The 71,141-nt window shown below is 45.1% G+C and overlaps 2 protein-coding genes and 1 pseudogene across 3 annotated transcripts in view; 2 read left to right on the top strand and 1 right to left on the bottom strand.

Moving 5' to 3' along the window:
• COIL (coilin) overlaps positions 1–9,527 on the bottom strand; it is an 18,677-nt gene extending 9,150 nt beyond the window's left edge. For both annotated transcript variants that reach the window (XM_040497056.1, XM_040497057.1), the window contains exons 1-2: positions 9,252–9,527; positions 1–513 (exon numbers count right to left, since the gene is read on the bottom strand). The exon at positions 1–513 is cut by the window's left edge and continues 601 nt beyond it. In XM_040497056.1, coding sequence (XP_040352990.1) covers positions 1–513; positions 9,252–9,496 — 758 coding nt within the window. In that variant the 5' untranslated portion in view covers positions 9,497–9,527. The remainder of the gene's footprint in view (positions 514–9,251) is intronic.
• An 8,560-nt stretch (positions 9,528–18,087) lies between these two features.
• SCPEP1 (serine carboxypeptidase 1) lies at positions 18,088–51,625 on the top strand. Its single transcript, XM_040497055.1, has 13 exons — positions 18,088–18,214; positions 22,036–22,184; positions 25,101–25,190; positions 28,990–29,145; positions 29,503–29,577; positions 34,911–34,983; positions 41,046–41,083; positions 42,081–42,209; positions 42,800–42,893; positions 43,605–43,718; positions 45,919–46,056; positions 47,005–47,168; positions 51,043–51,625. The coding sequence occupies exons 1-13, from the start codon at positions 18,148–18,150 to the stop codon at positions 51,103–51,105; spliced, it is 1,350 nt and encodes a 449-aa protein (XP_040352989.1). The 5' UTR covers positions 18,088–18,147; the 3' UTR covers positions 51,106–51,625.
• A 5,469-nt stretch (positions 51,626–57,094) lies between these two features.
• Positions 57,095–57,206, top strand: LOC121045193 (uncharacterized; annotated as a pseudogene).
• The last annotated feature ends 13,935 nt before the right edge of the window (positions 57,207–71,141 follow it).

Below are 71,141 nucleotides of genomic sequence, written 5' to 3'. Positions count from 1 at the left end.
GACTCGGACTCTGAGGAGGAAATGGGGCTGTCTTTTGGACAGACGCCCGCGCCGCCTTTCCTTTTGGCTTTGACAAGGCTGTTCCTAGCAGGTGAGCCTTTCAGAGGACCACAGTTCGAGATGGCCCAGTCCTTCACTGTCTGTGCTTTAGAAGACCTGGAGTTCTTGGTCTGCCTTTTAAGTTCGCATTTCTCCTTCCTCTTTGGTGACTTTCTTTTGGTTTCTTTGTCATCACCATCCACTACACCACACATGGCTTTGTTTTTCCTCTTGCCCTTTTTCCTCATACTCTGATCTGTGGCAGCTTTAGGTTCTAGATCCAAGGTCTTCCCATTGCTACTGTTCTCTTGCCTCTTCCAATGTTTCTTTGAATTTCTGTAATCTAGTTCGGTTTCTTCACCCTCCTCCAACTTAAATGCCCTCTTCTTTGCTTTTCTGGGTAATAAATGACTATCGTCACCATTCTTGACTGTTACAGTATTCTCCGCAGTTTCTCTCTCTTCTAATTTAACTCTAGCAAAACAACAAGAGAGAAAGCTACAGTGAGTCATTCACAGGCATGTCTCTGGGACACGGTTAGATACCAGGATGGCCGCACACTATACCTGTCATCAGTCAATGAAAAAATGTCAAACAACTTCAGGACAAAAGACTCTTTTTGACAAAATGGTCTATATGGCATCCCTTAGAGTCAACTTTGAAGTGACGAGTTTTATTTATTGAATATCTACTGCATCCCAAGCATTTTCTAGACATTTTCTCTAATCAAATGCCACCATGAAGTAGGTATGCTTCATTTTAAGACAGATCACAGAATTACAATTCAGATAAGTAACCCACCCAAAGTCCACAGCTAATAGGCAGCAGAGATGGGATTCAAACCTCAGTCTGTCTAACTTCAAAGTTCACAATCTCTCCGCTCTATTATGCCGCCTACCCCAAATGGTAATACTGCAGACTACCCACTCTTCTTTTTATTTTCTTTTTCTTTTTTTTAACTTTTATTTTTTTAATTTTTTTTTTAACGTTTTATTTTTAAGACAGGGAGAGACAGAGCATGAACAGGGGAGGGTCAGAGAGAGGGAGACACAGAATCCAAAACAGGCTCCAGGTTCTGAGCTGTCAGCACAGAGCCCGACGCGGGGCTCGAACTCACGGACCGCGAGATCATGACCTGAGCCGAAGTCGGCCGCTTAACCAACTGAGCCACCCAGGCGCCCCTTATTTTTTAAATGTTTATTTATTTTGAGAGAGAGAAGCATGCACGTGCGTGGAGTGGGGTAAGGGCACAAACCGTGGGATCATGACCTGAGCCGAAATCAAGAGTCGAACGTTTAACCAACTTAAATTGTATTAAAAATAAAAAATTTTATTTTTAAATGTGGCCTGCTTTTTCTTAAAATCAGACTTCATTTTTATTTTGTTGAAATTTAGGAAAACCTTCTAACAATTTATGTTCTCTGGGACAGTGACAGCCATCGCAAAATTCCATGACATTCTGTGATTATTAATTTTATGTGTCACCTTGACTGGGCCATGACAGCCCAGATATTTGGTTAAACATCATTCTGGGTTTGTCTGTGAGGATATTTCTAGATGAGATTAGTATTTGAATGGGTAGACTAATGCCTTGGTGGCTCAGTCAGTTAAGCACCTGCCTTCCGCTCAGGTCGTGATCTCACGGTTCATGGATTCAATCCCCTCGTTGGGCTCTGTGCTCTGGGCTCAGAGTCTGGAGCCTGCTGTGGATTCTGTGTGTCCCGCCTCTCTGCCCCTCCCCCACTCATGCTCTGTCTCTCTGTCTCAAAAATAAAAAAACATTAAAGAGAAAAATTTTTGAATGGGTACACTAAGTCCAGCAGATGGCCCAGCCCAATGTGAGTGGGTCTGACCCAATCCACTGAAGGTCTGAACAGAATTCCCTCTCTCTGCCCAACTGTCTGAGCTGGGACCTCAGCCTGCTCCCGCCTTCACACTCACACTAGAGCTGGAACTTACACCATCGGCTCCCCTGGATCTCAGGCCTTTGGACTTGGACTGGAACTTTATCATCGGTTCTCTTAGGTCTCTGGCTTGCCAATTGTGAATCTTGGGACCGCTCAGCCTCTCTAATCTCATGAGCCAATTCCTTATAACAGATTCATATCTCTATATATTTATCATTTCCTACTGCTTCCGGTTCTCTGAAGAACCCTAACACACATTTCATCCAAAATGATTACAGTAAAGGAGCTCTGTTGCTCCGTGGCCTGGCAACAGCTACCTCTAATATGTGCAGTCCAATGACAGAGAGCCCAGAGTGTCCCCAGTGTCAAGTTCATAGCGGGTGCTCAAAATCGTCTGCTAAAAACAGGCAATATACTTTTAATATGTTTATATCCAGCTATATATTTCATCAATTTTTTTTAGTAACCAGTGAAAGATGTATAATCATATTTGAAAATAAAGTATAATTGGTGAATAAGAATATATAAGCATTCTTTAAATTCTTTTAAGGGACTGTAATACCGGTGGATTTATCTCAATGTGGCAGGTGAAAAAACCCTCAATTATTCTTCAGAATACACAGATACACAGACACATACAAAGCAAAGTCAAAGCTACTGATATCAGGATAAAGAGAGAAAAAAAAAAAAAGTATGAACGATCAGAGATTTAGATTATAAAAACACATCATCTTCTATTCCCAGGATGGACTTTAGCATCTAGCAGCAAGAAAGTGATTCTTAAATGGGCAAAAACTAGCTGGAAATCCTGTGACTCTAAGAACAACTGGGGAACTTGTAAGAATAATGGATTGTCCCTTGACATTCTTGATTAATTTGTTTTACTATGTAGCAATGCTATGATTCAAGTTTCAATTCTAAGGCAACCAATTAGGACTGAATTTTCCATCAAACTTTGAAAATGGTTGCAAGACTCTGTTCAGTCATTGCAGTTTATTAAATCACTGGAACCCGGCACCTGCTGCCTTTCAGAGGAGCCTGCAAGACCCTCATGCTTACAAAAGCAGCCCTTGGCATCACCTTACCCATTCTGAAGACAGTGAATCTGTGGATTCTGATATGAAGGTATGACCTATGACTGCTGCTGCCTTATTCACTATCTGTGATTCCTGAGGAGAATCATTTCTCTTGGGAACATAATAAGGTTGAGGAACAAAATGCCACCCAGAGAGTAAGAAATGGTTCACCTGGGTCTGCCGAGTTACCAACCAATTCCTTTCAGGGTATGCACTTTCCCTGGCAATGTCCTTCATTTCTTTACTTGGATCACAGACAACAAACATAGCTGTCCTTGTACAAAGAGAAGTGAATTACCTATGTAATTAGCAGTGAAAGAGATTTAATTCCAAGAAATTTCTAAAACAGACTCTCCAGTGTTCATGCAAACTCTGTAGGGCAAGCCAGGTGATACTATCAAAATGCAAGGCGCTCCTTTTTTTTTTTTTAGATTTATTTATTTCAGTAATCTCGACACCCCCTGTGGGGCTTGAACTCAGACCCCGGGATCAAAAGTCACATGCTCTTTAGACTGAGCCAGCCACGTGCCCCAAGGTGCTTCCTTTAAATGTGCAATTTATTGTGCTCGCTTCGGCAGCACATATACTAAATGTGCAATTTATTTTCTTTCTTTTAATGTTTATTTATGCGGGGGGGGGGGGATGGGCAGAGAGAGGGAGACAGAGTATCTGAAACTGGCTCTGTGCTGATAGCAGTGAGCCGGATGTGGTGCTCGAACTCACAAACGACAAGATCATGACCTAAGCCGAAGTCGGACGCTCAATCGACTGAGCCACCCAGGCGCCCCTAAATGTGCAACTTCACTTCTAGGATTCGATCACACAGAAATACAGGCACGTCCAACTGCATAGCCTGACCCCCACACCCACTGCGGGCCACCCACTTTTGGCCAAGGCCCAAGCGATTGGATTCAAATCCTTGTTCTGCCACTTTAAATTTTTAAAATAGTATCTCAACCTTTCTCATTTGTAAAAATGGGGATAGTAATAATTTTAATACTCAGATGAGCTATCATGTATATTTAGGGCAGTGCCAGACTCAGAGCAAGTACTATCCAAATGTTAACTCTAATTTTTGTTAATACAATAAATGTTGTTAGTCTTCCCAGGGCAGGAGTTAGTGGGCTTTAATGAATTTGTCCCATCAAACGGAGATGAAATTCAACAAGGAGAGTAAAAAGGTAGAGCTGCACTCTTTTTGGGTCCCCTCTGTTCCCTGCAGTCTCCCTCCCGTCTGGCTGTGGCATTATCACCTTCAGAGAGGTAAAGTTACTGGACCAAGGGAACACAACTGATGAGTCAAGAAGCACACCCAGGGTTCTGACTCCCGACCTTGAATTCTTAATCACATTGCTGTCTTCCTTTTCACACCATACTGAAAAAAAAAGTAACTCCTATATTGTTGGTATAAAGACAGACCTGTGCAACTTTTCTGGAGGCTAATTTGACAGTACTTACCAAATTTTAAAATTTGACCAACAAGTACCTCTTCTGGGAATGCATCCAGCTGAATCACTGCCCAAGCACACACAGACATGCAAGAATGCTCACTACAGCAATGTTTACCAGTGGAAACCAGAAAACAACTACCATGGGGAGTGCCTGGCTGACTCAGTTGGTAGAACATGTGACTCTTGATCTCAGGGTTGTGAATTTGAGCCCCACGTAGAGATTACTTAAAAATAAAATCTTAAGAAACAAAAACAAAACAAAAAAACTGCCATGGTCGAAATGCTGGTGTCCCCACAAAATCCATGTTGAAATCCTAACCACCAATGTGATGGAATTAGGAAGTGGGGACTTTGGAAGCTGCTTAGGCCATGAGCGTGGACCCCTCATGAATCAGATTAGTGCTCGTACACAAGAGACCCTACAACACTTCCTAGCCCCGTCCACCACATGAGGACACAGTGAGAAGGTGCCATCTATGAACCGGAAAGGAAACCTCACTGGACACCAAATCTGCTGGCACCTTGATCTTGGGCTCCCCAGTCTCTGAACTGTAAGAAATTAATTTCCGTTGCTTTATTTTTCAATTTATTTTTAATTTTTTTTAACATTTATTATTTAGTTTTGAGACAGAGGGAGACAGAGTATGAACAGAGGAGGGTCTGAGAGAGAGGGGGACACAGAATCTGAAACAGGCTACAGGCTCTGAGCTGTCAGCACAGAGCCCGACGCAGGGCTCGAACTCACGGACAGCAAGATCACGACCTGAGCTGAAGTCGGACACTTAACCAACTGAGCCACCCAGGCGCCCCTTTAATTTATTTTTAAAAATTTTTAATGTTTATTTATTTTTGAGAGAGAGACAGGGACAGAGAGTGAGCAGGGAAGGGGCAGAGAGAGAGGGAGACACAGAATCTGAAGCAGGCTTCAGGCTCTGAGCTGTCAGCACAGAGCCCTACTCGGGGCTCAAACTCACAAACCTCAGGATCATGACCTGAGCTGAAGTAGGACACTTAGCTGACTGAGCCACCCAGGTGCCAATTTCTGTTGTTTATAAGCTACCCAGATTATGGTATTTTTATTATAACAGCCCAAATGAACTAAGATAACAACCTAAAATGTCCATTAGTAAGAAATTGGTTAAATAAATTTATGGCATGTAAAAGAATACTATGTGGCATTTAAGAAACATTGTTTTTACATTTATTTATTTTTGAGAGACAGAGAGAGACAGAGCATGAACAGGGGAGGGGCAGAAAGAGAAGGAGACACAGAATCCGAAGACGGCTCCAGGCTCTGAGCTGTCAGCACAGAGCCCGACCCGGGGCTCAAACCCATGAACCGTGAGATCATGACCTGATCTGAAATTGGACGCTCACCTGACTGAGCCACCCAGGCACCCCTACTATGTGGCATTTAAAAAGAAGCATGTAGGGGCACCTGAGTGGCTCATAGGGTTCAGCATCCAACTCTTGATTTTGGCTCAGGTCATGATCCCAGGGTTGTGGGACTGAGCCCTGCGTCAGGCTCCACACTGAGCATGGAACCTGCTTAAGATTCTCTCTCTCTCTCTCTCTCTCTCTCTCTCTCTCTCTCTCTCTCCCCTTCTGCCCCTCTCCCCAGCTCATGTACTCTCTCTTTAAAACAAAAAAAAATAAAGTAAATTTAAAAAAAGAATGATGTACATCACATACTATATACACTAAAATGAAAGATAACCAAGATATGTCAGGTAAAAAAGTGAGGTGCAGGGGTGCCTGGGTGGCTCAGTCAATTGAGAGTCAGACTCTTAATTTTGGCTCAGGTTATGATCCCAGGGTCATGGGGTCAAGTCCTGCATCAAGATCTGCACTCAGCACAGAACTTGCTTAAGATTCTCTCTCTCTCAGGGCGCCTGGGTGGCTCAGTCGGTTAAGCATCCAACTCTTGATTTCAGCTCAGGTCATGATCTCACGATTCATGAGTTCGAGCCCCTCAGGCTCCATGCTGGCAATGTGGAGCCTCCTCGGGATTCTCTCTCTCCCACTCTCTCTGCCTTTCCCCAGCTCTCTCTCTCTCTCTCTCTCTCTCTGCCCCTCTCCCCCAATGGCACTCGTTCTGTCTCTCTAAAAAAAAAAAAAAAAAAAAAAAAAAAAAGTCAGGTGCAGGACAATACGTATATTATAATGGCATGTGTATTTAAGAAGTATATGTTTGCGTGTGTATGAGAAAAAAATCTAGGAAGACAGACCCCAAACTTAACTGAGGATACTTCTAGAGAGTGGGGTAATACCGGAAAGAGTACGTGAGAAGATAAATAAGGGATTCTTTACCTTGAGCCATTTTAAAGTATAAATGTTTTTTCGTCTGTCAAAGCAGAAAAAGTCAGACTGCAGGCGCGTAAGAGAATGGGCCGTGAGGAAATGGCCGTGGCATACAAGTGAGGAGAAACCTCTCCAGCCTCATGGGATATCCACCAACCTGGCTCACCTTTTCCCATTAGACTTTTCAGTACTCCCGGCAACCCCTCCAGAATCCTTCTGCGGCCAGACGCATCTCTTCACCGAGTCAGGCTAGCTTTTGCCTCCACTAGTAATGGGCTACCCAACATTTCCATTTCCTACATGTCCTTCAAGGTGCTGCAAAATTCCCTGACCCCTTGTGTTTCACGAAGATCTCTCCCTTCTCCACTGTCTCCTGCACTTAGCAACACAATCTGGTGTAATTATCCAGGCTGCCTGCCTGCATCACACAAGAAGGTAACATACAAAAACATGACACTAGTTATCTCGGTCTACTCCAACAATATTAGGAACCTTTAAAAAAAAGAGACTAGGCTTTCTTCTGCAGCTCTGGAGAAAGGTGAATCTGTTGGGGGAAGACAGAAATGATGGAAAACAGGAAACCACAAAAACATACGAAATTTTCACAAATTGGGGCGCCTGGGTGGTTCAGTCGGTTGGGCGTCCGACTTCGGCTCAGGTCATGATCTCACAGTTCGTGGGTTCAAGACCCGCGTCGGGCTCTGTGCTGACAGCTCAGAGCCTGGAGCCTGTTTTGGATTCCGTGTCTCCCTCTCTCTCTCTGCCCCTCCCCTGTTCACGCTCTGTCTCTGTCTCAAGAATAAATAAACATTAAAAAAAAATTTTAAACAAAAATTTTTACAAATTCAATTTTTTTCCTAAGGTCTGCCCCATTAACCACTGAAGCCAGCTACAGAGATATTTCTTACCATACACAGTTATGCATTTGAAGTGTTCAGGAGGAATTTGGCCTGCCACTGTGCTATGTTTATTTCTTATAAAAGCCATCATCATTTGCTTTTGACATTGTTCACTTCATTATACAGAGTGTAATTCCCAGGTGATTCATTACTTGAGGTATAACGCACTGCAGTTAGTGAGCAGCAAGTTAGTAATTCATTAGGTCAGAAAGTAAATTTCACAGGAGGGGATACAGTCCTTACAACCGTAACATTTAAGCAGTTCCTGAATTGCACAAATAATGGAAAGCTATTTCAGTGAATAAAAAGGAAAAAGAACTCTTTTTGAAATTTTAACTATTTCAAATTGTCTTTAGAAACGACTAAACATTAGTAAATCACAGCATTCCCATTTTTAAGAGAGATACACACACAAAGATGTAGTAATTGTTCCAAACTGAATTCCCTGATGTTCTGAAGAAATCTCATGAATCTGACATGCTCTAAGGAAAGAATATTCAACAAAGAGCAAGCAGAGGAAGCAGCCTGGTTCAAAACTCTAGAACTTTTTCATCGTACCTGAAGTTTAAAAAGAAGCCCTGAATAAATTAGTCTAAGATAAGAATCCAAACTGAAATGATCCTGTCTTACCATTTTATTGAGACAAATCAACCACACATGGGCAATTCATACCACAATGGCTCCTCGATACCCACCTCTGTGTCATTTTTAAATGTTATTTATTTGTTTAATTGGAGAGAGAGAGAGAGAGAGAGAGAGAGAGAGAGAGAGAGAGAGAGGAAAGGGCAAAGACAGAGGGAGAGAGAGAATCCCAAGTAGACTTTGCACTCTCAGCCCAGAGCCCTACTCAGAGCTGGACCTCACGACTGTAAGATCATGACTTGAGCCAAGATCAAGAGTCTGAGCTCAACTGACTAAGCCGCCCAGGCGCCCCCTAAGTATCATTTTTTTTTTATTTCCAAAAGCATATTTAAAACTATTTTATTTTCCAATTCACAACCCAAAAGGTCCCAAACACCTACTTAAATGAACCATAAAATACCCAGGTGAGGCAAGAATGACACCGTAAGTCTCAGGAGATCTGGCAGAAGCTTACTAAGGCTGGACAAACTGCACGCTTGGAAGAGAACATGACTGTTCTATTTGCCTGGGCCCCCTGCACCTGACCTTGCCAGCCGCCAGGGGAAGGCCAGGTCTCACGCACATCCGCATCGGGCGCATGTAACACAGTGTCTGGCTAAGAACGCGCTTGCTAAATCAAGGTTGCAAGAAGCACGCGCCCGGCCCGGGCACCAGATCACTGTCTTCCCAGGTTTGTCCCACTAACCACTTGCCCCCGGAGCACTCCGGGAAGGATGCTCCTCCCAGTGCAGATTCCTGAGCCCCATCCCGGCCTAGACCAATCAGCATCCCTCCGGTGCACGAATGAGCAGCTTGACAGCCCCACCCCACGCCCACCCCCACTCCACACCCCTCACCCACGCGCGGCCTCCAGAGGCCCGAGGCGCCCCGGGCGTGCGCAGGCGCGTCCCCGGCCCACCGCCCACCCCGCCACCCCCAACCCCGCACCTCGCCCACCTGAGGCAGTCGTTGTCTCGTACCAGGCGCGCGCTCTCGGCTGGGGGCAAAAGCCCCCCCTCCAAGTAGAGGCCCAGGATGGCCCCAGAACTGAAGCCGAAGCGCTGGCGGATGAGACTAATGAGATCCGTGACCACTCGGCATCTGTTCAAGTCGACGAGAAGCCAAAAGGCCGTGCAGTGAGGGGTAGCTGGAGGCGGATAATCAAATTGAAGCCGTAGCCTAACCGTCTCGGAGGCCGCCATCTTGCCCGTTGCTCAACGGAAGCCGAGAGACACCACAGGGCTACCGAGAGGCGTGCTCGGCGGCCCGCCCCCTGGGGCCTTTTAACGTGTGCCCTCTATTGGCTGCCAGTGGCTACTGCAGGCTCCCGTGACCCGCAAGAACGCGGAGCGGGGTTGATTCGATTCAATTTTGCTCATCGCTGGGCTAGGGAAGGGCATAAGTGAAATGAATGCCTTCATTCCTTTCCCAGTGAGCTCTATGCAGGGTCGAAATTTAGGCAACTCTCTGGATAAACAAGCACTTCTCAGTCGTTGTCTTCTAAGATATTTGCTTATATATGGAAAAGAATTTCAAAAAAGCAGTTACTCCCAATACATTTGACAATTTTTTCGTTGGTAAAGAGTTGGAAAAGATGCATCTCCTGGTATATTGTAAATATACGTTTAAAATAAGACCACTTGTCACTCCTTTACATGTGCCTAGTGGAATTGAAAGACCTTATCGGTGTAATACCTACCACCATCCATATTTTATTTTTATTTTTTTAATGTTTATTTTTGAGAGACACAGAGCGCAAGTGGAGGAGGGGCAGAGAGAGAGGGAGACACAGAATCTGAAGCAGGCTTCAGGCTCTGAGCTGTCAGCACAGAGCCCAACCTGGGGCTCGAACTCATGAATCGCCAAATCATGACCTGAGCCTAAATCAGATGCCCAACCGACTAAGCCTCCCAGGTGTCCCATCCATATTTTAAAATATAAAAATAAGCCCCCTTATTAACCACTAGGTAAGTAAATCATAAAGTGTACATCATTCAAATTTCCATTCCATCCGTTCACATAGCATATTAATTCCTTTAGTTTTCATGACAAAGATATGAATTATGAACTATTACTATTCCCATTTTGAAGATTAAAAAAAAAGGGTTTAGATTAAGTAACTAACCCAAGGTTACTGGACTAGTAAATGCTAATATTTTGTAGTCAGTGGACACATTGAAAGAAAATTTTTTGGGAAATTTTATTTTCCTGTAACCCTAATGCTGTAGATCTTCTGATTTGAGTTATTATTACTGTTATGAATGGTACACAACTGATCAAAATAGCATAAAATATCACACATTTTGGTACATAATTATTAAACAGGGAAAATAAAATGGACACGGAGACATCTATTAACGAAATGGAGCTACCTTTTTTTTTTATTTATTAGGTCAAGTCTTTCTGGATGAATATTGCTAAATGAGACAGGGCTCCACATTGATTCTAGATCGATTTTTTTGTTTTTATAGATGTAAAGTCCTGAGAAAACTTGTTCATTTATATAAGTGGGTAAGAATAGAAGGGCTTGGGGCGCCTGGGTGGCTCAGTCGGCTGAACGTCTGACTTGGGCTCAGGTCATGATCTCACTGTTCTTGAGTTCGAGCCCTGCATAGGGCTCTCTGCTGTCAGCACAGAGCCTGCTTTGGATCCTCTCTCTGCCCCTCCCCGGCTCACACATGCATGCACTCTCTCTCCCTCTCTCAGAAATAATAAATAAACATTAAAAAAAAAAAAAGAAGAAGAATAGAAGGCCTTATGTAGTTGGCAATGTCAGCCAGTTGTTTAAACTCCTTCCAAGTTACATGCTAAAGTTTCCTAGAGATCTTCGTTTAAAATTTTTTTTCAGGGGTACCTGGGTGGCTCAAGCCATGAAGCGTCCACCTTCGGCTCAGGTCGTGATTTCACAGTTGTGAGTTTGAGCCCCGCGTCAGGCTCTGTGCTGACAGCTTCTCAGAGCCTGGAGCCTGCTCCAGATTCTGTTGTCTCCCTCTCTCTTTGCCCTTCCCCCACTCACAATCTCTCCCTCCCTCTCTCTCTCTCTCTCTCTCTCTCTCTCAAAAATAAAGAAAAACATTTAAAAATGTATTTTCAGTACTCCATCAGCCAACAATTCAATTATGTTGCATAATGTTAAAAACAAAGAATTGGGAATCACCTGACATCCAAAAGGAGCGTTTGCCCAGTTGCTAGAGTCATTCACTTTCTCAATATTTGGGACAGCTCCACTGAGACTTAAGGGATGACTAAACCACTTAATTTTACATTTAGAGGTGCTTGGTTTATGGAGCTAAATGAGATGAAATGGGTAAAAAATGAGAATTGTAATCAAAGACTTGAATATTCATGGGTAGAGAGATGGTGGACGTTTGAACTGTTACAGATTTACTAGCAATTTAATTTGATAGTCGAAATCAATTATGTTTATAAGCACTCACTTGACTGCTTGAAAGAGAGTATCAATATCTAAGAGAAAGGAGGTGATCCCAATAGAAAGAAGCCGTTTTCTCAAGGTCAGGGCATTACTAGATTTTATGTATCAATGATTGCTGCCTTGTCCATTATTTACTGTAGAATGCACTACAGTTTTCCCTCAAGTTAATCTAAATTTAATAAACCTGGTACAAACAAATAACCAAGTATAGTAGGTGCCAGTAAGGCTACATAGATGGAGGCAGGAGAGAGAAAAAGATACTTTTACTTTGGAGAACAGAAACAGTGCCATCACATTCTCAGGCAATCAGCTTTAGGAAGAAGTTCAAATGGGGGCGCCTGGGTGGCTCAGTGTGTTGAGTGTGGAACTCTTGATTTCAGCTCGGATCATGACCTCACAGTTCTTGGGTTCGAGCCCCATGTCAGGCTCTGTGGTGACAGTGCAGAGCCAACTTGGGATCCTCTCTCTCTGTCCCTCCCTCTCTCTGTCTCCTACAAAATAAATAAATAAGTAAACATTTAAAAAAAAAGATTCACAGATGAAAAAGAAAAGATTAGTGAACTTGAAGACACAGTAATAGGAGCTTTCTTAAATGAGACACAGAGGGGCACCTGTGGCTCAGCCGGTTAAGCATCAGGTCATGATCTCACAGCTTGTGGGTTACATACCCTTGTCAGGCTCTGTGCTGACAGCCCCAAGTTCAGAGCTTGTAACCTGGAGCCTGTTTTGCCTCTCCCCCACTTTCACTCTGTCTCTCTCTCAAAAATAAATAAGTATCAAAAACTTTTTTTTTAATGCTGAAAGAAAAATACTGTGACCTTGAAACTCTTTACCCAGTGAAATTGTCTTTAAAAAATGAAAGTGAGTGGTGTCTGGGTGGTTCAGTGAGTTAACTGTCTGACTTCAGCTCAGGTCAGGATCTCATGGTTCAGGAGTTTGAGCCCCACACCAAGCTGTCTGCTGGCACCACAGAGCCCACTTTGGTTGCTTTTTTTTTTTTAATTTTTTAAATGTTTATTTATTTTTGAGAGAGACAGAGAGAGAGAAAGTGCAAGAGGTGGTGGGACAGAGAGAGAGGGAGATACAGAATCCAAAGTAAGCTCCAGGCTCTGAGCTGTCAGCACAGAGCCCGACATGGGGCTCAAACTCACAAACCGTGAGATCATGACCTGAGCCAAAGTCAGACACTTAACCAACTGAGCCACTCAGGTACCCCAGCACAGAGCCCACTTAGGATCCTCTGGCTCCCTCTTTCTCTGCCCCTCTCTGGCTTGTGCTCCCTCTTTCTCTCTCATAAATAAATAAATAAATAAATTAATTAATTAATTAATTAAAAAATGCAGAATCTCGGGGCGCCTGGGTGGCTCAGTTGGTTAATTGTCTGACTCTTGATTTTGGCTCAGGTCATGATCTCACAGGTTACTGGAATCTAGCCCTGCATTAGGCTCTGCACTGACAGCCCAGAGCCTACTTGGGATTCTCTTTCCCTTTCTCTCTGCCCCTCCCCCTGTCTCTCTCTCTCTCTCTCTCTCTCTCTCTCTCTCTCTCAAAAGAAATAAACTTGAAAAAAAAGGAAGAAGTTCAAGTGAAAAAAAGAGATGTATAATCTGATTCTCTTAAAACCACGCAGTCCTGTTTCACCTTAGAAAGTGTTTGGGTAAAAAAAAAAAAAGAAAAAAGAAAAAAAAATCAGATATAAATCCAGAAGCCAGTTTAAAAAAAGAAAAGAAAGTGTTTGGGTACTCTTCAGCACTTACTTGCCCCCAGTCTGAAGACTGCTGCTCCAAAAGTGAAAAGGTACTTAAGCAGCAGGTGGCTTTTAAGTCCTTGCATGACTATTCTTGTTTCCTTCCTGGAGATAGTCAAATGTCACCATTCCCTCTACTATGGGAACCAGGCGTGATGACAAAGGGTTGACACTACACTGTAATTCTAAGAGTCAGATCTAACCTTAGCTATAATCCAATTGAATCTAATGTAATCTAAGAGTCTGAAACAAAGTATTAAATTATTTTAATAAGGCTGGGTGGTAGGTACCCAATTCTGTGTGCTTATCTGTATTTTGCCATGTTCGTGACTACAAAAATTTATAGAAAGGACCTATGCTTTTTTCAAATTACCCTTTAGAAGTTTCTAAACACTTGTCTAAATTATAAATTCAGATACCCTTTGACCTGGCAATTCCACATCTAGGCATTTATCCTACAGATAGACTAATACTATGTGCAAAGCCTCCTGCGTCATGTTTGCTGAAACGTTGTAAAAACAAACAACGAGAAACAAATAGTCATCGACCGGGATTTAATTGAATAAAATTAGTGTACGTCCAATGGTTGTATAGAATTCCGCTGTATCAAAATGTATTCAGTGAAACCCCTATTGAGGTAGTTCCAAATACATTGCCATGGAAATGTGCCTAGGATATAATGAAAGAGCAAGGAGCAGAGAAGTATATATTTTATGTTTCTATTTGCTGTCCTTTTTCAAATTAAGTTTTTTTAGTATGAGATAATTATAGAGTCACATGCTGTTGTAGAAAATAGTACAGGGAGATCCATGTGACCTTTGCCCCAGTGATTACCAGGACATTGACATTGATACAATCAAAATACAGAGCAATTCCATCATCACAATGATCTTCCCTGTTGCTCTGTTACAGCCACTGCAAGGCTTTCCGTTTCTATGATTTTGTCATTTCAAGAATGGTAGGGGCACCTGGGTGGCTCAGTCGGTTAAGCATCTGACTTCAGATCTCATGGTTCGTGAGTTCCAGCCCCGAGTCAGGCTCTGTGCTGACACCTTGGAGCCTGGAGCCTGCTTCAGATTCTGTGTCTCCCTCTCTCTGCACCTCCCCTGCTCGCATTCTGTCTCTCTCTCTCAAAAATAAATAAACATTGAAAAAGAAATTAAAGAATGTTATAGGAGAGGGGCGCCTGGGTGGCTCAGCAGGTTAAGTGTCTGACTTTGGCTCAGGTCACCATCTCAGGGCTTGGCTCCTGAGTCTCTCTCTCTGCCCTTCCCACAGTAGCACATGTCATGTACTACATGCCACAGGTGTGGACATGTATGGTTGTCCCCATGTATGGGGTGTCCACAGGTCACCCCAAGATGGGCCACTTTGACATGAAGATTATTTTGAGTCAAAGGCAATTGAGACCCTATGGGCTCAAGAGAAAATTTGCCCCTCCCTTAACTACATAGAAGAATCTAACTTGGGGGGGTCTTTCCCAGAATAAGGGTTATTAGCAGGGACCAACTTTATCTGAGGGACCCATCTGTATGGTGGGGCATTGCCCCACCTAATTACCTTCTATCTGCTCTTCTTCTTATGGCTCGTATCCTTTCCTCTGAAGTGCCAGACCCTTACCCCTTTCTCCTCGGTTCAGTATGACATATGTACCTCATTTTGCATGTCTCTGGAATTTCCATGTCTGTGTGGATTCCCTGTATGTGTGCTGTTACATTTGATTTTCTCCTGTTAGTCTGTATATATATCTAGCTGTATATCAGCTCAAAGGACCTTTGAAGGGGCAAGAATTCTCACTCCTCCAAAAAAACCTTTGTCAAAAATCAGCTGGGGGGCAGCGCAGAGCCTGATGTGGGGCTTAAACCCACAAACCCATGAGACTGTGACCTAAGCCAAAATCAAAAGTTGGACCTTTAACCAACTGAACCACCCAGGTGCCCCCTAAGGTTTTATTTTTAAGTATTCCCTACACCCTAGGTGGGACTCAAACCCACAACCCTGAGATGGAGGGTCACAAGCTCTACTGACAGCCACCTAGGTACCCCAGGAATGTGATCTTTAATAGCCAAATTAGAATTTCCTGGTAAGCTCTAGTTAAGTAATCTATGTGATAACTCGCTTCCCCCACCCCAAGAAAAGCCTTGCCTGAAACAATCCTTTCTTTTCTTTTGTTCGTAACTTCCGTGTCCAGAGGTTTCTGCCTACAAAAGCCTTCCATTTTGTATAGCTCCTTGGATCCCCTTTCTTTCTATCTGCTAGACGGTATGCTACGAGATTCATGTATCATTGAACACAGCCAACAAGATCTTTAAAATTTCTTTCAGTTGAGGGATGCCTGGATGGCTCAGTTGGAGGCGTGTGGGACCCTTGAACTTGGGGTCGTGAGTTTGAGCTCCGTGTGAGGTGTAGAGATTACTTAAATAAATAAAACTTAAAAAAAAAAAATAAAACTCAGTTGAATCTTACTGGTTCAACACACCTATATACATTACCATTACTTCAGGAAATTACCTTATGTTCCTTCCCTGTCAATGTCTGAGGTTTTATCCCCCAGGGGGCAACCATATTTTCTAGTTGATTTTACACCATTGTTTTATCAGGCAGTTGCCTGGCCCTTACCTGTATCTCCATACCATATAAGCCCATCCCATGCTTAAAAGTTATATAATAATGTTTGTCGACTTTTATGCAATAGTTATCACTTCTATTTTATTTTAGAGAAATAATCCCAAATATGAAAAATACCATATGGAAAAATATATTTACTATAGCCTTATTTTTACAATGAAGACATGAAACCCTGAAAGTCTAGCTATAATGTAATGGTTAAGAGTATTTAAAGCTCTGGTGACAGAGACCAACTTGGAAGCTTTATTATTTTTTTTAATGCTTTAAAAATTTTTTTTTCTTTAGAGAGAGAGAAAGCACCCATGAGCAGGGGAGAGAGGCAGAGAGAGAGAGAGAGAGAGAGAGAGAGCCTTAAGCAGACCCCATGCTCAGTGAGGAGCCTGACATGGGGTTCAGTCTCACAAACCTCAAGATCATGACCTGAGCCAAAATCAAGAGTTGGATGCTCAACTGACTGAGCCACCCAAGCATCCCCAACTTGGAAGCTTTAGATAAGGAAAAGCTTAAAATTATGTTTGTAACACAGTTATTTCTGTTTGACTAAGGGTGTAACTTGGATGTGTATCTTTCTAACGTTCCTCTACGGGCTTATCCCCAATACCCTCGTAATGGCATTTTACACATTCCCAGAGCACCCCAGAGAACCCAGTTGCCTAATTCTTTTCTCTGGCCCAAATCTCAGTGGGCTTGCCCTTCACTGGCAGGACTGTCATTCCACAACGCTGCAGATAAAAACATCTGTCCACTTAAGACAGGCAGGGGGAGAGGGATGCAGAGGGGAGCAGGAAAAGGAGTTGTCACGTGGACTTTGTTTTTGTTTTGTTTTCTGTCAAGTGAATGTTTGAAATAGAATATACGGCAGCAGCCTTACTCTCATACTGTCCTTGTATTACCCTGTTTCCCAGCTCTACGAGGTGAGTTATTCAGTATACTCAGAAAAAAAAAAACAAACAAAAACCTTTACACACACACACACACACACACACACACACACACACACACACACAACTATCCTACCATTCTTTTCCTCCTTTCTCCTTCCCAAACCTGTAATTCCCTCTCTTAATTGACTGTTGTGGGGTGCCCAGGGTTTCAGTCCACGAAGCAACCAACTTTTGATTTCCACTCAGGTCATGATGTCACAGTTGGTGAGTTCGAGCCCCACATCTGGCTCTGCACTGACCGCAGGGAGCCTGCTTGAGATTATCCCTCTCTCTCTGCCCCTCCTCCACTCTCACACTCTCTCTCTCTCTCTCTCAAAAATAAACAAACATTAAAAATAAATAAACTTAAAAAAAATAAAGTTGGTTTAAAAATTAGAAAAATAAAATGACTTGTGAAGACAATGTTAACACAGAATGATACTATTGACAAATTATCAACACAGAAAAAAACAATACTTTTTTTTATTATTGTACTTAAAACGATGAAGACTAAAGAAAAATATATCCCAATGCCAACAATGGTTTGTTTCGTAGGATCTAAATTTTTTTTTAATTTCCAAAATGTTCATAATATATGTAATTTTATAGTCAAAATAACTTTAAAGATAAGTCTATGAAAATGGAATCGTAGTTTTCAACGACCAGCGGGTTCAAGCGTCATGTGTTCGGAGGTAGATGCATTAGCTTTTGAAATGTCAGCCCTGTTGCTGGGGAGGGAAGAGATGAGCTGGGCAGGAAGGACGGTTCTCGCCATTTCTTCGCAGCGTCTCAGTCCTGTCCCACGACCCAAGTCAAACAAATGTATTAAACGCCTCAACCTCTCTGATCCGTCCCCAAAACGGCAAAGGAGGTAGCGGTGGGGCAGACAGAGCACCTAGACCGCCGCTGCCTGGCTCGCGGTCCGGAGGCCCAGGAGAGTGCCCGCCGGACACTAGCAGCCGCGAGCCGCTCAGGCCCCGCCCACGCCCCGCCCATGCCTCAGGGCCCGCCCACGCCTCAGGGCCCGCCCAGGCCCCGGTCAGAGCCAGGTCCCACCCACTGCCGTCACGTGGTGGGGCGCAGGGTTCAGCCTCAGGCTGGTGTCGCCGCGCCGTATTCGCCATGGAGCTGGTGCCGAGGACCTCTCCCGTGGTGCTGCTGCTGCTCTTGCTGCTGGGCCTGAGTACCGGTAGGTTCGGGAAGAAAGTGCACCAGAGGCCGGTGCATCCTTCTCCAGGGATGAGAGTCTGTTAGTGGGTTTGTGCTTTTTAGAGCAAATGCCTTTCCCCATTTCTACCTTCCGTGATCAAACTGCTTTAGGACCTAGCTCTTTTTTTCTTTTTTAAGATAAAATACTAAGTGCTTTTAATACCCCTTCCTGGCGCTGAATAGTCTGGTGCTCCTCTCTTCCCTACGCCTAGGTAGGAGCAGTTGTGCAAATTACTTGAGTTGGGGAAACTGCTGGTGGGTGAGGTTACCACGATCCTAAATCCACCTCCCTTTTCCTGCCGTGATTGGCTGCTAAGTGGGATTATGGGGGACTTTTTCTTTTGGGCTGAAACATGCGGTTCAAAGGACCCTGAAAAGTCCTACCTCGAATGGGACGTTTCATTGAGATAAGGGCTTTTTCTCTCTACTTGATCCGTACAGACAGGATAACATCTCCCTTCACTGCGATTCTTTTTGACAAGAACAAATTCGAGTTTAACAGGATGACTTGGAAATTGATTTTCAGTCTTTCAGCAAAATGTCTTGTGGTCTGAATCCAGATCTGGGAACTGGAACTGGCCGCAAACTTGCCTTGTGACTTGAGGCGGGTTGCTCCACATTCCTCCTCTTCCCTTGTGTAACTGGGTATACTCTGGCCCTTCAGCTTGGGTCTGGAAAATGTTGTCAAATAGGTTGTCCACCCCCCCCCCCCCCCCAAATTTTAACAGTGCTCACTGCCAAGGAAGGGAGGAGTGCCAGCCATTAAGTCAAAAGGGACCCAGGCCGTATCTGTTACTTTCCAGGAGGTAGTGTGATCTTCTGTCACCCGTACCTCAAATCTTACAGCCACATCTATGATCTAGCCATTCTGTTCTGCCCCTCAAGCCACTTTCTGGTTTTCTTAATCAGTTACAAAACCCCTTTGTCTCCTCATCTACTCCCTTCTTTTCTTTTGAGACCAGTTTTTGTTGCTTTCCTTGTCACAGGGGCTTGGAATTTAAGAAAAGAGGAAGTGGAAGGCAGGAAACGCCCATCATCGAGGGTGGCCTCTCATCATCTTTGCACATTATTGGCCTTTTTTTTTTTTCACCCTCAGAGGGTATTTGAGAAAAACAACTGTAACTTGAGAGTTGTTACTTTAGCAAAGGTGACATAGAAAATGTGCATAACTTACTCTTTTCTGATACCTATTTTGCAGATGCTACAAAGATAACTAAGGAAAATTGGAGCTGCGGGATTGAAGGATGTACATGTATATATATGACTTTTAATCTATGGAATATCTTTCTTTTGCTATTTGGAAAGCCAGACTGCCTTCCCGAAAAGTGATGCTGTGTGCACTCTGGCCAACAGTGCTGAGGGCTGGTCTCCAGCCTCCTTGTGGACATTGAGCACCCGCCATTATTTTGTTGTCTATCAAATAAGCGAAGATTTTTTTAGTGACCTCATATTGCTTTACTTTTCATATATGAATATTAGTGATGTTAACCCTTTTTAAGTTTATTTATTTTGAGAGAGAGGTGGGGTGGGTGCAGGGAAGGGGTAGGGTAGAGAGGGAGGGAGAGAGGATCCCAAGCAAGCTCCAAGCTGTCAGTGTAGAGCCTGACTCCGGGCCCAAACCCGCTAACCGTGAGGTGGAGCTGAAATCAAGAGTCAGAGGCTTAGCCAGCTGAACCACCCAGGCGCCCCAGGGTCTTCCTGTTTTCAATTTATCTACGCAATGGGGCGCCTGGGTGGCTCAGTCAGTTAAGCGTTTGTCTGTCTCTGCTTCTCAAAAAATAAAATAAAAACGTTAAAAAAAGTAAAAAAAAAAAAATTGATCTATACAAGTAAAGAAAATTGCTGTTGTGCATATTTGTCACAGATCTTTCTTTGTTTGCCTTTTAATTTAATTTTATTATTATTTTTTTTAATATTTATTTTCTTTTTGGGAGACAGACAGAGTGCAAGCAAGGGAGGGGTAGAGAGAGAGACAGATACAGAATCTGAAGCAGGCTCCAGGCTCTGAGCTGTCAGCCCACAGCCCCACATGGGGCTCGAACCCACCAAGCACGGGATCGTGACCTGGGCCGAAGTCGGACACCCAACCGACTGAGCCACCCAGGCGCCCCGATTTTATTTTTGATGTACATAAATTTTATTGTACAGAAAATGTAACAAGTTTCTGTCCTCAACTCTGTTGATAGTTTTCTTTATATCTGTGGGGTATGCCTACATCATTTCCCCATCCAGAGATCAGAAAAACATTCAATTATATTTTCATATTATTTTTATTTTTTTTTTTATTTTTTATTTTTTTTAATTTTTTTTTCAACGTTTATTTATTTTTGGGACAGAGAGAGACAGAGCATGAAGGGGGGAGGGGCAGAGAGAGAGGGAGACACAGAATCGAAACAGGCTCCAGGCTCCGAGCCATCAGCCCAGAGCCCGACGCGGGGCTCGAACTCACGGACCGCGAGATCTGACCGCGAGATCGTGACCTGGCTGAAGTCGGACGCTTAACCGACTGCGCCACCCAGGCGCCCCAGTTTTCATATTATTTTTATTTTTTTTTTTTATTTTTTATTTTTTTAAATTTTTTTTTTCAACGTTTATTTATTTTTGGGACAGAGAGAGACAGAGCATGAACAGGGGAGGGGCAGAGAGAGAGGAAGACACAGAATCGGAAACAGGCTCCAGGCTCTGAGCCATCAGCCCAGAGCCCGACGCGGGGCTCGAACTCCCGGACCGCGAGATCGTGACCTGGCTGAAGTCGGACGCTCAACCACCTGCGCCACCCAGGCGCCCCAGTTTTCATATTATTTTTAATATCAAAATTTTAGAATTGAAATACTTTATCCACTTGAAATTTATTTTGGTTTAGAGCGTTAAGTAAGGACCTACATTTGTGGGGGCACCTGGGTGGCTCAGTCAGTTAAACGTCCGACTCTTGGTTTCACTTCGGGTCATGATCTCACAGTTCTTGAATTCCAGTGCCTTGACTGGCTCTGCGTGGACAGCACTGGGCCTGCTTGGGATTTTCTCTCTCCCTCTCTCTTTCTCTGCTCCTCCCCAGCTTGCTCTCTCTGTCTCTCTCTCTCTCAAAAAGTAAATAAACATAACATTTTTTTTTTTAAAAAGGACTTAGATTTTTTTTTTTTTCCTTCACAAAAGCTAACAGTTGCCCCAATATAATATAGTGACTCTTGGTCTCTCTAATTTGGGATACCTCTTTAATAATACATTAAATGAGACACAAAAGCTAGCATCTTGCATTTTGAGATTTTTTCCTTTTTTCCCCCAAATGTAAATCTCTCTCTCTTTTTAAAACAGAATTGTGGGGGTGCCTGGGTGGCTCAGTTGGTTAAGTGACTTCGGCTCAGGTCATGATCTCGAGGTTCATGAGGTCAAGCCCCACATCGGGCTCTTCGCTATCAGTGCAGAGCCTGCTTGGGATTTTCTCTCTCTCTTCCCCTACCCCACTTGTGTTCTCTCTCTCTCTATCTTAAAATAAATAAAATAAAGTTAAAAAAAAAAGAAAAAACAATTGTAAAAGTGTTCATGCCTACTGTTAAAAATTCAAATATTACAGACGGTGCAGAGGAAAAAGTGAAAGCCCCCAATCTCCTCTGCCACTAGTAAGTTTGGTTTGTTTTTTTCACAACTGAAGTGTCTTTTCCTTATCTCCCCACTATATTAGAGTGAGTACCTTGCCAAAAATATAAACCACGTCATCTCTAGCTTAGCATGGCCATCTCTACAGCCTTGGAATTTACCTGGATGCTTGACCTTCAGGAAAATCACGTTGTGCTTCTGTTTCAGGAGCAGTCATTGACTGGCCCGCAGAGGAAGGAAAGGAAGTGTGGGATTATGTGACTGTCCGCAAGGATGCCCACATGTTCTGGTGGCTCTATTACGCAACTAACCCCTGCAAGAACTTCTCAGAACTCCCTCTGGTCATGTGGCTTCAGGTAAAAGTGGCCTGGCTGCCTGGCCCGGTTTTCCCCTCTTACCACTTTGCTGGCTCGTAAAAGCTCACCGCTCAGGGGGGAAGGACTGATCTGGGGGGGTTTCTGGCTGGGGGTGGGGTTTGGTGTCCTCCTGAGGCAGGCAAAGACAATGGTATGCTGAGAGGCCAAATCAGAGAGTGAGGGGTGCTAGCCTTTGCAGAGGTCTTTTTATATTGAGCCCAGTCAAGGGACGCCTGGGTGGCTCAGTCAGTTAAGTGTCCGACTTCAGCTCAGGTCATGATCTCACGGTCTGTGAGTTCGTGCCCCATGTCGGGCTCTGTGCTGACAGCTCGGAGCCTGGAGCCTGAATTCTGTCTCCCTCTCTCTCTGCCCCTCCCCCACTCATATTCTGTCTCTCCCTCTCTCTCTCAAAAGTAAATAAACATTATATTGAGTCCAGTCAGTGGCAGGGTGCCTTAGCGGAAGCTCCTGTAGACCCCTGTGACTAAATGCTGACAAGTGTTCAGAAAGGTTCCCGAGCAGCCCTTTCTCTCTGTCTCTTCTCCTAGTCCTTCCTAGACCCTAACTCCTTGCCCCCAGAAAAGCCCCCTTTTGAAAGGACTCAGCCTTTTGTATCTTAGAATTCAGTGTTGGGTCCTATCCTCCCTGAGTGTGTTTGGGTTTTAATCTTGAGCTCTGATTGTAGGATGGAAGGCTGGGAACCGGTTGGAGGCAGCTTTGGGGGGCAGGCAGAGGATCCTCTCTTGCATTCCTAAAATATTTGCCTAGAGGTGGCCCACACCCACCTGGAAGACCAGCCTTTAGGGAGGGGTTGACGAACATAGTTTGGCTTCAGCTTCTGGAAACTGGCGGTATGGCCCAGATTGGGCGCCAGGTTGCGCACCAGTAAATAGGGTGTCAGGGTACTCCTCTCCATGGGATGCACGTGTCACTTCCTCCCAAAATGTCAGTATTCACGAGCACCCTGCTGGTGCCCTGGGCTTGGCCTCCTCAGCTAGCCCTGGCGGACTCTCCTGATGAGACAGAGTGCAGGTGCGCCCTGTGCGGAAAGGGGGCGTTATCACAACTGTCTCCTTTGAGTGCTGGAGGTGAGGCCTGGCCCGAGGGTGCAGATGTAAAAGTGTCTGAGAAGAAGATGCCACGGGTGTATCCCAGTGCCCTTCTCTCCACCCAGGGCTGCTGTAGGTAGAGATGCTGCAGGGTTCCGTTTTCTGGGCTTTGGTTTTTGTTTGTTTGTTTATTATTTTTTTTAATTAAAAAAATTATTTTTGAGAGAGAGCGAGACAGACAGACAGAGTGTGAACGGGTGAGGGGCAGAGAGAGGGGGAGACTTAGAACCAGAAGCTCCAGACCCCAAGCTGTCAGCACACAGCCCGACACTGGGCTCGAACCCATGAATTGCGAGATCATGACCTGAGCCTAAGTCAGGTGCCCCACCATTAGAGCCATCCAGGCGCCCCTGGGCTTTGTTTTGTAATCTGAGGGATTTTAAGGTTTTTCAACTTTTTCTTCATCAGCAGGACTCTTAACCACCGTCAAGTGAAAACTTCTATACGGAGCCCAAGTGGAAAGCAGAAGGGCTGGAGTGTAGGCCGGGTCCTACCCTGGCCGCCTTCCCTTTGTCACATGCTTGCCCCTCAAGCACCTTCTGGGCTCTCAGGAATTTAAAAACCATTGAATTTCAGAAGTTGCAAAACCTTCCTATTGTTTTATCTGGATTAGTTGCCAACATTTTGTTTTATTTTATTATTTTTTAAATGTTTGTTTGTTTGTTTATTTTTAAGTGTTTATTTATTTTTGGGAGAGAGAGTGCAAACAGGGAGGGACAGAGAGAGGGGGAGACACAGAATCCGAAGCAGGCTCCAGGCTCTGAGCTGTCAGCACAGAGCCTGATGCGGGGCTCAAACTCACGAACCGTGAGATCATGACCTCAGCTGAAGTCAGCCACTTAACTGACTGAGCCATCCAGGCGCCCCGATGTTTATTTATTTTTCAGAGAGAGAGAGAGAGAGAGAGAGAGAGAGAGAGAGAGCATGAGTGAGGAAAGGGCAAAGAGAGAGGGAGACACAGAATCCGAAGCAGGCTCCAGGTTCCGAGCTGTCAACGCAGAACCCAAGGCGGGGCTAGAACTCATAAGCTGTGAGATCATGACCTGAGCTGAAGTCGGATGCTCAACTGACAATGCCCCGACACTGAGTTCTGCTCACAGTCCTGCCCTGCCATTGGCCCTGGATGCACACAGTATTGAGTCCTTCCTGCCCTGGGACTTCTACATTTACTAAATTATATCCCAGGATCCACATGATCAAACTGCCCTTCAGTCTGCGTCCCTTGTTGGTCTGCAGGGACAGAGGAGAGGTGGTGGGGTGAGGAGTCACAGGGCCCCAGGTCCAGACCTGGCAAAATGGACCCCTAATTGCCATGTCCCTTACCTGGGCCTTACTGTTCATCTTGGAGATGAGAGGGGTTGGCCAAGGTGTTTTGAAGGTCAGTGCCCAGCGTGACCCATGGCGGGTCAGGAGTCAATCTCAGAGGATCAGAGGTAGGAAAATTCCTTTTGGGGCTCGTAAGTCAGGTGTATTTATTTATTTATTTATTTATTTATTTATTAGCAATCTTTACACCCAACATGGGGCTTGAACTCACAACCCCAAGGTCAAGAGTCGCATGCTCTACTGACTGAGCCAGACAGGTGTCCCTGAATCTTTTCCCTTTAGAAAGACTTCAGCAGTTACCAGGGGCTCTGTCGGTACAGACCCCCTGGTTCACCAGGTCAGTTGTGTCTTTCGTAGAATGTTGACCGAGCCAGCACTAAATCATAAATCATTTAGAGTGAATGTGGTCATTGTTATAATGACCAAGATTTGACTAATGTTTTCTCTGGGCTTATTTTGTTGTTTATTTTCTCTTCCACAGGGTGGTCCGGGCGGTTCCAGCACTGGATTTGGAAACTTTGAGGAAATTGGGCCCCTTGACAGTGATCTCAAACCACGAAGAACTACCTGGGTACAGTGAGCACAGCCTGACTGAAACTGCCCTGTGGCCTCTCCAAGGCTGAGCCCCACCTGGCCCTACCCCATTCTGGGTGGGGTCACAGATTAAGCAATCCCACTCCATCCTCTTCCCCAGGGGTCCTGGGCCTTGTGCACTTGTCCCTAGGCTTCCGCTCTAGCCAGGTTCTTCCATTTCTGGGGGCAGCTTGTCCGTCCCCTGGCTCTCTTACCTTCCCACGTCGGTGACCTTTCCATCCACTTGATGGCCGAAGCCTATTCCAGCAGACACCCTGGACCTTGTCATTTCCTATTTGGCCATCTCTGCAATCTGACCGCAGGATTCCACCCTCTGGCCACAACGTCCAATCCTGTCCCCTCTCCACTCTCCTACGCTGCTTCTTGACTTCATCAAGACTTCAGAGCCTTTGTCCTCTACCTTTTCGGTGTCTCTCTTGTTCTGTCTCCACCCCCTCCCTCGTTCTTGGTTTCACGTCCCGCCCTAACCCCTCTCTGCTCAACCCCTGGCTCCTTCATCCTTCTCCCCGAAGAGCCAAGCCACCCCCAACCTTGGATCAGTCGCACTGTGCACCTGCTCGGCCCCTGCTCCTGGGTGCCAGACACTGGCGGGCAAAACCACAACCTGGTTGTGGGCTTTGCCTGAGCTCGTGGCCGCCCTCTGCTGTGTGCTGCTGCTCTGCTCCCTCCCTGTCTGCCCGGTCTCCCTGCCTCACCGAGAGGACAGAGTCATTGCCTGTGACCCGCTGTCCCCTGTCCTCTCTACCCCTTCCTGCCCCTTCCTATCCTCCTGCCCATCTCAAAATAACACGAGGCCCCTCTCTGCTGGGGCCCCTTTCTCAAAGATTCCACTTGGACAGTTAGTACCTTTCTACATCCTTATGCTGTCTGTAGGCTCTCTGTTCCCTGGGCTACAGACATGCACAGGTTTTTCCCAACCTACTACCAAGCGCCTCCAGCTACTACCTTTTCTTGAAAGAATTCTTTATACAGGCATACCTTGGAGACGTTGCGGGTTTGGTTTCCAGACCTACAGTAAAGCGGGTCAAATGAATTTTTCGATTTCCCAGGGCATAGAAAAGTCACGCTTACACTATACCGTGGTCTGTTACATGTAAAACTATGTACGTTAAATTAAAAATACTTTATTGCTAAAAACAGCTAACCATCATCTGAACTTTCAGTGAGTCCTTAATCACTGGTTACAGAGCACTGTAACAAGCACAGTGATAATGAAACAGTTTGAAGTATTGCAAGAATTACCAAAATGTGACACAGAGACATGAAGCAAGCAGATGCTGTTGGGAAAATGGTGTCTATAGACTTGCTCAACACAGGGCTGCCTACAAACCTTTAATTTGTTAAAGAAAAAATGCAGTAAAACAAGGTATTTACTTGTTTTTGCCTGTATTTACTGCTGTCTAGTCTTTACATCCTATTTTTTTTTAAAAAATTTTTAATGTTTATTTATTTTTGAGAGAGAGAGAGAGAGAGAGAGCACAAGCAGGGGAGGGGCAGAGAGCGACGGAGACACAGAATTCAAAGCAAGCTCCAGGCTCTAAGCTGTCAGCACAGAGCCCTGTGCGGGCCTCAACCCACAGACCGCGAGATCATGACCTGAGCTGAAGTCGAATGTTTAACCGACTGAGTCACCCAGTGGCCCCTGGTCTTTACCTCCTATTTATGCCTTAGCCCAGAGCTTTCTCACCTGGGGGCTGGGTGCTGGGGGCAGGAGAGAGTACTTACTAGGGAACCCAGTGCACATTAGCTCTAGGATGCAGTACACTTATCTCTGTGGCCATGACAAGGTTGGGAAGCACCGGCCTGACCCGCTGTAGTCTCTCCCCAGAGCTCTGCTGGAGCTGTTGTCCCCAAGGGTGTGCTGGCTTCCCAGTTCCAAAGTCCCTTTAGATCCTTCATGGGATTCTTTTCATTGGATTTCTTTGCCACACTGTTGGCCATTCCCATGTCTTAGATATTGTTGTTTCCTGTACCCTGTCCTAGGTAACATTCTCTTCTATGTGTTCTTTGGGTGGCCTTGTCCTCTCAAACTGCTTTAATGACACATAGAAGGTGATGCCCCCCAAGTCAGCATCTCTGGCTCAGAACTTTTTGCCCAAGAACTATTTCTCCATTTGCCTCTGAGATGCCTCCTTGTGGCTGTCTCTCGTACGTGCCCGGTTCGACATATCCCAGGCCATATTCATTATTACACAAGACCCTCTATCCACCCACAAAACCAGCCAACTCTCATGTGTCCCTTGTGGTAAATGGTACCACCATCCAATCAGATGCCTGAGCCAGAAACGAGAGAGCCATCTCATCTTCCCCTGCCCCTCCCTCTCCCACCCTCCCCCTCATCCAATCAGTTGTACCTAAAAATGAATTTTTTAAAGTATAGCTTTATTGAAATACAATTCACATACCATATAATTCACCCATTTAAAGTATACAATTCAATGGCTTTTCGTATATTCAGAGTTTTACAACCATTACCACACTCAATTTCAGACCATTTTCACTAGCCTCCCATCCCAGAAAACCTCATACCCCTTAGCTGTTAACCACCAGTCTCTCCTTAGGCAACTTGCCGCGAATCAACTTTGTCTCTGTTGGGTGCTCTTTCCTGCTTTGTCAAAGATTGGTTGGCCATACGTTTGTGGGTCTAGTTCTGGGGTTTCTATTCTATTCCATTGGTCTATGTGTCTGTTTTTGTGCCATCAACTTTGTCTCTGTAGACTCGCCTGCGTTAGCCGTTTTGTAACAATGGCGTCATACAGAATGTGGCCTTGGGCGCGTGGCTTCTTTCACTTAGGATAACATTTACAAGGTTCATCCACGTAGGATATACCACTCCTTCCCTTTTTGAAGGCTGAATACTAGGACGTCGTATGGATATGCCACATTCTGTTTGTTCATCTGGTGACGGACACTTGGGTTGTTTCTACCTGTTAGCGCTCGTGAACAGTGCAAGGAACACTGGTGTACAAACATTTGTTTTGAGTTCCTATTTTCAGTTTCCGAGTGGAATTGCTGGGTCACGTGGTGACTCTATGTTGAATACCCGAGTGCTGTTAATATCCTTCATCCCTTTTCCATCCTCTCTAGGGGCTGCTTTCAGAGTGCCTCTCGAATGCACATCACTCCTTAGTTTAATATCTTTTAGTTCCCAGAAGACCAGATCCAGATTCCTGGGCATGACCTGGTCTCTGCCCACCTCCTGCCACATTTCCAACATCCGAGCCAGTACACTCTACCTTCAGGCCCCGGCCCGGGCAGTTTCTTGATTTGGACTTCATTCCTTTGGCCACTCATTCACACCTAGCTTACCATACTCACATCGAGATTCTGTAACTCTGAGCCTCTTTGGAAGAGGTATTAGGATAGATTCCGTACTTATAGTGCACCGGGAGGCCAGGCCGGTGTGGAAATTGGATTCACCTTAAAGAAAACTGATATGTGGTATTCAGACCTTGGACATACCCTCACTGCTTCCAGCTGTTGCTTGGACCACGTGGTTCTACCAGAGCTAACGTATTACATTTAGGACCCCGTATTGTGTGAAAACTGACCGCTTATGTGTTTTGATCCCCGTGTATGTTAACCTTTCCTTCTTGCCTCTCCTTTTCTTCACCTTAGTAGCCTATGTTTATAATTTTTTGAAATCCCTTTTAGCAGTAGGCTTGTAAGCACACTGATACCCTCGCGTGTGGGTTTTGTTGAGCTCATAGAAGAGAGTGGAAAGACAGTTGGTGACTGACCGATGGTGACACTTGACTTTCCCGTGTGACGTGTAGCTCCAGTCGGCCAGTCTCCTATTTGTGGATAACCCTGTGGGCACTGGGTTCAGTTATGTGAACAAGAGTGATGCGTATGCCAAAGACCTCGCCATGGTGGTGTCAGACATGATGAGTCTCCTAAAGACCTTCTTCGATTGCCACAAAGAATTCCAGGTAAGCTGTAACTCGGGGTCAGCTAAGCAAAGTGCTCACAGTGCCACTGTTACATCCATCCTAATAAACTTAAATTTCCCCAAGAGTTCAATGTCCAGCTGTTATCAGAGACAACCCTTCTGCACCCGAGATCAGGTTGTGGCCTTCTGTTTCTGTCATCTCTCAAGGTGGTTTTAAGCTTGAAAGAATGACCTTGGAGCCTGGTACTCTAACCAGATAAGCCTGGTACTCTAACCAGATAACCAATAAAAGCAGATTTTTGTCTGGCCATTACATGCAATAGAAATATGAAATTAATTTATGTAAAAAAAATGTACTCGGGATATTTAATTCTGTGTAAATTCCTTTTCTTGCTAGACGATTCCATTCTACATTTTCTCGGAGTCCTATGGAGGCAAAATGGCCGCTGGCATTGGTCTAGAACTTTATAAGGTAACAGGAAAGATGTCTTTCTTGTTTTCGTTTCAGATAAACTGATTCTGTTCCTTTTTATATCAGCTGATATTGAATATATTATGAATAGGACCTTGTGGTACCTTGTACATGCAGAGTAAGGTTAAATCTCTAATAATAACCATGAAAAGTTTCAAAGAGCACAGTGAAGGTTGCCCTAACGGATATGAAACGAGTTATAAGAAAGCTACAGTGAGTAAAACAGTAAAACAATGTGGTACTAGCTTAGCAGCAGACTTCAATGCAGCAGGGTGAAGAACCCGGAAACAGATTTTACATATACTTCTGTGTGTATGTAAGTAACATGTATGTGTCATGGATATGATCATGTGGCAGAATCATATGAAATGATAACATGGCATTTCAAATCATTGGGCAACAGACAATATTCAATGAATGGCACAGAAACAAATGGCTCTCACTTTGAAAACCAGTAACATTGAATTTCTTCTTCCATAAAACGTCAGTTGTAGATAGATTAAAAAATCAAAACATAAAAAAATCTAGGGGCGCCTGGATGGCTCACTTGGTTAAGCATCTGACGCTTAGTGGCCTCAGGTCTGTGATCTTGTGGTTCACAGTATCAAGCCCTACATCAGGCTCTGCGCTAACTGTGGAGCCTGCTTGGGATTCTCTCTCTCTCTCTCTCTCTCTCTCCCTCTCTCCCTCTTTCCCTCCTTCTCTCCCTCTCCCTCTCCCTCTCTCTCCTCTTCCCTCCCTCTCTCTCCTTCTGCCCCCTTCCCTGTGCACACTCTCTGTCTCAAGAAAAAAAAATCTATCTATCTATATAATAGGAAAGGTATTCTTATTGATACTCCATAAAAAAAGAGAATATCCTAAGAAAGACAGTATTCTTTGCGAATTGGCAAAGAATGCAAACAAGCAATTTATAGAAGAAATGCAAACAGCCTGTGAACATATGGAAAATGCTCAACTTTTATTAGTAGCCGAATCTATGGGATTTACAAATATTTAAAAGATTGGTGATACCCAGTTTTGGTTAAGAAGTCAGGGAAATGAATAAAACATTTTAAAATGGTAAATCATTTTATTTATTTATTTATTTTTTATTAAGAAAAAAATTTTTTAATGTTTTTTTATTTTTGAGAGAAAGAGACAGAGTGTGAGCAGGGGAACGTCAGAGAGAGGGAGACAGAATCCGAAGCAGGCTCGAGGCTCTGAGCTCTAAGCTGTCAGCACAGATCCTGATGCGGGGCTCGAACCCATGAGCCGTGAGATTATGACCTGAACCGAAGTTGGATGCCCAACTGACTGAGGCATCCAGGCTCCCCAATGGAAATCATTGGCAGTATCTGTCAACTTTTAGTCTATATGCCCTTTGACCAGTAATTTCAGTTCCGGGAATCTGTCCTGTGGGAATTCTTAACACGTGTTTGTGTGTTGAGAATGTTTAATACACTGTTGCTTACAATGTCTGTCAACTGAAAACAAAGTCAGTGGCTATCTGTAGAGGATTACTTAAACAAAATAGATGTATCCTTCCATGATGGGGCAACCATCATAAAGAATGCATGCATCTCGGGGCGCCTGGGTGGCGCAGTCGGTTAAGCGTCCGACTTCAGCCAGGTCACGATCTCGCTGTCCGTGAGTTCGAGCCCCACGTCAGGCTCTGGGCTGATGGCTCAGAGCCTGGAGCCTGTTTCCGATTCTGTGTCTCCCTCTCTCTCTGCCCCTCCCCCATTCATGCTCTGTCTCTCTCTGTCCCAAAAATAAATAAACGTTGGAAAAAAAAAATTAAAAAAAAAAAAGAATGCATGCATCTCTATATACGTGTGTGTGTGTGTGTGTGTGTGTGTGTGTGTGTGTGTGTGTGTAAGCTTGTGAAAGCAAAGAAAGGGCTGAGAAGCGTATGTAACATCTTAACTGTGGTGAACTGGTGAGTGGAGGGGGTGCATGTGGGACAGAGGGGAAAGTTTTTCCACATTTTCTCCTGTCTCCTGTGGTGTTTAAGTTTGTTTACAGTGAGCTTGTATGAGCTTCACTTTTTTTTTTTTTAACGTTTATTTATTTTTTGAGAAAGAGAGCACGCGCATGCATGCACAAGTTGGGAAGGAGCAGAGAGACGGGGACATAAGATTTGAAGCAGGCTCTGCACTGACAGCAGAGAGCCCAATGCAGGGCTCGAACTCACGAACCAAGAGATCATGACCTGAGCCAAAGTCGGGCGCTCAACCGACTCAGCCACCCAGGCCCTGCCACCACCTGATTTTATATGACCTATGAGCTAAGAAGGGCTTTTACATTTTCAAGTGGTGGTGGTGCAACGGCAGGGTTTAAAAGCAAAGTAATAGGGGCGCCTGGGTGGCGCAGTCGGTTAAGCGTCCGACTTCAGCCAGGTCACGATCTCGCGGTCCGTGAGTTCGAGCCCCGCGTCAGGCTCTGGGCTGATGGCTCAGAGCCTGGAGCCTGTTTCCGATTCTGTGTCTCCCTCTCTCTCTGCCCCTCCCCCATTCATGCTCTGTCTCTCTCTGTCCCAAAAATAAACAAACGTTGACAAAAAAAAATTTTAAAAGCAAAGTAATATTTCATGATGCGTGAAAATTACATGAAACTCAAATTTCAATGCCCACAAATAAAGTTTTATTAGAATTGTTCATTTGTTTACATATTACCTGTAGCTGCTCTAGCGATACAGTGGTAGAACTGAGTAATTGCAACACAGGCTGTTTGGTCTACAAACCCTATAATATTTTAAATGCTGGCCCTTTCTAGAAAAAATTGCCACTTTCTGATATACGTGATGTGTACTTCACTTTTAAAAAATATTTTATTTATTTACTTATTTATTTATTTGAGAGACATAGTGTGAGTGGGTGAAGGACAGAGGAAGAGGGAGAGAGAAAATCTTAAGCAGGCTCCATGCTCAGCACAGAGCCCCCTGCAGGGCTCAATCCCCTGACCCTGGGATCGTGACCTGAGTCGAAATTAAGAGTCGGATGCTTCTCCCTCTCTCTCTGCCTCTCCTCTGCTCATGTTCTGTCTCTCTTTCTCTGTCAAAAGTAAATAAACATTAAAAAAAATTTAAGTAAGTAAAAAAGGGGGGCACCTGGGTGGCTCAGTCGTTTGAGTGACCAACTTCGGCTCAGGTCATGATCTCACAGTCTGTGAGTTCGAGCCCCGTGTCAGGCTCTGTGGTGACAGCTCAGAGCCTGGAGCCTGTTTTGGATTCTGTGTCTCCCTCTCTCTCTGCCTCTCCCCTGCTCATGTTCTGTCTCTCTCTCTCTGTCAAAAATAAATAAACATTAAAAAAAATTTTATTTTTAATTAAAAAAAAAAAAGTCGGATGCTTAACCAACTGAGCCACCCAAGCGCCCCTGTGCACTTCATTTTGCTTCAAATCAGAAAGGACATAATATCTAAATCTAGTCTGATTTTTCCACTGGACTCTTTCACCTTCCGCCTGCATAGAAAGTTACCTGAGTGGTGTTATCTTCACACTATATGGATGTCTAATTCTTCATCCATCTTTCACCTAATAGTTTTACATCCATTTTTGATTCTCATGTGAGTCAGTAATATCGTTAGGAGTTACAAAATGATGGTTTTCTCCTCCTGTCTTTTTGTTCACATCCATTAGCTGGTATTCTATGAACTGGAACTTTCCCCCATCACCTGGGCTATTTAGGTGACTTATGAAGTAAATTCCTTATGGAAAACCAGATAAATGCATAATTCTTTCTCTGTAATTACTAACATTCAAAGTCAGGATGGTCACTGTGTTCTTATTTTAGATCTCTGAATAGTTTGTGCAGGCACTAATTCAAAATTCAAAACATGTAAAAGATACTGGAAAAAATCTCACCTTTGCCTCCCCCTCTCCCCTAAAGCAGCCTCTGTTATTAGTAGCTTCTGTAGCTTTCCAGAGGTATTCTGTGCCTATGTAAGCTAATTCACATACAGTTAACCCTGAACAACATGGGAGTCAGGAGCCATCACCTGCTCATTCAAAAATCCACATACAACTTTGTTTGCTTGTTTGTTTTTCACATATACCTTTTTATTTTTTTTAATTAAAAAATTTTTTAAATGTTTATTTATTTTTGGGGGAGCAGGCAGAGAGAGAGGGAGACACAGTCTGAACTAGGCTCTAGGCTCTGAGTTGTCAGCACAGAGCCCAATGTGGGGCTTGAACCCACGAACTGTGAGATCATGACCTGTGTCAAAGTAAGATGCTTAACCGGTTGAGCCACCCAGGTGCCCCCACATACAACTTTTTTAAGCAAAAAAAAGTTTTTTTGTTTGAGACAATGTTATATTAGTTTCAGATGTGCAACATAGTGATTCAGTTTCTCTATAGAAGTAAGTCATGCGATGGAAAATCCACATATAACTTTTTGGCTGTCTCAAAACTTAACTACCCACAGCCTACTATTGACCACAAGCCTGACTGAGAACCTCAACAGTTGATTCACATCGTTCATATATTACGTGTCTTCTATACTATATTCTTACAATAAAGTAAGCTAGGAAAGAAACTGCTACTAAGAAATCGTAAGGAAGAGAAAATACATTTATAGTACTTTATTGTAGTTGTTGGGAAAAACCTGCATATGAGTGGACCGGTGCAGTTCAAACCTATTATCAAGGGTCCACTGTATATTCTTTTTTCTCATTTTTATACAAATGATAGTATAGTCCTGAGGCATCCATCCCACCCTCAAGGATCTCCTGAGGAGGCCTGCCACCCCCGCAGTGACTGCCCTGTGGTCAGTGATTGTTGTCCCCAAGCCTCCCACCCCCCTACCCCCAGCACCTTGTGAGGAATCACAGACCTTGGGGGAAAGGGTGCTAGTGACCATCTGAAAGAAAAGGGCTGTACCAGACCCCACCCACATCCTGCCAACACTCTTTCAACAACAGTAGAGGGAGGCGCCTGGGTGGCTCAGTCGGTGGAACATCCAACTCTAGATTTCCGCTCAGGTCATGATCTCCCGGTTCATGGGTTCGAGCCTCACATCGGGCTCTGCACTGACAGTGTGGGGCCTGCTCGTGCTCTCTCAAAAATAAATAAATACATATTAAGAAAAAAAATCTTAAAAAAAAAAAACAACACCCGGTAGAGAGATGCCCAAACAGTTCTTCCTCACTTTGCATATGGCAGCAGGAAAGAGTTACCCTCGCTCTCTAGTGGGTATCCGAGGTCTTTGGATACCCAAGGGATCTTGGAAAGGATGGGCAAAAGTTTTCTGTGCTTGGCAAAGGTGGTGCATAAAGGCTTGGCCCCTCCTACTGAGGAAGGGATGGAGGTCATCGGGTTCCCTTGGCAAGGATGTTGACTTCTCTTCTTCCAGGCTGTTCAGCAAGGGACCATCCAGTGCAACTTTGCTGGCGTTGCTTTGGGTGACTCATGGATCTCCCCTATAAGTAAGTACGGAATTTTCATTTCTTCTTTCCCGTTCTCTATTCTTCCCTGGGACTTTGGGCTGTGTTGTCCAGATCAGGGAACAAGGCAACAGAATTTTCTGGGTCATTAGAGATGTCAACCCAGAAAGCATTTGCTCCAGGAGTGTCTGAGAAGTTTGAGGATGAGAACTCATTTACGGAGCTCCTACCATGGACCTCTGCCGGCCAGACTGAATTCTCTTATTTGACTCTTACAACAAAAGAATCAAATTTTATAGTTGAAGACCATCTAAACACTCAGAGAGGAGATGGAATTTGCTCTCTGACACACAGCGTGAGTGGCCTGATCAGGATGCACACCCAGTTCTGTTGGTCATTTGTTCCCCACCACTAGCGTGAGGGTTTGGGGTGAAATTCCTGTGTGTTGCTCATATTGGTGGTGAGACAGAGTTTCCATCAGGTCTTATAGCTCAGGTATGTAGTTTCATAACCTGAGTGTCCTCTTCGGGAGTACAGATAAGAGTTGTTTATGATGCAGACATCTGGGGTGTGGCTTCCGACATCTGAAATAGTCACCTTGGTGGGGTTCACTCTAACACAGGATTTCTAAATCTCAGGGCTACTGACATTTTAAGCCACGTATTTCTTTGTTGTGGGGGCTGTCCTGTGCATTGTTGGATGTTAGCATCTCTACCTGTTAGATGCCAGACTACCCACCCCAGTGTGATGCACAAAAACACCTCCAGATGTCCCTGGTTGAGAACTACTCTAACCTAACAAAAAGTAACTTCACAGGCAAGACCAAACCACAAAGTTAGAAATTAGAAGAGAAGTTACCCTCTGGAGGAGGGAAGGGAATAAGCTGGAAAGGGACACTAAGGAACTTTCTAGGCTGCCTGTGTTCTATGTCTTCACTGCGGTGGTTGTTACATGGGTGTTTGCATTTACCAAAATTTCTGGGTTTTGTTTTAAGTAGGCTCCACACTCAGCATGGAACCCAGTGTGGAGCTTGAACCCACGACCCTGATTTATGATTTCTGATGTGTGATTATGCCTCAGTTTTTAAAAATAGTAATTTGTATGGGGACCTGGGTGGCTCAGTCAGTTAAGCGTCCAACTTCGGCTTGGTTCATGGTCTCATGGTTCATGGGCTCCAGCCCCATATCAGGCTCTGTGCTGACAGCTCAGAGCCTGGAGCCTGCTTCAGATTCTGTGTCTCCCTCGCTCTCTGTCCATCCTCCGCTCGTGCTCTGTCTCTCCAAATAAATAAATAAACATTAAAAAAAAAAGTAATTTATAAAAAGTAATATTTTTTTCCCTGAAAGGTAGGGATGTGGTTTGTCACAGAGCTGTGTCCCTAAATGGATTCGAGATATTCTGATACTACTTGGAATGGTATTTTTTGCCTTTATTCTTGGCATTACCTAGGACTGAAATGGAGCTCTTGAGTTAGCATCAGGAGAAGGGCTGCTATTTGTTTTTCCTTCCTGGGTGGACCTTGTAGGACATCATGAAACTGCAGAAGCCTTGATCAGAGACATGAAGCTCACCATCTCACTTAGAATCACACGCTGCTTTCTGCGGTCTCATCATTTTCCTAACAGCGCTCAACACTTGAATGTGTTATGCAAACACATATGACAGCTCCATGGATGGATGCTGTTATTATCACAGTTTTGGAGATGATGAAACTGAGATTCAGAGAGGTTAAGCAATTTTCGTAAAGTCACACAGCTGAAGTCAGTATTCATCTCTAGGCAGCCGGCTCCAGAATCTATGCACTCACCTATTTACACAAGACCAGGAAGTTTAGTCTCATGGCTTCGCAAGTGCTATTCGTCCTATCCAAAATCTACCTTTTTTCACCTTGCTGTGACCAGCTTCCCCTTAGAAATCTTCTTGCCAGGGACTCCTGGGTAGCTTAGTCGGTTAAGTGTCTGACTTAGACTCAGGTCATGATCTCACAGTTTGTGAGCTCGAGCCTAGCATCGAGCTCTCTGTGCTCAGCACAGAGCCCGCTTTGGATCCTCTGTCTCCCTCTCTCTCTACCCCTTCCCCACTGGTTCTTTCTCTCTCTCTCAAAATAAGAAAGAAATAAAAAAGTGAAGAAAGAAAGAAAGGAGGGAGGGAGGGAAGGAAGGAAGGAAGGAAGAAACCTTCCTGCCCAGATCCCTCCTTTCAGACTTTCAGATCCACTTAAGTTCCACCCTTCCATCCCAGAAGTACTCCTTTTTTTTTTTTAAACAATGTTTATTTATTTATTTGGGGAGAGAGAGAGGAAAACAGAATCCCAAGCAAGTTCTGCACTGTCAGCGCAGAGCTGGACACAGGGGCTCAATCTCACGAACCCTGAGATCATGACCTGAGCCGAAATTAAGAGTCAGACATTTAGCTGAGTGAGCCATCCAGGTGCCCCAGACGTTACTCCTTTTTTGAGAGAAAAATACTGTTAATTTGCATGAACAGTTATGAACTCTTTGCTAGGTAGTAGGTGCAAAGTTTTAGGAAAGATGCACAGACGTGTTCTGTGTCTTTCTCAAGATCTACACAGTTCAAGATGGTAGCTGTATGCAACTAAATTTAAATTAATTAAAGTACAATAAAAATTTTAATCTTTCAGTTGCACCATCCACATTTCAAGTGTTCCAGTCGCCACACGTGGCTATTGACTTGTTTGGGACCACATAGATATGGAGTATTTCCATCATTGCAGAAAGTCCTGTTGGACATCAGAGGTTGGCAAACTACAGCCTACAAGTTGAGTCTGCCCTGCCACCCATAAGTTTTTTATTGGGACACGGTCACGCCCATTGATTGACATGTTGTCTGTGGCTGCTCGGAGGATGCCACAACAGAGTGGAGTAGTTGCAACAGAGGTCAGCTGGCCTGCAGAGCAAAAAAAATGTTTACTGGTTGTTCCTTTACAGAAAAATTTTGTCAGTCCCTGGACTAGATCAAGCAGGGAATGGGACACATTGGAGAATTGCAGACGATTCTGTATGTGAGGAAACTTAAGGCACACGCTTGATAGTTAAGCAGGGGAGGTGGATGACGGCTAGGTCCCGGAGGGCCTGGTGTGCCTGCGTTTCCCAGGGTGTGCTCTGAAGGATACGAGTCCTATGAGGTATCACCGTGAGGTGCCACACGCAGGGCTCCAGAGTCAAATAAGTTTTGGAGGTGCTAAATACAGACTCCAGCTCTTCAAGGTTTCATAGGCATGTTAGAGATTCTGAGAAGTCCTGCAGGGAAAAAAATTTTTTTTTTCTGTTTTGCATAGCCTTAAAGATACTTAACTGAAGAACCACTTTTTCTTCTCTAATACCTAGAGTAAAATCCTGCAGAACTGAGGTTACTTGAAGCATACTTTGAGATGCTTAGCCTTAGGAACTATTGAAGGTTCTTAAGCAAAGGAATGACACATTCAAATGTGCAAGTTGTAGTCCTTGGTACTTTGTTGGCACATGTCAGTGGTACAAGCCTTACCTATAGATCTGGGAATTGGGAATCATCCAAACTAAGCCCAACTGTTCTCTTTGAGGGCAGGCGTTGTTTTACTCATTTGTTGTTGTTTTTTAATTATTTTATTTTATTTTATTTTATTTATTTATTTACTTTTCTTTTGCAGGGGGCAAATGAGTGAGGGGCAGAGAGAGAAGCGGGGCTCACCTGGGGCTCATGTTTTTACCCAAAGCGGGTCTGGAGCTCTCCCAAAGTGGGGCTCGTGCACATCCGACGTGGGGCTCAAACTCACCAACTGTGAGATCATGACCTGAGCCGAAGTCAGATGCTTAATGACTGAGCCATCCAGGCACCCTTTTATTTTATTTTATTTTATTTTATTTTATTTTATTATTTTATTTTAAATTTATTGTTTACTTTACATCCAAGTTAGTTAGCATATGGTGCAACAATGATTTCAGGAGTAGATTCCTTAAGCCCCTTACCCATTTAGCCCATCCCCCTTCTGCAACCCTTCCAGCAACCCTCTGTTTGTTTTCTATATTTAAGAGTCTCTTATGTTTTGTCCCTCTCCCTGTTTTTGTATTATTTTTGTTTCCCTTCCCTTACATTCATCTGTTTTGCATCTTAAATTCCTCATATGAGTGAAGTCATATGATATTTCGCTTAGCATAATACCCTCCAGTTCCTTCCACATAGTTGCAAATGGCAAGATTTCATTCTTTTGGCTTGCCAAGTAATACTTCATTGTATACATATATATGTATGTATATGTGTGTGTATATTATATGTGTGTCTATATATAGACACACATATATATATATAGATACACATATAATATACACACACATATACATACACCACATCTTCTTTATCCATTCATCAGTCGATGGACATATGGGCTCTTTCTATATTTTTGCTATTGTCGCTAGCGCTGCTATAAGCATTGGGGTGCATGTGCCCCTTCGAAACAGCACACCTGTATCCCTTGGATAAATACCTAGTAGTGCAATTGCTGGGTCATAGGGTAGTTCTATTTTTAGTTTTTTGAGGAACCTCTATACTGTTTTCCAGAGTGGCTGCGCCAGTTTTCATTCCCACCAGCAGTACAAAAGAGATCCTCTTTCTCCGCATCCTCGCCAACCTCTGTTGTTGCCTGAGTTGTTAATTTTAGCCATTCTGACAGGTGTGGGGTGGTATCTCATTGTGGTTTTAATTTGTATTTCTCTGATGATGAGTGATGTGGAGCATTTTTTCATGTGTCAGTTGGCCATCTGGATGTCTTTGGAGAAGTGTCTATTCATGTCTTTTGCCCATTTCTTCACTGGATTATTTATTTTTTGGGTGTTGACTTTAATAAGTTCTCTAGATTTTAGACACTAACCCTTTATCTGATATGTCATTTGCAAATATCTTCTCCCTTTCTGTCGGTTGCCTTTTAGTTTTGCTGATCGTTTCCTTCACTGTGCAGAAGCTTTTTATTTTGATGAGGTCCCAATAGTTCATTTTTGCTTTTGTTTCCCTTGCCTCTGTAGACGTGTGGAGTAAGGAGATGCTGCAGCCGAGGTCAAAGAGGTTTTTGCCTGCTTTCTCCTCGAGGATTTTGATGGCTTCCTGTCTTACAGTGAGGTCTTTCATCCATTTTGAGTTTATTTTTGTGAATGGTGTAAGAAAGTGGTCCAGGTTCATTCTTCTGCATGTTGCTGTCCAGTTTTCCCAGCACCATTTGCTGAAGAGACTGTCTTTATTCCATTGGGTATTCTTTCCTACTTTGTCAAACATTAGTTGGCCATACGTTTGTGGGTCCATTTCTGGGTTCTCTATTCTGTTCCATTGATCTGAGTGTCTTTTTTTGTGCCAGCTTTTTTTTATTTTAGAGAGAGAGTGTGTGTGAGCAAGGAAGAGAGAGAGAGAGAGAGAGAGAGAATCCCAAGCAGGCTCCGTGGTCAGCACAGCGCCTGATGTGGGGCTGGATCCCATGACCCTAGGATGATGACCTGAGCTGAAATCAGGAGTCAGATGCTCAACCGACTGAACCACCCAGGCTCAGTATCTTTTAAAACTCCTTGCTGGCTTTAGACCCTTAGTAAATTCTCAATATGTTTGTGGAATAGAAAAGAATTGGTTGGCAGTATAGTCATAGACATTGAATTACAAAATCCTTAGTCTTCTTTCTTAATTAGCTCCTTGGCAGAAGCTAGTGTCCCCAAACTGGAGGAGCAAATACAGAGAAGAAATGTGAGGGCGGGGGACATATTTTAAGCTGTCAACATGCCTAGAGGTCTAGCAAAGAGGAACCTGCATACACGCGTGCGCACACACACACACACACACACACACACACACACACAGCCTACCTGTAGGGATGCCATCGCTGGCTATCACTGACTTGCTGGGCCAGTATCAGGTCAAATTAACATGTCATTAGTCCTGAGTCAACAGAAAGGCTTCCACATCATCCCACCTCCCAACTCCTGAGACATCAGCCCTGCACAGAACCTTGAGACCCAAAGCCACCAGGTTTCTTGCATCTGTCTCTGCTTTGGGAGGGAAGCTAGTACGGTTTTTCTTTGGGAGGACAGAGCCACGACAAACTTACTTTATACATATGTGGTTTCCTTTAGATTCGGTGCTCTCCTGGGGACCTTACCTGTACAGCGTGGTGAGTAGATGCATCCCCAACCCTGCACCCACCCTGGTCAGCAGCCCAGCTGACCTCTTCTGGCTCTGTCTCCAGGAAGAACAGGCTAGCTGAGTTTGCCTGTGAGGTTGACACTGCTCCTTGGGGGCAAATTTTAAAGAAACATCAGCATAGTTACCCATTTTTCCAGGTACCAGAAACACAATTTTTTAAAAATCCCCCCAACTTTTAATTTTTTTATTATAAAAAATTTTATATATGTTTAATATATATTTTATTATAATTTGTAATACATTTGTAATAAAATATATCTTTTTTTTAATTTTTTTTTTCAACGTTTATTCATTTTTGGGACAGAGAGAGACACAGCATGAACGGGGGAGGGGCAGAGAGAGAGGGAGACACAGAATCGGAAACAGGCTCCAGGCTCTGAGCCATCAGCCCAGAGCCCGACGCGGGGCTCGAACTCACGGACCGCGAGATCGTGACCTGGCTGAAGTCGGACGCTTAACCGACTGCGCCACCCAGGCGCCCCTAAAATATATCTTTTTATTACAAACATTTTCAAATATGCAGAAAAGTGGAAAGATCACTGTGAACACCCAAGTACCCACCATCTAGACTCTTAACATTTTGCCGTATTTTTTTCATCAATGACTACGTGACTTAAAACAATACACTTTTTTTGTTGTTGTTAATGTTTATTTATTTTTTAGAGAGAGAGAGACAGAGTGTGAGCAGGGGAGGGGCGGAGACAGAGGGAGATGCAGAATCTGACCCAGGCTCTGAGCTGACAGCAGAGAGCCTGACACGGGGCTCAAACTCACGGACCATGAGATCATGACCTGAGTTGAAGTCGGATGCTTAACCAACTGAGCCACCCAGGCGACCCAACAGTTCACTTTCATATGTAGTCCCCTTTCTCCCTCCCAGTCTGTCGGCCATCCCTAGCTGTACGTGATGCCAGGTTTGTGTCTCTGAGCAACATGGGCCTTTTCGTTCTCGGTTTGCGTTCTAGTCTCTTCTTGATGACCAAGGTCTGGCAGAGGTGTCTCAGGTTGCAGAGCAAGTCCTGGATGCCGTGAATAAGGAGCACTATGTAGAGGCCACCCAGCTGTGGGGGAAAGCAGAAATGCTCATTGAACAGGTAACAGGACACCCTTGGAGGCAGCCCACTTGCCTTGTTCCCATGGAGGAAGGGCTCCTGGTTGGTGTCGTCGGGATTCGGGTCTTATCCCGAGACTCCCCACGAATCTGAAAGTGATCGCATGCTAAGAAATAAAGCTGATGAGTCTGAGCAGTGAGGAGGTCAGAAAGCCACCCAGGCCTGTAAGACCTGCTCATCCTCGGCTGAGCGTATGGACTGTGTAAGAAGCGATGTGTCTTGCCGACGTAAACGTTTGGATCCTTGCCAAGCATCGCAGCATCCCAGAAGGGAAGGATGCCGGGCTGAGGACTTGAGTGTGTAGGGCCCTCCGCGGCTCTGTTCTCCCTATCAGCTAACACACGGGCCCTTGTTTTCTCCAGCAACTGAGCTCCCCTCGGACGAGCCGCTCACTACCCCCAGGAGACTCGGCTGACAGCTGGTCTCAGCCCTCAGAGCCGCTGCTCCGATCCAAGCACATTTACAAAGTTAAAGCTGTCCTTGGATAAGATGGAGAACCAGTGTTCTTTCTGTTTTGCAGCCTCAATCATGGACAAATGAAACAAACAGCCGCATATAATTCTCTGTTTCAGAACACGGATGGGGTGAACTTCTATAACATCTTAACTAAAAGCGCTCCCATGGCTGCGATGGAGTCGAGCCTGGAGTTCACCCAGAGCCACCTAGGTAAGTGGACCTGGAAGTTGCTAGACCCTGTCTGTCTCTGTACAAGAGGAAATCAATTTTTTTTTTTTTTTTAGCTTTTTTGATATAATTTACATACCGTAAATTGCACCCATGTGAAGTGTATGATTCAGTGGTTTTAGTGCGTCCACCGGGCTGCACTGTCATAACCACCATCCGGTTCTACCACCATCCACTAATCTACGTCTCCACATATGCCTTCCTGGGGCACTTCATTTAAAGGGAACCGTGCAGCGGGTGGTCTCTTGCACCTGGGTTCTTTCACTTAGCGTAGTGTCTTGGAACCCAACTTCTGCCCATCAGATTACAACGTCAGTCCCCCTGAAGGCTGGATCGAGTTGTCTTTCAGCTGACCCAGCTTCACTGGATGCCCATACCTGGCATCCTCCCTCCGGGAGAGGCCTATAAAGGCTGCAGGAACCCCTCGATTCCACTTCTTAGCCGATTTCCATTGGCCGTGCTGGAGAAACTCAATGGCCCCAAAGTACATAAAATGCAGCAAAGTTAATAAAGCATCTCCACTTTCAACGTGTTTCTGGCCTTCTTCTTCCATCTGGGGTGAATTAAGGCGACACTTTTCATTTTCCAGCCGAAAGCCTCCCTCTTAGACACAGTGTCCCAGCAGCTTGGGAAAGACATCGTCTTGGTCTTATTTCCAGTCCTTTGAACTCACCGTGTACCAGTTTGTTTTAGTTCATCTTTACCAACGCCACGTGAGACACCTACAACAGGATACCTTAAGTCAGCTCATGAACGGTCCCATCAGGAAGAAGCTCAAAATTATTCCTGAGGATTGCTCCTGGGGAGGTACTTGCGTGACTTAATTAAGTGCCGTTGGTAGGGTTGGGGGGCAATAGAGGTGAATTCAGACGTCTTAATTTGAGGAATGGGTTTTGTTGATGGGTTGACATGTTGAAGCAGAACAGCTTTACTATCCATGTTTTATAAATGAGCAAAAAGATAGAGAGACAGTAAATAATGCGCCAAAATTGGTTGAGAATAAGAGGGAAGTGGGGAGATGGGGGAAGGAATGAAATGGTGGGTTAGGTGTTGATAACTGATAAACCAGATTGTGGATTGATAAGCCAGATTGTGGGCACCTGAGAATCTTCCCGCTGGTTTTACTTTTGTATCAGTTTGAAGTTTCCCGTAATAAACAAAATTGAGATTAAAAAAAAAAAAAGCCATGCCCAAAGCCACAGTCGGTTGTGGGTATGACTTCCAGACCAAGGTCTTTGGGGCAGGTTTTGACCACCTCCCTGGCAGGCCTCCCTGGGTCCTGATGCTGGATGTGGTCTGGGGTCTACCACCTTCTGTTCTGGGGGCCATCTCTGGGGGAAATATTTGGGGTTCTCAGAGACCAGGACCAGGTAGGAAACTTGGATAAGTTCCTGCTCGGTCCTATAGGGAGGCCGTGAGCGAGCGGGACTCCCGGATTTCCTTTATGTCTGAGTTACCCCAGGGCTATGTCTTTCTAGCAGCTCCTTGATGGCTGCTGAGCCGCTAAGACTCGACCCTGGCCCTTGCTTCCTCCGGGGACACGGGCCACCCTCCCAACCTAAAGTTAGAAGATTCATCGTAGCCCTGGTGAGCATCTGCCTCACCCCTTAGAGTTTTCTAGAAATGAGGGGGCGAGTACATTATTTTTAACATTTATTCATTTTTGAGAGAGAGAGACAGCACGAGTGGGGTAGGGACATGGGGCAGAGAGACAGGGAGACACAGAATCGGAAGCAGGCTCCAGGCTCTGAGCTGTCAGCACAGAGCCCAAGGTGGGGCTTGAACTCACAAACCGTGAGATCACGACCTGAGCCAAAGTCAGATGTGTAACCGACGGAGCCACCCAGGCACCAAGGGGCGAGTTAATTAGGTCAAATAATAAGAATGTGGTGTCAGAGCATGGGGAAGTACAAGCACGGGGAGCCGTTGAGGACTGAGAATAGAGGTGTGAGCCATCACAGGAGGCCAGCTTAAAGGTCGAGCCTGCAAGAGCACCTTTCCAGCTCAGCCCCTTCAGTTTGTGATGACAGCGTTTTCCATCCAGCTTCTCTAGCTACAGGGACTCTCACTCCCTGCCCATGCGGCTGGACGGGCAAGGGGACGACATTTTTGCGGACGTTGACTGATAGAAAAAACTCCTTTTTGGCTCCAGCTGTATCTGTGTAGGGTCTGGAAAGGACAAACTCTCTGGAAGTACCCACACCCAGGGTCTTGAGCTCTGGTTTGCAGTTAAGCCCACATGCTTTGGAGTCAGCCAGGCCTGAGCCCAGCCTGCCACTGACTAGCTGTTTCCCCCTGAGCATGTCTCTGAGCCTCGTGTTCGTGAACTCCTGCGCTAGGTTAAGACTCCTCATCTCCTAGGGCTGATGAAGAGGAAGTGGGTTGTTGTTTGTAAAGTGCTTGCTGAAAGCAGCGACTAGCAAATAAAAATTAGTAGCAGCTGTCATCATTACTTTTGCATTCGATGTTATGGTGACGACGGTCAGGAATCCGGTCGCACTGTGGCACCGACCACCTGTTCTCTTGCCAGGGGCTGGTCCTCCTTGCAGCCTTACTGAGGGCTCGCTCGACATTGGTTTGGGTCTGATTTGGCCCCACTTGTTCAGAACTTAGAACTTGGCCCCAGTGTTACTCAGCAAAGGAGGAAAACTATCACTTGCCCGAAAGCAGAGTTTGTTCCTTGAGAGGACAGCGTTTTCTGAAGCTCCCTGTTTGCTCGGGCATGAAGCCCTCTCTGGGTTTCAGTTCCTCCTGAAAAATGATGTCAGCTGTCAGCACGTGCACTGGAGTGAACAGAGCACATTTGCCTGACAGGCCTCATTTTAGATGACTGGCTCACGGCGGGGGTTTCTGGGCCGGCTGGTGAAGCATTTGTGTTTTCCGCCTCTGTTATGTGGAACGCGGTGGTGCCTTGTGGGTGCCGGAGCCCAGGATGCTCTGGACTGAAAGGTGCCTCTTGTTCTGGCAGGTTGCAAGCTGTTCCCTCTTTCTGCTTCCCCACGTGCAGGCCAGTCTGCCAGTGTCTTCCAGAACATGGAGGGGGACTTCATGAAGCCGGTCATCAGCATTGTGGATGAGTTGCTGGAAGCCGGGGTCAATGTGACCGTGTATAATGGACAGCTCGATCTCATCGTGGACACCATGGGTAGGAACACAGTCTGTGGGGCACGTGGAGGCAGTTAGTTCCATGGGTTGAGCTGGAAGGAAGCCAGCCTCGGACGTGTCGGTCTTGAGGCTGGTGATGTAGAAATGCCAGGAGGAAGGCCACTTCCTGTTACGCCCATGTGCCCTGACCTTGACTTCTTTAAAGAGGACAGAGCTGTGGCCCCTTAGAGAAGCCTGGGCCTGGCAGATTTTTGAGGCCCTTACATATGATGAAAGAAAAGGAGATATTCTCCTGGTCATGGGATAAATGCACCGTGGAACCGAGGGAAAACCCCGTCTCCGTGCCCCGTCACAGTAGGTGGTAAGCCCTGCAAGCCGAATTGAAACTAAACCCTACTGACTGTAAACCCAGGGGAAATGGGTCCTGTGTGTTTCTGGTCCTGTGTGGTCTTACTGCAGTAAGACCAGGTGAAGTTCTCAGAACCGGCAGGCAAATCGAGGCACGCAGTCTGACAAATGTGATGCCTTCACAAGGTCGGCAGGATTGAATATTTCTGCCACTTGTACACCAAGGGCACTAAGGACACTTTGAAAAGGTTCTGCGTTTCTTCCATGAGCTGCTCGGGTGAGCCACGTTAGCATCTACTGACCCTCAGATTTCTCAGTCCTCCGGAGAGTCCTGCCACCTGCACAGGTCCCCAGTTTCCTTCCTTCAGAGCATACAGTGATGGGAGAGTCAGGGGCGAACATAGCCGGACCTCAGAGCTTCTAAGTGCCTCCCCGTTGTCTTGGGTATCACTGGGGGTTTGCTAGAAATGCAGTCTCAGGCCTCACCCAGCCCCACTGACTCAGAATCTGCATTGTAACGAATCTCGGGATGAGCCTTATGCACATTACAGTTTGGGAAATGTGAAATTATGGGCCCTGGATTTTTGTTTCTACCCCACCCAACTGTTGATGCCAGACCCTTCTTTGTCCCTCCCCCCAGGTCAGGAGGCCTGGATGCGGAAATTGAAGTGGGCCGAACTGCCCAAATTCAATCAGCTGAAGTGGAAGGCCCTGTACAGCGACCCTCAATCTTCTGAAACGTCTGCTTTTGTCAAGTCCTACAAGAACCTGGCTTTCTACTGGATTCTCAGAGCTGGGCACATGGTGAGAGAGAGTCCGACAGCCTTTGTTGTGGGCTCTCAGCTGTTCTGAGAACAAAGCCACGGGCAGTTGATTACGTGGGTGCACTGCCTGTTTCGGCCTTAGAAGAAGTGCTTTGGGCTTGGGAGTATTTTGAAGTCTCTAGTTAATTTTTGCTATTAGTGCTTCATTCCTTTGAGTCTAGAAATTCTCATTTATTTATGTATTATTATTTTTAAGATTTAAAACATTTTTTTTTTAATTTTTTTTTTAACGTTTTTATTTATTTTTGAGACAGAGAGAGACAGAGCATGAATAGGGGAGGGGCAGAGAGAGCGGGAGACACAGAATCGGAAGCAGGCTCCAGGCTCTGAGCCATCAGCCCAGAGCCCGACGCGGGGCTCGAACTCACGGACCGCGAGATCGTGACCTGGCTGAAGTCGGACGCTTAACCGACTGCGCCACCCAGGCGCCCCTTAAAACATTTTTTAAGTAACCTCTACATCCAAGGTGGGGCTCGAACTCCCAACCCTGAGGTCAAGAGTCGTACGCTCTACCAACAAAGCCAGGCGGGCGACCCTGGGAATTCTCATTTAAAAGAGCAAATCCTTCTGAGAGCGTTAAGCTAGGCTCTCTATCCTTTATTCCTTAGTTTAAATGAATTTAGTGTGACTTTCCTTTTCGTTCGTCCTGGGGGAAGAAGGGAGAAGTTGTCTTTCCCTGACATTTTCAGGGAGCAAAACCCAAAGTTCAGTGCTCTGGAAAGCGGAGTCCCAGTGCGTGGTACAAGGTAGGGGGCAGTGTTTTCGAGCAGCGGTAGCTCCAGAATTTCAGTTTGGAAGAGGCTTTCTGTGCAAAGACGAGGCCGCTTCGCTCCTGCATTTCTGAGCGAACACACTATTTCCCCTTAGGTTGTATGTTGACTGAGTGGCTTTCCGTGGGCTGGGGGAGATTATAAAGGGATAAATCCACTGTATACACACACGTGTGCATGCCTGTGCACGACCAGACACCTATGTAGGTACCAGAGGAGAAGGCGCCCTGTGGGTTATGCTTTGGTTTGGCTACTTAAATACAGGGTTTCTCTTCTTCCCAGGATGGTGGTTTCCTGGAGAAGGTTCGTTGGGAGGGATGGTAAGGTGCCCTCTGGCCTGCCCTGCCCACTTGGCTCACTTGTGCTTAGGACACACTCCATAGAGAATGAGCTGGGGGGCAGTAGTCTGCTTAGAAAGTGGGTCTAGGGGAGCGCCTGGGTGGCTCAGTTGGTGAAGCGTCTGACTCGTGGTTTCGGTTCAGGTCACGATCTCACGGTTCGTGAGATGAGCCTTGCATCAGGCTCTGCGCTAACAGTTCAGAGCCTGCTTGGGATTCTCTCTCTCCTTCTCTCTCTGTCCCTCCCCCACTCTCTCTTATCTCTGTCAAAATAAATAAATAAACTTAAAAAAAAAAAAGCAGGCCTGGGAAACTGGTCTTTAAGCTCGGTTTGTACGTGAAGCACATAGTTTGTATATTAAACATACACAGTGTGTTTATTTGGATGGCTGGGGAGGTGATGAGAGAGATTTTGGCAGGGACCTAAGTGCCCCCTCCATGAACCACTCCTCAGGGCTATCAGCTAGGCAGAGAGGAGGTGTAGGAGCAAGGAGACCAGGATGTGCAGGTCCAGAGGAACCTTCAGACCATCGAGGCCGCAGGCACTGGGGAGAGATACCGAGTTAGGTATCTCCCTGTCCTGAAAGCAACAGTCGGGCTGTTGAGGGTCCTAAAGCAAAGGAGTGAAAGTACCAGATTTGTCTAAGAAATAACATTCTAGCAGCAAAGGGCCTGGGACAAGACTGGGGCAAAGAGCCGAGCCGATCAAAGATGCTTTTATAGGGGCACCTGGGTGGCTGTCGGTTAAGCATCCGACTTGGGCTCAGGTCATGATCTTGTGGTCCGTGAGTTCGCACCCCGTGTCGGGCTCTGTGCTGACAGCTCTGAGCCTGGAGCCTGCTTCGGATTCTGCGTCTCCTTCTCTCTCTGTCCCTCCCCTACTCACGGTCTGTCTGTCTCTCGCTCTCTCAAAAATCTGTAAACATTAAGATGTTTTCATAGTGATCCAGAAGGGAGAGAAGTGAGGAATTTGATACAGGAGAATGGTAACTGCCTGTAGAACAGCCAAGTGGGACGCCCATAAGACAACTGAATATATATATGCTGTGTTTCTATGACCTGGAGGCCAATTTTTGTTGTGGGAGAGAGAGATTTGGGAGTGGAATATGAAAAAGGCCTGGGACAGGGCCCTGGGAGCACCAGGGTGTAAGAGGCAGGAGGCGAAAGAAGGACATACAAATTGAGACTTGAAGGGGCAGCCGGGAAAGTAGGAGAGAGGCCAGGGACTCGGGCGTCCGCCAAGTAGAGGGGCCAGTGGTGCCGCAAGCCGCCATGAACTCAGGTAAAGGAGTGACTTGTGGGCTCCCTGGTATCCATGGTGGTCGTGGCTAAGTGATCTCAGTGCAAGGGAAAGGACGGAGCAGGTGGATGAGCCGTTTTCCTCCAGAAACCGGAAGGAAGTAGAGCCTGCCCTTTGAAGACACTTGATCTGAAGGGACCGTGAACAAGGCCGCAGGACTTGGGGTTAGGATGGCATTTTTGTTAGGGCTTTGAGTATGCTGAGTCCCCTCAATATCAACTAGGAGAAAGCCGGTAGGATGTCTTAGGACACAGAGCTGTGACTGTAGGCCGCATAGGCAGGTGGGAGGGGAAGCAGGAAGGGACAGGCTGCGTGCTGTCAGTGGTGTGTTGGAGTTCAGGCCCGTTTCCTCTGGCTTGTCACCTAGGGAACAAGAGATCAGTTGGGGCAGGCTTAAAATAGTTCTTGGAAACTGTTATTAAGTTCTCCCCAACCACTTCCCCTTTAGTTGATGAAATGTCATTCTGCTATACCCCACTGTGCCTGTGCTTCCTGGGGACCAGGCTGGGAGAGAGGGTCGGGGACAGCAGTGTGCCACAGAGAATCAGGGAGCCATGGAGTTACAGAACTCGGTGCCATCAACTCGACCCCGATCATTGTGGAGGAGAAACTGAGGCCTCCGCCCCTCCCCTTTTTTGATGGTGTGTGGGTAGAAGGTTTATAAAGGAATTACTCGAAAAATCTAAGGGAGAAATGAAAGAAAGTTGAATGTAACAATACAAAAATGGGGTGCCACCCCAAAACAAAGCATCTTGTTTGTTTGTTATCTGTTGACAGATTTCCTACTAGCTTCCCTCTTGGCTATTTCGTACTCCATTTCCAGTCTGAGATCCTTCCTGCACAGGGCATCCTTTAAAATGTCTAGCACCTTCCCTCTTCCTTGAATAGGCTAGGTGCTGGTAACATAAGCATGGGTCTTATAAAGAAACCAACCGGGGCGCCTGGGTGGCTCAGTTGGTTAAGCATCCGACTTTGGCTCAGGTCATGATCTCACGGTTCGTGAGTTCGAGCCCCACATCAGGCTCTCTACTGTCAGCACAGAGTTCACTTTGGATCCTCTGCCTCCCTCTCTCTCCCCCTCCCCCGCTTATTCTCTCTCCCTCCCTTCCTCTCTCTCTCTCTCTCTCTCTCTCTCAAATAAGTAAAAACATTAAAAAGGGGGGGAAAAGGAAACAAAATCAACAGATCAGCCCCAAATGGAGTGGAAGGTTCTTTCCTAAATGCTGACTTCTTTAGATCCCTGTAATCTGACAAGCTTTTGTCCCGTGCAGGGGTCATTTCGCAGACGGGACCCTCCCTTACAGGACGCACTCAGGTGCAGCTGGCCTCTCAGGCTGCTGTCCCAGAGCTGCACTTCCCGTGGGAGCAGGGTCTCAGGACGTCGCCCCTGACCCCAGAACCAGGGACAGAACCAGGAGGGCTAACTCGGATCCTGTTCGGCTCTAGGTTCCTTCTGACCAAGGAGACATGGCTCTGAAGATGATGAGGATGGTGACTCAGCAGGAATAGGATGGACCGGAGGTGAGTTGCTTGGCCTTGGGGCACAGGGGCTGAAGCGAGCACCCTGCAGCTGTAGGAGGCACTGCTCTCCCTTGAACCCACTCGCCTGTGCGCGCGAAGTTTCCTGCCCGCTTCTCCAGAGAACAGAATCGCTGCTTCCGTGGCAACTTGGAAATCAGTTCTGCTTCCGAACAAACCTAAGTTGTTTTCTTCTCTAATGGATTTGTTTTCATCAAAATGGAAGGTTGAAATAAGTTAACATGTTTGTATTACGAAAGTAAATTATGTGGTTTATGGGGGAAAAAAAGAGAAAGACAGGTAAACAACAAAATAAACACCCTTTTACTCCCTTCCCCGGGATAAGTTCGGCCGTCAGTTTAGTGTCTGTCTTTGGAAGTCTTTTTTTGCTATATATGCGTGTATATTTTTTACAAGAATGGAATCATTACCGTATGTTGTTTTACTGCCTTATTCACATATCTGTTTGTCCTAAACACCTCTTCATGTCAGTAAAGTTTCTTATGTAACATTTTTTTTTAATGCTTATTTATTTTTGAAGGAGAGAGAGAGAGAGAGACAGAGCGTGAGTGGGGGAGGGGCAGAGAGAGAGGGAGACACAGAATCCGAAGCAGGCTCCAGGCTCTGAGCTGTTAGTACAGAGCCTGATGCGGGGCTCGAACTCACGAGCCACGAGATCATGACCCGAGTCGAAGCCAGATGCTCAACTGGCTAAGCCATCCAGGCACCCCTTTCTATAACATTTTTAATAGCTGCTGAAGCATTCCATTTTGTGGATGCACCATCATTTATGTACCAAATGCACAACTGTTTCACGTAAGCAATGTCTCCTTTGTCGCTGCTATAAACAGTGCTCTGGTGATTCATCCTGACAGTTATATTTTTATACACATCCTCATTATTTTCTTGCAATAAATTCCTAAAAGCATAACTGTGAAGTCAAAGAATTGGAGCTTTTCTTTAAAATCAAAATGAGGGGCACCTGGGTGGCTCAGTTGGTTGAGCATTCAACTCTTAATTTTGGCTCGAGTCATGATCTCACCGTTTGTGAGTTCGAGCCCCGCGTCGGGCTCTGGGCTGACAGCACAGAGTCTGCTTGGGATTCTGTCTCTGCCCTCCCCTATGCATGCTCACTTTCTCTCTCTCTCTCTCTCTCTCTCATAATAAATAAAACTTAAAAACTTCTAAAATTTTTTTTGAAGTTTATTTATCTTGAGAGAGAGAGAGAGAGAGGAGCAGAGAGAAAATCCCAAGCAGGCTCCACACTGACAGCACAGAGCCTGACGTGGGGCTCAAACTCACCAACCGTGAGATCATGACCTGAGCCAAAATCAAGAGTTGGATGCTTAACCTACTGAGCTACCCAGGTGCCTCAGGGTCTTTAATTTTAAAATCCAGGCTTTTAAGTTTTAGTGTGTGGCTCACGATCTGCAGAAGGGATGTGATAGCCTCTATGCTGATCCTGAAAAGAACACTATTGCCTGTGGTTGCAGGGCTGAGATATTGAAAACCAAACCCAAAGTCTTCCTGCAGCACATAAGGAGAGAGTTATCAGCGGGTTATGCCTGCATGACCAGCCCTTTTGGACCTGAGATTAAAACAGGGACACCCCACACTTACCCACGGTTCGCTGTTGGAGGGCAAGCACTCCTGCGTGCCGTGGACAAGGAAGACAGGCTTGTCTGTCTGTCAGTTTTGATCCCTCTGGACTCCACCAGTGTATGTTCTCCTGCGGCTTCTGCTGCATGTCCTTTGCTGGAAAAAAATTTAGCTATGAGTATAACTAGTCACCGAGTCTTGTGAGTCCTGGCATTGAATTACAACACAAATTGAATCCCCAACCTCACAGGGAACCTCTGTTTCATTAGTCGTTAGCGGACGAGGGGGCACCTGGCTGGCTCAGTCAGTAGAGTGCATGACTCTTGATCTCAAGGTCATGAGTTCAAGCCCCCCGTTGGGCACGGGGCCTGCTTTAAAAAAATGAAATAGAAGCTAGGGTATTAGTTGGGAAGGAATGTGAGTTTGAACATTAAGAAGGGCCATGTAGACAGATTCCAGTGAAGCTAGGGACAGCGAACCTTTTTTGCCACTTGAAGCAACCTTCTATCCATCCCTGCCTGAGGAAGTTAACGTTCTCCTGCCCTGAGATCCGGTAACCAATCCCAAGATGCCCAAAGCCCTCTTCTTGCGACATTATATTCTCTCTCAACCCACACCCATGGCTTCATGGAAATTCCCTATGATCAGCCCCCTGGGGAGGAAGTCTCAGGCTTGGTTTATAGACAGCTCCACGTGGTGGGCATGCGTCCCCTGAGAATGGACAGCTGTAGCACGAAAGCCCTTCTCCAGAACAGCCCTGAAACATGGTCAGGGGAAATCCTCCTAGTGGACAGAACTGGGGACACTATACCTGTTTGTTCACTTTGCCTGGAAAGAGAGGTGGTCAGAAGAAAGGGTCTGCACCCAAATCATCATTTGGCTGGGTAGTTGCACTTGGAAGGAACACAACTGAAAAATCAAAAGGTCTGAGGAAGAGGTATGAGCATAGACCTCCGAGTGGCAGAATAGGAGGATAACTTGTGTTCCGTATGAATGCTCACCAAAGCAGAGAGGAAGATTTTAACGATCAGGTGGTTAGGACGACGCATTCCATAGACATCAGACAGTCTCCTTCCCCAGCAACCTCTGTGAACTCAATACCAATTGAAGTGGCCACTGTGACAGCGATGGAGATTATACATTTGCTACTGGAACATGGACTTGTGCTCACCAAGACTGATCTGGCTATAGCTGCTGCTGAGTGCCTAATCTGCCAACAGAAGGAACTGCACTGAGTCCCTGATACGGCACCATTGCCTGAAGGCGTCAGCCAGCTACCTGGTGTTAAGTTGATTACATTGGACCACTTTCATTATGAAAGAGGCAGCAAGTTGTTCTTACTGGAATTGACACTTGCTCTGGACTTGGATTTGCCTTCCCTGCCTGCAGTGTTTCTGCCAAAACTACCATCTGTGGCCTTACAGAATGTGTCGTCCGCCATCATGCTATTCACAACAAACGAAGCACAGAAGTGGTTCATGCTCTTGGAATTCACTGATCTGAACCATGTTCCCCATTATCTTAAAGGGACTGCCTTAACACATGGTTGAATGGCTTTTTGAAGATTCAAGTACAGTACCAGGTAGGTGGTGACACCTTGCGGGGCTGGGGCAACGTCTTTCAGTATGCGGTGTATGCTCTAAATCGGCATCCCACGCTTCTCCCATGCTCTGGATTCAGGAGTCCAGGAATCAAGGGATACAAATGAAAGTAACTCCTCACTATCAGCCCAGGAGTCAAATTTTTGCTTGCCATTCCTGCAACTTTAGCCTCTGCTGGTCTAGAAGTCTTAGTTACAAAGGCAGACATGCTTTCATCAGGAGACACAGTAAAGATTGCATTGAACTGGAGCTTGAAGCTGCCATCTGGCGTCTTTGGGCACTGGATAAACAGGCAAAGTCCAGGCTGGGGTGATTGATCCTGACTATCAAGGGGGAACTGGGTTGCTACTACACAGGATTAAGGAGGGAGAATGCAAGAGATCTTTTGGGGTACCTTGTAGTACACCCATAGCCTCTGGTTAAAGTCAATGGAAAATGATAATAACTCAATTTAGACTGGTAGTGGCCCAGACCTCGCACAAAGGTTTGGGTCATTCTACCAGTCAAGGAATTATGACCAACTAAGGTGCTCGCCGAAGGCAAAAGAAATATGGAATAAATAGTGAATGATGCTAGTTATTAATACTGGCTGTGACCTCGTGACCTGTTGTACAACAAAGACTGTAACAGTTATAAGTATTTCTTCCTTATTTTGATGTGAATATATTATAAATATTAACCAAAATCTTGTAATCTCTTCTCTCAACCCTTTATCATCTAATTTAAGATGTGCTCATAATAGATAACTTTATATGTAAGTATCTAAGTTATAAGATGTCAAAAAGGGAGTATGAATGAATCAGCTAGGAAAAGAATGTACGTTATCCAAAGACAAAAAAGGGACTCTGGTGTTGTTCTGGGGGAGAAAGTCAGCGTGGCTTGGGCCGTGTGGGGGATATTGCGTGGTGTTCCGCAGAAGCGTGATTTTGTTGCTGTCTTTATTTGGAGATTAAGCATAGTTTAAGGCACTGTGTACGGGTGCCAAGTCGAAAATGGATGGACTGTGGGGTCTTTGTAATGTTTCTACTTGCCCAGGCCAAATTATATTTCCCAGAATTACCTCTCCTGTATGTTTCTGATTAGAATGGCCCACAAGACTGGAGATTCTCGTGGAGATTTAGAGGATAGAAATGAGGCAGCAGCCAATGTTAGCTCAAATGTGCTGTCATTTATCTGCCGGCTCAGCTCATGAGCAGCTGGGCTTACAACAGTCTGCCATCCCTTGGACCCTCCTGGAGCTTCTCTCCCTCTTGGGCCCGATGAGTGTGCTTAGGTCTGTGATGAAGACCGAACTGGCATGAGTTTTGTTCCATGGACTGTCCTCATGGACTCCAGCTCTTGTTCCTCTCATTTTTGAGAGAGAGCGCAAGCAGGGGAGGGGCAGAGAGAGGAGGAAAGGGGATCCGAAGTGGGCTCCGCACCGACCGCAGAGAGCCTGATGGCGGGGCTCAAACTCATGAACCACGAGCTCGTGACCCGAACTGAAGTCAGACGCTTAACCGACTGAGCCACCCAGGCGCCCCCGGTTGCTGCTGTTCTTCCTCTAGTTAGAGAAAGAACTTTATGTCCATTGTCCCTTCCTGACCGCTTGCCCTGTGGACTTCAGTCTCCAGCATCACATTTTGAAGGCACCAGCCTCAGGAAGACTGCCTACCCAGCTCCCACGCTGCACGAGTCGAATCCCTACACACACACACACACACACACACACACACGTACACACGTGCACATGCATGCACACACACGTGCGTGCGCACAGTTCCGCTTCTCTGATTGAACCTGACTGATACCATAAATTAGATACAATTATTTCTTAATGGACTCAAAGTAGCCCCACAACTGGAACCTGAATATTTGATAAAGGCTCTCTGTTCTGTACAACTTAATCAGCTGCAGAACCCTTGGGTCACATCTTTCCTTCATTGTTGGTATCAACTGCTGCTGAGAAATTTGAAGCCACCTTGACTTTGTATTTTTTACCTTTATAAACAGTTAATTTTATACCTGGATGCTGGACACTTGTTTAATCTTACAAAATGGTAACTTCAGATGGTACATTGATGTGTATAGTCTTGAATTAATTATGCCTGATATTTAGTGAGCTTTTTGGTTTGTAGGTTTAGATCACCAGTTGAGCAATGTTTTCCACGGCATATTTGAATATTGTTTCAAGCTCTTTTTCCCACTTTTCTGTGCTTCTGTTTTTATTCCAGGGACTTTGTTTTTTCTTTAAAAAAAATTTTTTTACGTTTTATTTTTGAAAGAAAGAGACAGAGTGCAGATGGGGGTGGGGCAGAGAGGGAGGGAGACACAGGATCCAGAGCAGGCTCCAGGCTCTGAGCTGTCCACACAGAGCCACCTAGTCGCCCCATAGGTACTTTTAATCAAGACTGCCACCAGCAGGTGGTAGCCAACGCTATGGCAGTAATCATTTAGCAACTTACAAATGTATTAAATCAATACATTGTACACCTGAAACTCACACAGTCTGTCAGTGATAGCTCAAAAAAAGCTGGGAAAACCAAGGTTGCATCAACATCAGTACTTTGGTTTTCGGTAATATTTGGTCAATTTTTGACGTTTCTGAAGCACTTTTATTTTCTGTAATTATCTTTCTCCTTATTTCCCCCATTATGCCAGCTGCTGTTTCCCCTTCTTACTGATGTCTTCTCGTCTGCTTCTTCATTTCCTGTTTCGTGGATTTGTGTCTGCTCTAATGTCCTTGAGAGGGAGCAATGCGCAAACCTCTTCTAGTACAAACCTTCCAAAGAATGTTCCTGATTGCTTCCCGGCCTTTTGGCTGAGATCAAGTGTAGTATCTGTTCTAATCAGTTTAATATCTTACACATCCTGTATCCAAAGAAGGTTCCTCATCTGTCTTTTGTATCTCATGTTAATTTCCTCCATTTTAGTTGATGTTCGGTTTTTCATGTTTGTGTGTTTGCTTTTTGTTTATGTGTACATATATCTGAATGAGGATAGTTATGGGAATCCTCCAATTCCTGATCCAGTTCATCTGGTTATTGTTTAGATTGTTCACTTAGTTCTTGTTCCAGAATATTTGGTGTTGTGGATGCACATGGTCTATTTAGTCTTCCAGTTGCCTGAGGGAGGTGGAGCTGGGATGTTAGGCAGTAATTATTGGGAACATCTTCCCTGTGGCCAACTAATGGCAGAAAGCACTCGGATTTTGTTGTGTTTCCTGCTTTAGGACAGACCAACCATTTTGCTAAGAAGTTAAGTCAAGAGAGAGCTAGGGACTTATTTGATGGGCATTTTAGTTATCTATTGCTACATGATAAATTACCCAGAAACTGTGACTTAGGACATTTATTATCTGATAGTTTGTGGGGGTCAAGAACCTGGGCATGGCTTACTGAGTCCTCTACGTGAGGGTCCCTCACTAGACTGCCATGAAGGTGTTGGCTAGGGCTGCAGTGGGTGGTCTCGGGGCTCCAGTGGGGAAGGACCAGCTTCCAAGCTCACTCATGAGGTTGCCGGTGAGATTCAGTTCCTCACAGGACTGAGGGCGTCCCGCAGCTACTTGCCATGTGAACCTCTCCACAGAGCAGCTCGCCTTGTGGCAGCCTGCGTCATCAGAGCAAGCAAGAGAAGAGTCAGAGTTCAGGCAAGATCAAGGTCACCGTCTTATAACTAATTTCAGAAGTGCTGTCTTATCTCCTTGACCTATTCTGTTCTTTAGGAGCAAGTCAATAACCCAGCCCACACTCAAGCAGCGGAGATTATGCAAGGGCGTGAATGCCAGGAGGTGGACCATCATTGGAACCATTTAGAAGCCAGCTACCATGGTGGTAGCTGTCTTTCCTCACTTCACATCTCTTCTCATCAGGGGCAGGGTCTGTGGAGAAGGCATGGTGACGTGTGGCCTTTTGGGCTCTCCTCACTCCCCACACATGGGGGAAGAATAGGCTCACCAGGGTGTTTTACGTCTCTCTCCCGGCACCTGCCCGACTTGTAGTCCTTCTTACAAGTGCGAGGAGTGTTAGTGTGACCCTGAAGAATTGCATCCACCCACTTTGCACCATGTTTCATTCCTGCCTTGAAAGGGGGAGCTTAGGTGCCTGGGTGGCTCAGTCGGTTAAGCGTCTGACTTCGGGTGAGGTCATGATCTCACAGCTCGTGAGTTCGAGCCCCGCTTTGGGCTCTATGCTGACAGCTCAGGGCCTGGAGCCTGCTCTTCAGATTCTGTGTCTCCCTCTCTCCTGCCCCTCCTCTGATCCCACTCTCTCTCTCTCTCTCTCTCAAAAATAAATAAACATTTAAAAAAATTAAAAAATTTAAAAAAAGAAAGAAAAAGCGAGCTTGTCTCAAACCTGCTCATCCTCTGGCAATTTGGTCCAGATTTGCAACATATCACATTCACCACATATCATAGTCGTTGACCGTTTATTATATACAAGATGCTTTGTATGGATTTGTACATCTTAATCCCCCAGGCTTCTGGAGTACAGTAATTGTTGCCATTTTAAAGAACAGAAGCGGAAGGCTTGGCGAGATCGCATAACTTGGCCACGGCCCCACAGCTATGAGCGGCAAATCCGGGGTGTTAAGGGTGTAACCAGTATATAAAGTTTCAGAGACTGTCAAGCAAACTCATTGTTTGGGGTTTGGTTTCGCAGAGAGGGTGCTTTAAGTTCATCCAAATTCATTTTGCGTACTTGATTCATTAGTGATTACAATGTTGGATTCAGATTCCACCCTTTCCTGCCAAGCACTGTCCTAGGCAGTTTTCCCCTTTCTGTTCTCCTGAGATAAAGATTTAATTATGTCCAGTTTACATATGAAGAAACTGAGACCCAGAGGTCACACAGCCCACGAGGGGCAGAGTCAGGAAACCAACTCCTTGTACTTCCTGCAATCGATTTCTCCTTGTTTGGCTCTTTTGTCCATTTAATGCCTTTTCTCACTTTGGGCTCATCACTCAAACATGATCCTCTGATAGCTTTCCCACAGCCTTATGTTCAAATCCACAGGCCTTTTTTAAGTATTTATTTTGAAAGAGAGAGAATGTGTGTGACATGTGCACACAAGCAGGGAGGGACAGAGAGAGAGAGAGAGAGAGAGAGAAATTCCGAGCAGGCTCCACACTGACAGCACAGAGCCTGACTCGGGGTTCGAGCCCGTGAACCGTGAGATCATGACCTGAGCCAAAAGTCGAGAGTTGGACACAACCAACGGAGCCACCCAGGTGCCCTTCTTGGGCTTTATTATTTAAGTTTTTCCTTTTCTTTTCTTCATCGAGATGTAATCGAAACCTAACATCGTGTACGTTTCAGGTGCACAGCATGCTGCTTTGCTACATTTATCTATTGCGCTATGCCTATCGGCACAATGTTAGCTAACACCCGCATCACATAATTATAATTTGTGTGTGTGTGGTGAAAACAGTTAAGATCTAGTTTCTTAGCAACTTTGAACTTTTTAATACGGTTGATTATCATCGGCGTGCAGTGCATTAGATCCCCCAAACCTGTTTACCCCACTCTTATGTTTTAACTTCACCAATAGAGTGAACCCAGGAAATGCTAGGCCCCCACCCTCAACCCAAAAAAGGCAGGACCCCAGGTCTGCAGAGCTCTGTCTTTATCCCTGACCTCGGTGTGGCTGTCAGGCTGCTGTGAACCCTCCAGGGCTTGTGACTAAGAAGCCTTGTTTTGTTAAAGTTCCCTGATGGCTGTTGTGAGGGGAATCTTGCAGTCCGGCAGCAAGGTTGGCCCCAGTGCGGGGAAGAGGAGGCTCATGGCAGTAGGAGGGGCCCAGGCAAGCGCCCCAAGGCCTCCCTCGCTGGTAGCATCGCAGGCTGATACCCATCAAATGACTCACCCTTCCTCACTGGGGGGATGAAGGGAGGGCAAGAGGCCAAGAGTCTTAAGGGAAGACTGAAAACCAAAAACAGGGAAGAGACATTTCTCCTCTCCACCCCAACATCCAACACTGGGCTGGTCCTGTGCCCTTCTTGCCAGAATAGCTCCGCCCCCCCCCCAACCTGGCTAATTCCTTACTTACCTTTCGGGTCTCAGCATAAACAGGACACCCTCCCAGAACCTTCTGTGATCCCCCAGACTAAGTTAGGAGCCCCCTCCCTCGCTCTCCTAGCACTCTGCCCGTCCTCTTGTGATTATGTCCTTGTGTCCCTGGCATGGAGCAGACCTGTAGCACTCTGCATGTCCGGCTGACTGGCCTTCCAGGCAGGGAACGGAGGAAGAGTACGACGGACCCCCTCTGGATTGTGGGGTGTCCCGAGCTGCATTCTTGGCCGACTGGAGCTTTCTACCTGCCTCATTTGCTTTGGCTGGAATTTCAACATTCATTGGTGACACCCACTTTTTGCCTCATCTGTTCATGAAAATTTGCCACCTTTCCTCCTTCCACAAAGTCGGTCTCCTTATTTGTGCCGCTGCCTTTCCAACTCTGTGGGCAGATGAGGCTCACTGCGGCAGAGTCCTTGAGAACAGTATCTTCAAGGACAGCAAGAAGGAGGGCATTTCTCACAAGGCACTGTGCTGTCACCTTAGGGCTCACTGTTGCAAGGCTGGACTTCATGGACGTTGTATCTATGCAGTGGTGTAATCAAGCTTGTTGTAGGTTGAGTGTGCCAGAACTAAGAGCCTTTTCTATCTTAAAATGGGTTTGTCTTAAATCTTAGAGCACTTAAACTACCTGGATGGGTCCTCTCTGACTTCACCTTCACATCCCATTTTATTTACGAGGAAATCAGTTTAAAAAGAGTAAGTATGAGGGGCGCCTGGGTGGCTCAGTAAGTTAAGCATCTGACTTCAGCTCAGGTCATGATCTCACGGTTCAAGGGTTCAAGCCCTGCATCAGGCTCTGTGCTGACAGCTCAGAGCCTGGAGCCTGCTTCGGATTCTGTGTCTCCTTCTCTCTCTGCCCCTCCCCTGTCTCTCAAAAATGAATAAATGTTAAAAAAAATTTTTTTAAGAAAAATTAAGTATGAGCTCTTCCAATTTTGATCCCTATGGAAATTTAATTTTGATATGTTTTTAAACACGATGTGTTTATATTTTATGCCCTACCCTTTTTGCATTTAATAGTATTGCACAGAAGGCTTTCCAGGTACTGGGGCTTCCAGATTGGTGAACAGACAAAGGTGCTGGGAGGGTGACAGACTCAGAGAAGACATGAAAACTCCATTCCCCTCCCCTCACACCCTCCCCTCCCCCCACACCCACCCCTCCCCCCATACCCTTCCATTTGGCTGTGGAGTTATATCCTTTACAATAAACCAGTAATAGTAAATAGAACAACCACAACCATTTTCCAGTTTTTGTGTGATTTTTATAGTTCCCATTTTCTTGGCTCCTAGTAATCCACGAAATTGATTTATAATGGTCTGTGTCATTCATCCATTGTTAGCTTCTCTTTACATTTACTGCCACAAGCATTCTTTACGGCAAGCTAATATTTTGAAATATTAATCCCTGTGATTTTCTTCCCTGTCTTACTGAGTGTACGATCCCTCACCGAATCATCCACGGAGATCTAAAATGCCTGGAGAGGAGCACCTGAGTGGCTCAATCAATTAAGCGTCTGACTCTTGATCTTGGCTCAGGTCATGATGTCAAGGTTTGTGGGATCGAGCCCCACGTTGGGATTCTCTCTCCCTCACTCTCTGCCCCTCCCTCACCTGCTTGCTCTCTCTCTCTCTCAAAATAAATAAACTTAAAAAAAAAATACAATGCCTGGAGGAGGATCAGAGCCGTTAAAACAATGTAAATGGGGCACCTGGCTGACTCAGTCGGTAGAGCATGCAAGGCTTCATCTCAGGGTCTTGAGTTTGAGCCCCATGTTGGCTAGAGAGGTTACTTTAAAAAAAAAGAAAAAGATAAAAAAAAGAAACATTGAGAAGCAATAGCTTTTGATTTGCAAGAGAAAAGAAAGGGTATTTGAGAATCAAAAAGATCCTGCAAGGAAAGGGCAGAGAACTTAACGCCTTAATAACAGATGGTGTCAACGTTCAAAAAAGCGGAACCCTAATTAGAGGATAGATCGAGGATGGTAATTGAGGATAGTAATGTCATGGCAATAGGGAACTGAATTCAAATTCGGTTTGTGTAGAGGTCTGAAATAGAATTATAAATCTGGGATCGCTGGTGTATAAATGGCTTGTATAAATTTATACAATTTGTCCAATATCGATTCTCTTCTTGTCGTCTAATTGAGGCACAATGGATGTAACAGTGTGTAAGTTTAAGTTTATGCAACATGTTGGCTTGCTACATTTATACATTGCAATATGATGACTGTAGTAGCATTGGCTAACACCTCTATCATGTCACAAAGTTCTTTCTTTCTTGTGGTTAGAGCAATTAAGATCTAGTCGCTTAGCAACTTTGAAGCTTGTAATTCAGTATTGCTGATTGTAATCACTATGCTGTGCGTTGAATCTCCAGAACTTACTTATTTACTAGTGGTGCCCCTGGTAACTACCATTCTACTCTCCGTTTTGATGAGTTCAGCTTTTTAAAATTCCACATACAAGCGGTATCATACGGTAATTTCTCTTTCTCTGTCTGACTTACCTCACTTACCGTGATTGCCCTCAAAGTCCATCCGTGTTGTTGCAAATGGCTGGATTTCCTTCTTTCTCGTGGCTGAATGCTATTCCATTGTAGACATATATAAATTCTCTTCATTCTATCAGAGTCTTAAATTGGTTCAGAGTGCAATGGGCCTAGTTAAAGATACCTTCCCTGGGGCGCCTGGGTGGCGCAGTCGGTTAAGCGTCCGACTTCAGCCAGGTCACGATCTCGCGGTCCGTGAGTTCGAGCCCCGCGTCAGGCTCTGGGCTGATGGCTCAGAACTTGGAGCCTGTTTCCGATTCTGTGTCTCCCTCTCTCTCTGCCCCTCCCCCGTTTATGCTCTGTCTCTCTCTGTCCCAAAAATAAACGTTGAAAAAAAAAATTAAAAAAAAAAATAAATAAAAAAAAATAAAGATACCTTCCCTGACTTTCTGGCTGCTAGGATTGGCCAGCCCTGCCCGATGACAGGTAAGCAGAAGTAGGTGGATAGACTTCCGGGAAACTATACAAAGGGATAGGTTAGATTCGGGTGCATGTTGGTCTTCCCCCATCTGCGTGTAATGTAAACTTGTCAGAGGCAGAGCATCCGTCTTGTTATAGAAGGCAAAGAGAGCATGCACATGCAAGCTACCTGTGAGGATGGTGAAGGACAGAAGAGGGTCCCTGGAACAACGATGGCACGGGAGAGCTGCCTGCCAGTCCTAGATCACGTACTTTCAGTCTTACTAGAAAAAGAAGCCCCCATTTGGTTAAACTAGTCTCGTCCCTTTTTCTGTTACACGGACTCCAGTGTCACCCTGATGTTGATGGCAGCTGAGCCCAAGAGCCTTCATGAGGTTGCCGGGGAGACTCTAGACTGTGAGGAGAGAGGGGTCCTGGGAAGAATCCCGCGGGAACTTGTAACACGCAACAGCCAGGCAGAGGAGGCCGACTTGCAGGCGAAGTTGGAGAAGTAGAAACCTGAAACCAGCGTTTGGGAAGCAGTGCTCAGAACCTAAGTGTCGGCAAGACCAGGAAGCAGAAAGGTTAAAGGAACCGTCTCGTAGCCAGATTACCTGAATTCAGCCCGGGCTCAGGTCACTGCTATCCAGGTGGCCTGTGCCTCAACCTCCTTATTGGTAAAATGGGGATAATAGTAAGGTTATTGGGGCACCTGGCCGCCTCAGTCAGTGGAGGATGCGACTCTTGATCTTGGAGTTGTGAGTGGTTGGTGCAGAGATTACTTAAAAAAAATAAAATCTTTAAAAATAACAATAATCAGGTTAATCATTCTGCAGAAGCAGGAAGGTGTTTTTGTTTGCTCTTTTTTTTTTTTTTGTAAAGGTCAAACCCTTGGGAAACCTGCAAATGGTGTTATCCTCCGTGGAATTATCAGACATTAGTCATCAGACAGGCCTAATGAAAGACAGTTTCCCCTAGGGTGTTGCAAAGGGTCCCTCCTCTGAGTCTGGCTGTCTCATCCTGTAGTTAGTGCACTGACAAAAAGTTTTCCATTCAAACAAGCATTTAGAAGCATTTGTTGAACCCCTTCCATGTGCACGGACTGTGTCGGACGATGGTGGGATACAAAGATGAATACAGTATGGTGGGTGCGCATGTGCGTGGGTGGGGAGACCTCTCTGGGGCACCAACAGCAGCTGCTACCTTTTTTTCTGCTGGGCTTGAACCAGGACGGATGTGACCCTGAAGAGGCATCTCAGGAAACCTGAAGACGAAGCTAACTTGGCACAAGGCAGAGCCAAGAGGTGGAGAGAAATGCAGTCACAAGGCAATGACGTATTGGAGCCCTGAATCAAATAACACCCGAAGGGAGAAGTATTCTCCAACTTTTCATTTATGGAATCCAATGAATTGCTTAAACCATTTGAGTTAGCTTTCCCTTCACTTGCAAGTGAAGCAGCTCTAAACGCTGCAAGTGATGTCTAATTAATATTTGCCTCCTGCCTTAAAATTCACTGCTTTATTCACAGTTGTGAATGCTTAATTAAGCGAACTGTTGACATTGCATAGCTAGCTGGGTTCAGAAACTGGGGCGAATCTTGCATACCATTTTTGTTTTTGTTTTTTTTTTACAAAACTATGTTATGGAAAATTTCAAATAAATACAGAAGCAGAGACAATAGTATAATGAACCACCGTGTCCCCATCGCTCTGTTCGGACAATGATCAACTCATGAGCAAACTTATTTTACCTATTCTACCTTCCACCCCCCAAAATGGATTATTTTTAAAGCATATCCCATGCTTCATTTTATCTGATCAGTGTGCTTGGGTCACAGGACTGCATTATATCTGCCAAGGAGCAGACAGCAGAGACCTAGCCCCTTTGGGGGGCTTTAGCAGTCCTTTAGCAGAGGACTCCCCTTGACGCTGGTGGGTCAAGGTGGTGACTTTCCATCACAAGTGGTCATAACAGTGATGCAGAAGACAGACAGAGGGACGAGGGAAAGCTTTGGGACAGGAAGGAGTAAATTGAGCCCTAAGAGCTAGATGGCCAGAATGTAGGTACCTAGAGAGACTAGATTTATTTCATTCCTAATAAAACAATAAGTGCAATAGTAAGAAAAATTAGAAAATAAGGAAATGTGGGAAAAGTAGTCATTCAAAGTCTCAGCCAAAAAAGACATTTGGCTTGGTTTCCAGTTTTTGGTGGGTTTTGTTTCTTTTTTCCTCTCTCTCCATAGGTTAGTTGTAACTGTGCTGCAATCTACATCCCTGCATTTTTTTTTTAATTTTTTTTTCAACGTTTATTTTTATTTTTGGGACAGAGAGAGACAGAGCATGAATGGGAGAGGAGCAGAGAGAGAGGGAGACACAGAATCGGAAACAGGCTCCAGGCTCTGAGCCATCAGCCCAGAGCCCGACGCGGGGCTCGAACTCACGGACCACGAGATCGTGACCTGGCTGAAGTCGGACGCTTAACCGACTGCGCCACCCAGGCGCCCCAACATCCCTGCATTTTTATTAAACAGGATAAACAGTTTTCTTTGTTACTGTGGACTCTTTGTAAACACAATTTTTAACAGATGCATAAGAGTTCATTAAGAACGTATTCCATGGTTTATATGATAAATCCCCCATACTTTGGCAATCTAATTCCTTTTTTTTGTGTGTATGTAATTATAAGTAACCATATGATGAATATTGTTTTGCTTAAAACTTAGAGTTATTTAATTATTACTATGGACTACCCAAAGCAAAATTACTGGTAAAAGAGTATGACTATTGGGGCGCCTGGGTGGCTCAGTCGGTTAAGCACCTGACTCTTGGTTTCAGCTCAGGTGATGATCTCAAAGTTCATGAGTTCCAAAAGCACAGAGCCTGCCTGAGATTCTCTCTCTCTCTCTCTCTCTCTCTCTCTCTCTCTCTCTGCCCCTCCCCTGCTCATGCTCTCTCTCTCTCAAAATAAATAAACTTAAAAAGAAAAAGGAGTGTGACTATTATGAAGAGTGGGGCATTTCTTTATTTTTTAATTTTTTTAAGTTTATTTATTTTGGGGAGAAGGGGGAGGGGCAGAAAAAGAGGGAGAGAGAGAATCCCAAAAAGACTCTGTGCTGTTAGCATGGAACCTGATGCAGAGCTCAAACTCACAAACCCGTAAGCTCGTGACCGGAGCTGAAACCAAGAGTCAGACACTTAACCAGCTGAGCCACCCAGGCACCCCAAGAGTGAGGCATTTCTAATACTGATTTTATATCATCTTGTATTGTTGTACAGTAACCTCGAGAGGTATTTCAATTTTTTCAAGATAAATTGATAGAAACTGATGAATTTTAAGAATATAAGCCCTAGAGTATATGACAGAAATAGGATTTATAACTGGGCACACGACCTTCTAGAATAAAGGACTACATTTCCCACTGTTCCTTGTAGCTCAGTGTGATCATGTGACTAAGTTTTAGCCAATGGGATATAAGCAGAAGCGTTCCCCACCCCTGGTAGTGGCTGGAAACCTTCCCCATTATGTTTCTTTTGCCCGTGTTTTTCCCTTCCTTTCTTTCATTTACTAGAAAGTGGATGCCACCATTTGGGGTAATAGACACAAGGACCAAAGCACAGGCATGGTGGGGAGAGAAACTGGAAGAAGCCAGGGTTCCTGAGAACTCCGAATAGAGTCACCATTCCACTTTTCCACACTTCCCTCTCTTCGTGGGAAAGAAAGTTCTATCTTAAGCCCCTGGTGGTTTGGGTTTTCTACCTCGGGTAGCCAAACCTAATTCTAGGACAGTGTAGTTTTAGAAACTAGGAATGGCATTACCACGCTCTTTTTCATAAGCCCAGAGAAGTTGAGAATTACTGCCATGGGAAGCATTTCAGATGTATTTTGAGATCATATCATTAGGCTTAGCTTCTTAAGTATTCCTGATTCTACCACAAAAGAAAATCTAGCGTCAGCAGCAGGTAATTCCAAGTTAAACTGTAAGCTTCATGACATCCAACTTCTCATATGTATGGTTGCCTCAAGTGTAAAGGAAGAGAAAGGACTTGGGGCAGGGTAATCTCCCAGTTTATCTTGTTTCCAGAGATTGCCATCCGCACTCCAAGAACTATTAAAAGGCCCCAACCAAAAATAAAGGAGCATTTGGCATCTCTGTGGGAACACATTTAAGTCTGCTCCTAGAAGAATAACCTGTTTTAATTTGCTAAAAACCTCAAGGCAAGCCGTGTTTTCATCTGGGCTGGGAAAAGGAAACCACTGAGAAAATAGTTTAAAATAAAAAGACCAATCTAAAAAAGAAGCAAGATGCCAAGTCCAAAGAAGGTTGTTAGAATGTACTTTGGTTACAGTAAATCAAGTCTGGTGAAAACACACACACTATGGGACTCCAACCTAAAATACGTTAGGATTGAGGAATCAGGGGTTTTGTTCCTCAGAAGTGATTATTGGGGTGTCTGGCTGGCTCCGTCAGTAGAGCATCTGACTCTTGATCTCGGGGTCGTGAATTCGAGCCCCACGTTGAGGGTAGAGATTACTTTTTTAAAAAGTTATCTGTGGGCATGGCGAAGGGAGTGCGATATTTTCTGTGATGTTTAGAGCAATCCTCATGATTGCTCTTTTCTGCCAAAGTTAGAATTGGTCGGCAGTGAAAATCAGGGTCAGACTCAACAGCAAAGAGCTGCACCCAGGTGATTCTCTCCAGGATTAAGTAGTAACATCGGGTTAGCTTAATTTGATGTCCTCTGGCATTCAGAATTCTCTTTTCCAGTCTCCCTGCTCACTGTCCCCCCTATACCAAGCCATGTGCGATTGGTCGGGCCGGTTTCTGCAAGGTTCCCTCTTCCCACCCTAACTCGCTATGGACCAAAGCTTCAGGTATGTGCACAGTCATCTCTCGAGCCAAAGAGAGGCCATGCAGTCTGTGATTTGCACATGGCAGCGTGTGAACCTCACCAGCCATCCCCCTGCCCGTCTGCACACCTCTGGACTACTCCAATCTGTTGCCGCTCATCTGGGGAAAGCAAACAAAGTTAAGTGTTATTTTAGGCAAAGCCTAACAGAGGCAGCAAATCTCTCTCAAAAGAAATCATGCAGCACATCTCAAAGTCAATATGATTAAAAAGAAACATGCAACCCCCTCGGCCATTCTCTTGTAATGATAAGACCCCTGCCTTCAGCAGGTCAAATTATCCATTTATGTATGGACTTTAGGAGGTTTCCGATATTATAAGTCTTTTCCAGACTAGATATTTCACCTCTAGGATAAAGGAGAACCTGGCAATGAAATCTATACTCTCCTGGGGGGAGGGGGAGGGTGTGGAATACCCACATTTAATCAGTGATGGGTTTTAACATTATACTCCAGTGTGTTCCACCAGGGTAACAGCTCATTATTATCTTGTGCTTTTTATTTTATTTTATTTTATTTTATTTTATTTTATTTATTATTTATTTTTAGTTATTTATTTTTGCACTCACAGTCATTTTATTATTCACATCTACAAACTTGAAGGGAAAAAAGGTCCAGTTTCATTTAAAAATGTCCGGATGAAGCAGTAAAAATTATTAATTTTTGTTAAGCATCAGCCCTGAATTATACATATTTTTCACATACTGTGTGAAGACATAATACATAAGGAACATCTTCTGCATACTAAATTATAACGGCTCGCTTGACAAAAGGCACTTGTGTAATTGTTTTAATTGCAACTCAACTAGCCACTCTTTTTCTTGAACGTGCTTTATTTTAATGGGAAAAAAAAATGATTGACAAATTATGATGATTCAGACTTGGGTACTCAGTAGACATTTTCTTAAAGTGAACCAAAATGAGCCTGCTGCTCAAGAAACACAACTTCCAGTGTTTGTTGCCAGGGATAACATTTTAGATTTCAAGAGAAAATTGGAATTTTAGGAAACTGACAGAGATCACCATAAACTTGAAAAGTTCCTAATACATACAGAAAAGATGAACTGTGTCAGCATTGAGGAAATGTGCATAATGTGCGAACCAACATTTTTCAAATGTTAATGTGAGTTACAAAATCATGCATGGGTAATAGAACCATTCCTAGTGAAATATAAACCAATGGGGCTTTGCAACTGACAATGAAGAAAAATTACTTGTCAAGTTTTGGTGTAATAGCAAAGGAGAATATTATATGAAAAGGTGTTTAAATATACCTTCTTTTGCCAACGGCATATCTTTGGAAGGCTGGATTGTTTTTTTTTTTTTTTCCTGTGTGCCTTGACCGAGACAACATATTGTAATAAATTAAATCCAGAAACAGGTATGAAAATCTAGCTGTCTTTGATTAGGCCAGATATTAATAAAATTTACAATAATGTAAAATCATGCCAATCTTCACACTATTTGTTTTGGAAAATATAGTTGTTTTTCACAAAGCATGTCATCTATTCTAATGTAATAAGTTTGTTGTAGTTATTTTTTAGCTGGACTGAAGAAAATTTTTCAATAGTTACTAGTTTTTCCTTTAAAATAATATATATCTATAAATGTAACCCCTCCAAGACAAAAGCTCTACAGGCTAATCAGTAACTTTTCAGAATGTAAAGGATCCTGAGACCAAAAACTTTGGGCATCACTAATATATGTAAATTTGGGGGTCATTGGCTTGGAGGTTTCATTTGACATTGCAGAAGTGGTATTATGTTTTGAGCGAGATAATATGGAACAAAAACTGGGGCTTCAAAAAGGAAAACTGGCCTAGGATTTCGAGGAATGAGTGAAAGAAGAAAAAAGTCACCCATAGAGGATGTAAGGGAATCAATGCCACCAGTTTTAGGGGCTGAAGTACCCAGGAGAGTGTGAGCCTTGGAAGGAAGCCGCTGCATTTGGTTAGGGTCTATAAAGACCTTGAGCCATCAGTGGACCAGTACAGCCTTTAACTTGAACCATTCCCTTATCTCTCTCTGCCCGCCTGAATCTTCCTCTACTCCCTGATGGAATTTACAGACCATCACCAGCAAAAATCCCTCTATCCTCAACCTTCATCTCTGAGTGGAACTTGACATTTTTGTTCTAACTAAACCTTAGTTACAGTCCCTTCCCTTACAGTCTCTTCAGATACAGATTATGGTTTTGGAGAGTTGGAGGTGAAGGGCAAGAGTGTTGTTTTGGGTTTTTTTTTTTAATTTGTTTTATTTTTAATTTGTTTAAATTTACATCCAAATTAGTTAGCATATAGTGCAACAGTGGTTTCAGGAGTAGATTCCTCCGTGTCCCTTACCCATTTAGCCCATCCCTCCCCCCCACCTTGTGCTTTTTAAAGGCCACCTGCCTGTTGCCACAGCACCAGAAAGGTTGCCTTTGTTCCTTGCTCACTTTCCCTTTAAGAGTTGTTAGCATTTCAGCTGGTAAAGTTCCAAGTGCCCTCTGGACTAATTGGCACGATGTGAGAATTTTCCAATTTGAAAGAGAAAGGGCCTGTTCTCCAGGGAAGGCTCTTCAAGGTAATTGCTCTCTGAGAGATTCCTGCCACTACCTTTGGCAGCCTTCACCAGAGACAGATCCCTCTTGCTGTTAGGGGGAGCTGGAAACCCACAGATGGAAAAACAGGCGCTCAGGACAAACTTGCCGAGACCTTTGAAACCAGTGACCTTTCAAAAGGAAGGAAGTGGGGAAGAGGCCAGTGCAGGCAAAGGCGGACGAGCCCCCCCCTCCCCCCCTCCCAACACAGGCACAGCAGCTCAGGCTAGACTTCCCTTGTCCTTCTTTTTCTAAAGTGCTTCAGCGAGAGCAGGGGGCTGTAGGGGGACCTCATGGACTAACCAGGATTCCAAGCAGGGAGAGAACAACACTTACTT

The sequence above is a fragment of the Herpailurus yagouaroundi genome, unplaced genomic scaffold (genome assembly GCF_014898765.1).
Source record: "Herpailurus yagouaroundi ecotype Mexico unplaced genomic scaffold, PumYag 189, whole genome shotgun sequence".
NCBI classification, from domain to species: domain Eukaryota; kingdom Metazoa; phylum Chordata; class Mammalia; order Carnivora; family Felidae; genus Herpailurus; species Herpailurus yagouaroundi.
Note: the sequence above shows the minus strand (reverse complement) of the source record. Positions and strands in the feature narration are given on the sequence as shown.

Bases quoted from the DNA above. Each gene is read 5' to 3' on its own strand.
- SCPEP1 (XM_040497055.1), top strand. From the start codon at position 18,148: ATGGAGCTGGTGCCGAGGACCTCTCCCGTGGTGCTGCTGCTGCTCTTG. The intron at 22,185-25,100 runs GTAAAAGTGGCC...TCTCTTCCACAG, and splicing joins CTCTGGTCATGTGGCTTCAG to GGTGGTCCGGGCGGTTCCAG. The intron at 42,894-43,604 runs GTAAGTGGACCT...AGTTTGTTTTAG, and splicing joins GTTCACCCAGAGCCACCTAG to TTCATCTTTACCAACGCCAC.